Source organism: Gossypium arboreum, chromosome 5, assembly GCF_025698485.1.
Source record: "Gossypium arboreum isolate Shixiya-1 chromosome 5, ASM2569848v2, whole genome shotgun sequence".
NCBI classification, from domain to species: Eukaryota; Viridiplantae; Streptophyta; class Magnoliopsida; order Malvales; family Malvaceae; genus Gossypium; species Gossypium arboreum.
Genome location: NC_069074.1, coordinates 91,847,760 through 91,907,084, shown reverse-complemented (window position 1 = coordinate 91,907,084; position 59,325 = coordinate 91,847,760). Strand labels below are relative to the sequence as shown.

General features: G+C 31.9%; 4 protein-coding genes and 2 pseudogenes across 6 annotated transcripts; all 6 read right to left on the bottom strand.

Moving 5' to 3' along the window:
* Positions 1-210: 210 nt before the first annotated feature.
* Positions 211-4,149, bottom strand: LOC108450054 (protein HOMOLOG OF MAMMALIAN LYST-INTERACTING PROTEIN 5-like). Its single transcript, XM_017747488.2, has 6 exons — positions 3,951-4,149; positions 3,751-3,851; positions 1,834-1,943; positions 1,490-1,565; positions 1,237-1,377; positions 211-1,133 (listed from the first exon to the last, which is right to left on the bottom strand). The coding sequence occupies exons 1-6, from the start codon at positions 4,042-4,044 to the stop codon at positions 366-368; spliced, it is 1,290 nt and encodes a 429-aa protein (XP_017602977.1). The 5' UTR covers positions 4,045-4,149; the 3' UTR covers positions 211-365.
* A 1,538-nt stretch (positions 4,150-5,687) lies between these two features.
* Positions 5,688-11,051, bottom strand: LOC108453804 (65-kDa microtubule-associated protein 1-like). Its single transcript, XM_017752116.2, has 10 exons — positions 10,865-11,051; positions 9,819-9,889; positions 9,509-9,712; positions 9,104-9,355; positions 8,431-8,646; positions 8,198-8,353; positions 7,804-8,115; positions 7,391-7,478; positions 6,911-7,059; positions 5,688-6,167 (listed from the first exon to the last, which is right to left on the bottom strand). The coding sequence occupies exons 2-10, from the start codon at positions 9,882-9,884 to the stop codon at positions 5,865-5,867; spliced, it is 1,746 nt and encodes a 581-aa protein (XP_017607605.1). The 5' UTR covers positions 9,885-9,889; positions 10,865-11,051; the 3' UTR covers positions 5,688-5,864.
* Positions 11,052-13,533: 2,482 nt separating this feature from the next.
* LOC108450046 (grpE protein homolog 2, mitochondrial-like) lies at positions 13,534-16,501 on the bottom strand. Of its 2 annotated transcripts, XM_017747477.2 has the most exons (6): positions 16,211-16,500; positions 15,234-15,432; positions 14,953-15,146; positions 14,703-14,870; positions 14,080-14,208; positions 13,534-13,903 (listed from the first exon to the last, which is right to left on the bottom strand). In XM_017747477.2, exons 1-6 carry the CDS (start codon positions 16,346-16,348, stop codon positions 13,790-13,792), a joined length of 942 nt encoding a protein of 313 aa, XP_017602966.1. In that variant the 5' UTR covers positions 16,349-16,500; the 3' UTR covers positions 13,534-13,789. The 2 variants fall into 2 exon arrangements, with proteins under 2 accessions (XP_017602966.1, XP_017602965.1); XM_017747476.2 differs by having other exon boundaries at positions 14,953-15,432; positions 16,211-16,501.
* Positions 16,502-17,559: 1,058 nt separating this feature from the next.
* Positions 17,560-21,030, bottom strand: LOC108450654 (uncharacterized). Its single transcript, XM_017748373.2, has 4 exons — positions 20,423-21,030; positions 19,455-19,904; positions 19,060-19,375; positions 17,560-18,101 (listed from the first exon to the last, which is right to left on the bottom strand). Exons 1-4 carry the CDS (start codon positions 20,825-20,827, stop codon positions 17,965-17,967), a joined length of 1,308 nt encoding a protein of 435 aa, XP_017603862.1. The 5' UTR covers positions 20,828-21,030; the 3' UTR covers positions 17,560-17,964.
* An 11,509-nt stretch (positions 21,031-32,539) lies between these two features.
* On the bottom strand, positions 32,540-33,212 carry LOC108452776 (ethylene-responsive transcription factor 3-like; annotated as a pseudogene). The gene has a single exon (XR_001866441.2). The product of XR_001866441.2 is annotated as an ethylene-responsive transcription factor 3-like (transcript).
* Positions 33,213-40,610: 7,398 nt separating this feature from the next.
* On the bottom strand, positions 40,611-54,273 carry LOC108451075 (choline/ethanolaminephosphotransferase 1-like; annotated as a pseudogene).
* Positions 54,274-59,325: the final 5,052 nt, after the last annotated feature.

The window sequence follows — 59,325 nt, the reverse complement described above, 5'->3', positions numbered from 1 at the left end:
AGGTCAACTGGACAAATTTGAATTAAAAATCTTCTATGATCAAATAAAATGGAGTGAAAATTAAATTAAATTAAATTAACAAGTCTAAATGATTGTTACTTGTCAATATATCAGATTTTCTTTAGGTTTTTCCCTCTATATGCATAGTTTTGGATTTCTCTTGTCGTTTTCTCACTCTGAATAAAATTGGCTGAAAAAATAGAGACAAAATTGTAATAAAAAAACATGATGAAACATGATCTGATTCTCGAATAAAAATTACAAGACAAGTAACAGTTGTTCATAATCTCCAAACTCTATTTAAATAAATAAAAACCCTTCACAAATCAACCCATATAATTCAAAACACCAGAAATGGGTAACACTTAATGACTGGCCGATGGATTAGTCAGCAATTCAAGTGATTTCTTTAAGTGCTCGACTGCCGTCGACACTTCATCAAATGCTAAGGCCCCAACCGCAAACCGAGCAGCCTTGTGTGCCTCGGCGATTTTCTCCGGCGGCGGTTGGTAATTGCTGTCGTATTGGTATTTCTCAGAAGGAGGTGGTGAAGGTTCTGCGATTTTCCCGTTTCTGCTACTGGAAGAGTATTGAGCGGTTGTTGATGGATAGCTTGTTGTCGGAGGAGCTGACTGGGGAGGATTGTAAGGAGTCTCAGAACCTTGATAGGATGATGGATAGTGAGACGGGGCCGATTGTGGAGGATTGTAAGGAGTCTCGGAACCTTGATAGGATGATGGATAGTGAGACGGGGCTGTAGGTAAACTACTCTCCGTGAAACTCGGATATGACTGGAAATTAGCAAATGAATAAGAGGCAGAAGATTCGTGGGGTGGGTAATTAACTGGCATATGTGGTGGCAAATCTTGTCGATAGGGTTGATAGAATGGTTGATGAAAGTCTCGTTGGGGTTCGTGCTGGTGCGAGGAGGATAGATCATGAGTAGGGTAACCGTCAGAAGGAAATGAAGGAGGTGACGGTGAAATATTCGAAGAATGCTGACCATCAAACTTATCATGGAATTGAGATTGTGGTGGAATATAACGCTGGTTATTTACTTCATCATGAAACTGAGGTGATGTACTGGACATTTGTCTCGGACTGGTAACTGCAGGTTCGTGCTGTCCGAGATCCTACAAGGACAAGCATAGATCAAGATTATTGAGAATTTTGGGTATCTGTCAGTGACATTCAGTTCATACAATGACTAAAGCATTGTTCTGATTGGAGACATACATATGCAACACCAGGTGTAGCTGATGGAATTGACAAATCTTCATCACCATTTGGAGGACCCGGGATGGGCTTCCTTCCTTCTTTCAAAGCTTTCCTAATATCAGCAGCTTTCCAAACGGCATACTTCTGTTTCTGCTCAAGCTGCAGAAGAAAACCATAAAAGTCTCGAAACTGAGAAACACCACTAAGATTACAGTGCAAGCGACCACCAGCATTACAGAAGAAGAGAACATTATAACAAGTAGAAACTCACATCAGGCTGAAGTTCACCAAACTGGTTTAAAATCTCGAAGAAAATGCTGGCAGCGTAAAATGTCTTTGCCGTATTCCTGTACCAAGCTCCAAAGTTAATCTTATAACACTTATAGATACATCAAACTACTAAAGTAAAAGGGTCAAAGGTCGCAATTGAAGGAACTTTTCAAATTTAGAAGATAATGCGATATACATTTAACCAAAACTGCAACCATGCTATTTAGCTCAATAAATGAGCTGATTGCCACAGGTTCCTCGTACCTCCAAAAAAGGTAAGCCTCAAAGGCATGGAGACAAAATAAGATCTAATACAATGGCCATATATAATAAAGATTCACTTACAGGTCTGCTCGTCCAGCACGATCTTGTTTGTCTGCCTTTCCAAAGACATTCAATGCAAAGCCCTCTAGATGTAAATGATCTTCAGGTCCCAACTTCAGCGTTTTCTTATCCTGCAATGCATCAAATATCCTTGGATATCAAAATCCTCTAACAATAACGAGGAGAGATATATAGTTTACATAAATAAATAAATAAATTTCCTCCTCCTGAAAGATAACATTGATTACAAATGAACAAAGAACCTTTAAACAATGTAAGGGCATTACAGGCAGCATAAACATGGCATAAAAGTAGATGCTGCAAAGTGGATCCCACCAATTGATTTTGCACATTAAGTTAAGCCACCAAGCAAATTTTAACTAGTGACTTGGAGCCTCAGTACTAGTGCATAATTTGGATTTAACTTATTACTTAAAGTTCCCTAAACTATGACCCTGAGATTCCTAAACTATGAGCCCAAGTTTCCTAAACTACAAGCCTCGGTACTAGTGCATAGTTTGGATTTAACTTATTGCTTAGAATTTCCTAAACTATGAGCCCAAGTTCCAAACTTCAAAATGTTCCAATGTATCATTATCATTGCAATTAAGACCAATCTAGAACCAAGGCATTGTTCAGGGACACCTTGCACTATTAATCCAAATTCATATATATCATAAGACAACTGACTGTTAGGATAAACAACCCCATATCCATGATCAACAAAAAGCAATCAGTTCATAATAAAGAAATAAATATATTTTCCTCCTGAAAGATAACATTGATTACAAATGAAGAAAGAACCTTTAAACAATGTAAGGGCATTACAGGCAGCATAAACACAGCATAAAAGTTGATGCTGCAAAGCGGATCCAACAATTGATTTTGCACATTAAGATTAAGCCACCAGGCAAAATTTTAACTAGTGACCTGGAGCCTCAGTACTAGTGCAGTCTGGATTTAACTTGTAGTTTAAAGTTTCCTAAACCATGACCCTAAGATTCCTAAATTATGACCCAAAGTCCCAAGCTTCAAAACGTTCTAGCATATCGGTATGGTATCAATTAAGCCTTTTCATCAGTCTAGCCATCAGCTTAGGTGTTAAATGTCAACGCGGATCAGATATGGAGAATATTTAAAACATGTTAATCAAATTTTAAACACATGTATACATATTGTATGGATATATTAAGAGAGGGAAAGAGAGAGAGCTTTGATCAATTGTTTAACTAACTTTTGTCTTCTACTGCTTTTTAACATGCCATATTCAAATTATCCATATAACAAGTACAAACATATTTAAAATTTGATCACATGCTCCATATTATATTCAAATTCACATTTGACGGGAAAAGCCAGATCGATATAGTACTATACTGTAAGGCCTCAACTAAAACCTTTTGAAGTCTGGGGCCAATTTCGAATCAGGGCATAGTTTGGGACATCTTGTACAATTAACCCAAATTTATATATATCAAATGACAAAATGGTACAATAAACAATCACATAGTGATGATCAATACAAAGCAAACCGGTAACAGAAAGGAAATATATTTTCCTTCTTCTGAAAGATAACATAATTACAAATGAAGAAAGAACTTTTAGACAATGTGAGGGCATTACAGGCAGCATAAACAAGGTATAAAAGTCGACCCTGCTAAGCAGATCCCCAACAATCGATTTCGCACATTAAGATTAAGCCACCAGATAATTTTTAACTAACAACCTAAAGCCTCCAAGGTACTAGTGCAAAACAGCAACTCTCAAAAAAACCAAAAATTAGACCCAATTGATTAAACAGTTCTAAGATCAATCATAAAATCGCATCAATCAATCATAAACATCTGATTCAACATTATAGATCAAGTTTTGTCATAAAGTAAACTATACCTAAATAATTAAACAATTCAAATCAAAATACCCATAATTTAAAACAACCTTTTCAAGCTGCTTCATGAGAGAAACAAGAAGAGAATTGGTGGTTTTGGTTCTTTCACTCTGGGGTATCCTCAATCCTTTTTCCATTGCATATAAACGACCTTTAACCCCAAAAAAAAAAAATCAAAGCCTTAAAGAAACGATCTAATTAGCTTCCACAAATAAATAAAAAAAAAGATTAACAATAAAAAAGGATTTACAGTAATAAGCAACGAGAGGCTCATGTTTTTGAAGCTCATCGGCTCGTTGAAGGTACGGTAACAGTAGCTTCGCTGGCTCGTTATCGCTTGCCATTGCCTTCTTTTTTCTTTTTTTTTTTCTTAAACCTGTAATCAAATAAGGAAAAAAAGAAGTGTTTTGAGAGAAATCTCAAGAAGTGAAAGAAACAAAACCTACGTCGTTTTATACGAGCAAGAACCTTCGTAGTTGAAAGTTATGACAAAGGTGAAATTCTGGTTTTAATCCCTGCAATATGCTTAACCTAAAATTTAGTCCTTATACCTTAATTTGGTATTATTTGGTTCACCTATATTTATTAATGGGTAAAAGTACATCGAGGCTCTTGTACCAGGAGTTCGATTGTAATTTCTCCTTTTACTCAAAAAAGGATAAATTAGTCCATATATATTAGATCAAAAAGTAAATATGTACTTCTGTTAAAAAATAGTTCATGTACGTCAACATAATGTACACATAGCACGCCACATATAACAGTTTGGGTATTTCATCAATCACACCAATTTTTAGCAATAGAAATGGATGAAATTTTTAGTAGAAAGGATCACTTTGCTCATCTAATTTACATAGATTAATTTGCTTATTTTTTAATATTGTCTTAAAATGCAATCTAAATCCTAATATAAGAGTCTTTATGGTACTTTTATCGATAATATTTGGTACACCAATATTTATTAATGTTAGTCCTTAGTCCAAATCATTAATACCATTAAAAATCTTAATTATTCAACTAATATAAGTTATTTTTAGTAAAATGATACGAAAATGATAGCTTAAGTATTTTTTAAATAAAAACTTAAGTAAAAATAATATAGTATAGTTTAGAAGACAATTTTGTAGTTAAGAAAATTTTAAAAAAAAAGAAAAAATGCTTTCTTTTACTTCAATTTATTCGTCGTATTTTTAAAGGTAAAATGATAAATTTAGTTTTCAATATTTATATTTCTATCAATTTGGCCCTTATTCTTTTTTTAGCTAAATTTGACCATTAATCTTTAAAAAGAGTCAAACAGTTCTTCTTTAAAGAAATGTTGGCTAAAACATTAATTTTAATAATGTTGGTGTTGCAACCCGTGTGACAATCCATGTGCATTTCATACTAAATTCAATAATTATAGAAAAATAAAATATATATATCAAATTTCAAAAATATATAAAAATTCATAAAGATTAAAAAAAATAGCATGAAGTACATGAGTGCTGCCATGTTTTAAATTTTAACATTTTAGTCCATATTCCCATTAAAAAATCAATTAGACTTTTATCAAAGGTCAATGGTCAAATTTGACTATTTTAAAAGTTTAAGGGTCAAATTTAACTCGAATAAAGAATAAAGACCAAATTGACAAGAAATATAATCATTAAGGGCTAAATTTGACATTATACATTTTTTACCGGATCAATAAAATTGAAATAAAAATAATGTTGGTATTTCTTTAGTTATTAGTTTGTTAATTTGGTTCAAATCGAAAATACAAGACGATTGAATAAAACCAATGATCTCTTAGTTCTATTAGCAATAATGTTGAAGTTTATAAGTCATAGAAAATCCAAGTTCTGAGTCTCATGTGTAATTACCATTTATGAGCTCAACAAAAATCCTTCAAACCCTTAAAACGAAAGATAAGACAGTAATTACCATTTATGAGCTCAACGAAAATCTTTCAAACCCTTAAAACGCTTGAAACTGAGCAAAAAGATGAAAACCAACTCCCAAATGCTAAATATTTATATCACATTATTAAGCTAACATAACAGTATATAGTATACTATCCAGTCACTAACTATATCCCTTACAAACAACAGCTCTTGGATTCAAACCAATACACTAAATAAACAATCTGGTAATAACAAGACAAAAGGGGTTGTTAAATCTCTCATGGTGATGCCGGAACCGAATCCGTTCTCGAAACGTGGGAGGCAGCGTCTTCTTTTGAAACCGTAACGATGTTGGCTGGAGCTGCCAACTTCATACTGTCTCTCTTCCCGTCTTTTCCTGCAGATCTGTTGCCATGTTGATTAGCATTTAGAGACAACCGCCTGCTCGGGGTTCCGTTGGCTCCTCCATTTGCTCGAGGCCCCACCACCTTCTTTGGACCAGCTGGCCGAACAGGGCTTAGCCTTGAACCAAAGGCGGTTTCTTGCTCCATGTTTTGCTGCTCACTGACCTTTTTCTGACCCTAAATATGAAAAATGTCTGTGTTAGCTGAAAAATCTTTTTAGTTCACCTTCTTGGACTTCTAGAACCTGACCTAATCTCATTTGACCAACCTAAATCTGAAAAATGATTCAAACCTAGAATGACCTGCACCCAAAATAACTCGAACTTGACTGTCAAACCTGAATGATCTAACCCCGAAATGATAGATAAGTATGTTCAATGCAGAATCATACCTCATACTCATGACTAAATATGTGTCGTATAATGGTCTAAAGCATTGGTACTATAAGGAAAATGAAAAGTCAGAGCAACATAATTCTTCAAATTAAGATCTAGGTTCATGCTATAAGTTATATAGTATGAACTAATAACAAATCAAAACTGGTAAAAGTATCATGAAGGCGACTGTATTAGGAGTCGAATTACATTTTACCCCATCTACTCAAAAATATGGGTAAATTAATACATACACGATAGATCAAAGAACAAATTAATATTTCTTTTAAAAATTTCATCCATTTCTATCGGTAAAAATTGGTCCTCATACATCAGGATGAGGTACACGTGGCACTACTTAGCTATTCCGTCAAACACGCCAATTTTAACAATACAAATGGATGAAATTTTTAATAGAAAAGACTAATTTGCTCTTTAATTTAATGCATAGGGACTAATTTGCTCATTTTTTTTAGTAGAGGGGCAAAATGCAATTTGACTTCTAGTACAAGGGTCTTCATGGTACTTTTACCATCAAAACCATACCCTAAGCCTCCTCTTTTCTTCTTCTCGTTCTTGCCTCAACATTGCATATTCATCTAGCATGGCAAGAAGGGGAACACCATCATACATAAACGATATGCCACGATCTTCTTCCCAAGCTCGAGTTTTGGCAACCAAAGTGTCAACCATACCTACAGAAGCCCAATAATACCAATGAATAAAAAAACTATTGCCATGCATGCATGCTAAACATCATTTCATCTCTCAAAATTTGAATCCCATGCAATAGCAATATGATGACCATCTTAAGGTATATACACGAATTTTATTCACTATCAAACCTCCATCTTTGATATATGCATACATATGTACGTGTATATATATATTGAGCCTCATCAAAGGTAGATTACAAGGCAATATATTGAATCGCTAACAACAGTTCAGGGAAATACAAGAGTGCACATTAGCCACAGATGGAATATGAATCATACATCATTAAACTATTACTCTAGATAGTCCTACCTGGAATTTTGTTGACCAGAATCCGAGCTTTCTCAGCACGCTTGAGATTTAAGTGTGCACCCCTACTTGCATTGTACCGATTCTCGTCCTGTTTCAGCAGGAAAGTATCAGTGGAAGCAAAACACTTAATTTCAGATAGAAGAAATAAGCTTATGAGCATTCACAAGGAAGAACACCAGCATATCGGTGTCTTTAGTACTATTTTTATACTTAATGTACCATATTTGAAAAAACAAAAAATGTTTATAAGTGAACATGGCACTTCAGGCCAATATTCTTAATTGTATTGTGTTAGGATGAAATATAGGACAACTGTATAAAGACACAAATCGGCACACCCACCGACAGGGAAAAGAGCAGTGGCAGCAAGAAGTCAAAGAGAAACAAAGGCTGATGAGTGATATCGTAAATACCCGATTGTAGTCTTCAAGCCAACTTTCTTCTTCACAAGCTGACATCCACTTTTCAACCCGGTCCAATATTTCTTTTCGACTAAGGGCTTCTTCTTTTGCTTTCATTATCTGATTATCCATGTCAGCTAGTAATTCAGTAGGCTCAACATTACCAGAATCAATCAGAGCCATAATTTTCTCCCTAGCAGCTTCCGGATCTATCTCTATATGAACCGAGGCAAATATCTTCTCAAGCTCCAGTTGTCTTTTCAAAGCTATTTCCTTCATTCTGCTTGACTTTAGCTTATCGAGCCTATCAACTTCCACCTCCGCCTTAAGGACAAGAGAAAATGAATTTAAATAAGCAATTGTTCTCGCTTAAACTTACAAACAATCAAGCAAGAAACTCGATTACCTGCTCAATCAGATCTAGAGCAAGAGCACCAGGAACAGTCACTTTATCAACCAATGCAGAACTGTTGCAGGTAACATGATCGAATAATCTTCTTTCTTCTTCGGGAGTGTCCATCAGATTCCAAAGATCAATGAGCTGAGTAGCTAACTCTTGAAGCTGCCAAAAGAGGAAAACGTTGACTTCAAATTTTAAAAACGAAGAAGAATATATTCGCTATCAAAAACAAAAGAGACCTTATGAAGCCTCTGCTTCTTATCTTCATTTAGAGCTGAAACCGTCTCGGCCAACCTCGATAGTGTATCATTGCTAATGCTTTTTGACTGCACACCGGTAGAGTCACCTAAGCTTGAATGAACTTCAGTTATAGTACTAAAGAAATCCATTCCGAGGACAGCACAGAGATCATGTACAGTGCTGACAAATTCAAGGACTTTATTAAGTCTATCACTCTGCAATGCAATGAAAAAAGTTAATGGTATTGGTTTATATAAAGACTAGATACCAAGATATTGGAAAAAGTACCATTGAGGCCCCTATACTAGGAGCCACATTGCATTTTGCCCCTTCTACTAAAAAATAGACAACTTAGTTCCTATACGTTAGATCAAAAGAGCAAATTGATCATTTCTGTTAAAAATTTCATCAATTTATATTGTTAAAAACTAGTGTAGCTAACGGAATAATCAAGTAGTGACATATGACGTGCCACGTGTACCCTCATGCTACTGTACACAGATCACTTTTTAATAATAGAAATGGAAGGAATTTTTAACAAAAGGATCAGTTTACTCTTTGATCTAATATACATGGACTAATTTGTCCATTTTTTGAGGGGACAAAATGCAATCCGACTCAAGGGCTATCATGGTACTTTTACCACAGGATATTTAAGCCAATGAATTTTACCTTCTCTTTTTGAAGTTCTTTCAATTTTACTTGATACTCATCCAACTTCTTCAAGGACAAATCGGATTCATCGACCACAAGAGCACCTGTCTGTTCACTGGCATTTCCAGCAATTTCCCCACATATCTTCTGAATCTGAGACCGTACATCGGAAAACTCCTTAACTCTCTCCTCCTTTTGTTTCCATAGCCGTTCAAGTGCTGGTGCTATAGCAGCAAGTTGTTCCTTGATTGTTTCGGATGCCTTCTCTGGCTGTTATCAAACCCAAACGAATAACATGGGCTGTAGCTCGAACTATTTTACAGTAAACTTATAAATAAACATTGATTTTGCATACCAAGATTAATAGCTTCCCACTTATCCGTAGCAACTTTGAATATAAGGTGAAATTAAGTGATTACTCACAATGCCAACAGAACTTTTGTCTCCGAGAGCTGATACAAGTGTTGAAAGCTCGAGTTTGGCATCGGATAAGACCTGAAGAAGTTGTGCTCTCGAATTTGCAGCTTGCTCAACCTTCCTCTTGTACACATCCAAGCACTCTTGTTCTATCTGAAGAAGCATCTTGTCTCTCTCTTCATCACTTTCACCCACTTCATCCCAAATTTCCTACGATCAAATGGATAACATTTTACCAGCTATATTTCTTACAAAAACAAACAGGTGCTAGAAACAAAGATTTTATCGGAGAAAGCAAACTTAGAAGCCATATTACCTGCAGTTTCTGCATTAAAGAACCACAAGTGATTTCTCCTAGAAGTGGGTTTTCAGCATCTGCCATTTTGCCTGCACCATGGGGAGCATTTAATAAATATTACTACGTTTTTCTTTAAAATCTTGAAGCACACACGAAAAAAAGCAACAAGGAGAAAATAATATATATACATGCACACACAAACACACACCTTATTGACTAGCTAGAAACAGCACTTTACTAGACTGAATGACATAAAACACCTAAAGCAAAAGTCACAAACAATGGCAAATCATTAAATTAGAAGAAGTTTCGAGAATTATAGTAGTAACTAAAGCATATAGGCAAAAGTATCATGGAGACCATTGTACTAGGAGTCAATTTGCATTTTGCCCTAATTACTCAAAAAATGAGCAAATTAGTCCTTGTAAGTTAGACCAAAGAGCAAACTGATCATTCTGTACAAATTTCATCCATTTCTGCTGTTAAAAACTGGTCCACGTGTTAACATGATGTAAGTGGCAACAAAAGTATAAATTCAAAATGTACAAAGCCAGATAAAAGAACCTCAAAAGGTGTATAAACAATGTGAGATTCAACTATGCCACTTAGCAAAGAAATTATATTGTATAATGCCTCTAACAAGAATTGAAATAAGGTGAGTAACTTGAAGTATTATAAAAAGCACCAAAGTGCAATTGATGGAGCAATTAAACCAGCAGAAAATTTACAAAGAATTTTATGCAAGAACCTACAAAAAGTAATCTTGAATGTCTTGCTCCAAGAATCTTTACTTCAAGAACCAATAAAAACTAAACTATTGAGCTTCCCATATGTTCACCAAAAAAGCAACACAAAAACAAAACTTATTAGCAATATGAAACTCCATTATCACATTCTTCACTCAAAAAATCAACAAGCCCTTACTTCAATTTCATTATAAAACCAAACAATCAGCTTCAACAATAAAAACCCAACTTCACAAATTCACAACTTTCTCACCATTTGTACTAAGATAAAGACGACTGAAATGCAGCAAATATAAAGAAAGAAAGTATAATGCATACCCAGATCTTGCTTTAAGAAGAGATTTCTGGGTTTTTAACTTTTTCCAGATCCAAAGCTTTGATCTTTACGGAGACTGAACAAAGTTTGTGGGAGTGAGAGAAGCAGAGACAGAGAGACGAGAAGCCGAAAAATGCAGAGTAATGGGACCCTTTTTCCTTACAAATTCTTGTGGTGGATAAGTACCCGTATTTTTAGGAATATTTACGAATATGACACTGTCAACGTAAGAAAATAGCTGAATGTACTTGGTAAAGTTAGTCCTAATGACTATAAAATAATTCTATTTAAATAGAAAATGTTAATTATGTTAAAATTTGGTATTATTTAATTTTTTTTATAGTATAAAAATTAAATTGATATTTCGTAAATATATTCATTTAAAAAAATAAAAAGTGTTATTGAGTCTTAGTTCGATTGATATGGGCTTTGTTGTCAATTTAATATGACGTGAGTCTGAGTGCGTTAAAACGCATTATCCTCCTATTTATGGGTTAAGGGTGAGTTATAGGTAGTTTTAGATGTTAATCACCTAACTATTCAATTTTTTTTTTCATCACCAACTGGCTAAGGTAATAAAAATGAAAACACCAAAAAATCCAAGATAATTGGTTGACCAAAAAAGACAAATTTGAATAGTTGCGTGACCATTTTGTAACTTTTCATAGTTTGGTAACTAAAAAAAAAAAGAAAACCATAGCTGAGTGACTAATAAAGAAGTTTACCCAAATTTAAAATGACGGGTAAACTACATCTTAGGTCAATGAACTATTAATAAATTTACATTTTGATCACTCAACTTAAAAATGTTACAAAATCATCACTGAACTATTCGTAAATTTTTATTTAAGTTATTGAACTGTTAAGTTTTTTTTTTTTAAGTCTACCTAATGAGCTTCAAGTGACAATTCACGATCAATATGGTGGATCAATACCCATCAACGAATAGAAGAACATACTTCATGACCAAATCAATCTAACGATTGGTTTTAGAGAGTAGAGAAAAAAATTATTTGAATTTTGGTTCGTAAATTTGTAGCTTTCGATTGGTGCAATAGGTGCAAATGTAAGCCATGCAATAATTTTAACAGTCTAATGACCTAAATGAAAGCTTTCAAATGGTTTAATAATTATTTTATAATTTTTAAAATTAAGTGATCGAAAAATAATCTTACTAATATCCAACAAAATTAACTCAGACCATCTTAAGTCATGCTTGGACTTAAAATTTTATTTAAAAATTAAATTAGAAATCAATCCAAATCTATCGTAATATAAACCATAATGATTCTAAAAGTAATTAAACTTGTACATTGCAGGGGATAAGAAACTAGTTCAAAATTATATGATTATTATAATATAAAATTTTAGAGTTAAACCAGACTTTACATACACATCATTAGGTAAAAAATTTATATAATTTTCGTTCAAACCAATTTTGATTATTTTTAATAATTAAACTATTCTATTGTTTTAAAGTTAATGAAAATTAATGTTTTGAGGATTTGTGTCAAGGGAGAACCCGTAAAATATAAAATTTTATTTTTGGCCTTTTAAATTTTACAAGATTTTAATTTAATAAATAATAAAATTACATTTTAATCCCTAAAATATAAATTTTTATTTAGTCTTTTAAAATTATAAAATTTAAGCTATTAAAATTGTCAAATGGCACTTCAACTCTAATAAAATATACAACTTAATTTCAACTCCCCAATAATTTTTTTTTTTTTGGCTTCATCTTTGCTCTCAACAATACTGTCTCTAAAGCTTGAATTTACATTTCTTCCTTTAAAATATAATTTTTTTTACTACTATACCCAATATTTATTGGTAACTTCGATTATTGTTATCATAAGACAAATCCCACGTAACAACAACATATTTAAAGCCTAAATGATATTAGTATTCCCTTGCGACTAAACACTACATGTAACTAGCGTACATGTAATATCACTTTCGACGGATCTTAATTCAATTGTGAAATTATTAAAATATAATATTTTTATAAAGTCATAAATATATTTTTGAGAGTATTTTCTTTTTAAATACATTTTAAAAAATACATGTACATAATAAAATCTAAACTTAGGACCTTAAAACCGTCATACCTCAATATTACTATTTTAACCAAAGGCACGTATTTTTTTTTCATTATATCGTGAGTGTACCATAATTTATTATGATGTTACAAACTCGGCATATTAATTGAGATGGAAGATTTGGATATTTGCATTGTTTTTAGACTTGGTTCAATCTGAGTACTGAACCAATCAATCCGATTAGTTAAATTCATTTTTTTTCTATTTTAATAATTTATTTAATTCAATTAGGCAACTCGATTGAACCAATCAAATCATACACTAATAATTTAATATTATTTTGAATAGTTTTGAATGAAAGATAAATATGATGATTTGAATGTCTTTTTTTAAAAGATAATTTATTTTAGATTTTAATAAAATAAAATTAACCATCCGAAATCAACATTTTCTACATTAAGTGATAAGTTAAGAATGAGAAACTACATTGATTGCTACTTGAAACAGTTTTTTGATGCCATGGTACATTGATTCGTTTAATAATAGAGGTACTAATTTAATCCAGTCCCTTTAATATAGGGACCTACTGGATAGGTTCACTTAAAAAAAAAGTTAAAAACTCAGATCAATTTTATCAGTTACTCAAGCACTTTGTTATAGCTGACTTGATAGCTCGAATTGCTTAAGTTTAGCTCAAGTTTAGCTCAGCTCGATAATGATCGAATCAAGAAGTAGTTCATTCATAACCCAAACCCTAAACAAGAGATTGATGACCAAAAATATAGATGAATCTTAACATAGAAAACCTTCATACGTGTATAGTTCTTTTATCACATAGGCAAAGTTCTTGAAAATTTGCCATTAAAAACTCAACTTAACCTACAATCAAGCATCAGAGACTTTGTCACCTGTGTTATTCTCGGTTGCACCATCATCCATTGCTTGAGTAACACCAACCTCAGCCGGTCGAATAACTCGATCATAGAGCATGTAACCTGCCTGTAATAAACAACGGAAACATACATTTACCGGTAACTAAATGAACTATGAACATTTCGGTCATTCAAACTTCAAACGGCAAATTGTGGTTAACAGAGACAAGGGACCTTGAGTCACATAATGTAATCGGTTACTAATCATATTTCTCGACACAAAGTCGGATTAGAAGATAATACCTTCAAAACATGAGCTACTGTGCCAGGAGGCTTGGAATTATCCGGTACTTGGAATACCGCATTGTGCCTGTGTGGATCAAATGGTTCATTTGTAGGATCGAATTTTTCCACTCCAAACTTTCTAAATACCTGAAAGCAGTAAACATTCTAACTGGTCAGTAATAAAACTCTAACATGTTATAGAAACAGATATTGAGGCCAAACATTGTCCAAGTCATAGAAGAAACCTATGCTACTTGGACTAGGATATAATGATCGGACACGGGTATATATTTGACATGGGTATCTACAAATTTTTCTCTTCTTTTTCATGTAATTAGAGAGTCCTTAAGAGTCTCCCCAAACCCAAGTCTGAAAATGTGTCGAACAAGGAAGAATTCATAACTTGCAGGATTAACTAAGCACACATCACTGTGTAAACACATTTTCAGATGAAGTTCAATGATTTAAGAGGAATCCAATTCACCAAATTTGTCCCATTTACCAGTAAACAGATGCAATAACCGAACCCACAAAAGTTCGAGTATGAAAATTCTAACAACTCAGCTTCATGAGAACTACCAAAATTATAGACAGGTTCAAAACTAACAACCTGAGTTTTGGCGAAATAACAAAAAGCCTACCTCTCCAAGCTGCTTCTCAGTCATTTCAACTCCTTCTAAGAGTGTTTTAAGGAGCGGTACAGCCCCACCAGTGTCATTGGATTCATCGATCTTAGAGAAACTACCTTTAACATGTGTAGAAGCCCTTCCTAAATTGTCCGCAACATCAAGTAAGCCCTTTGCGAAATTCTGAAGCACAACAACAAACAATTAGAATCAATTTCAGATATCCCAAACAGAATTTGGGTGGTTTAATGATTCATCAACCTACCTGTATTGCAAATTTTTTCGAGTTCTCCGCTTCCCGTCTTGTCCTAGCCATAACATTCTCCATTTCTGCAAGAGTTCGAACAACTTTGTCCTTCATTTGTTCAATCTCCGTTTGCTTGGTCTTCAAGAGTTCTTCTTTTTCCTCCACGAGTTTCACCATATCAGCCATCGATAAATCACCATCGCTCTCGGAATCTGAATCAGAAAACGCAGTTCGTTTAGCGGCTTTTCTCCTCCTTTTATCAGATTGAGGCATCGTATTTTGGGATTCTGAGTTAAAACCTGATTCTTTTGTAGCTTCAGCTTCTCCAGGATTTGTATCCTCACTCGGCTTCACAGGATCTTGACCATTATTGTCTACGGCACTCCCATGTTCCTTTTCGGAAGGCTCGGGTGAGGCCGACGAAGAGATCCCAAATCTTCGGAAAGCGTTCCAATGGAGGTTCGAATGATGCAGCAAACACACACCGTTTGTAATCACCTGCATAGATAAACTAAGTGAATGCAACATACAATAATGCACCATAATTCAACCAAAATGCACTAAAATGAGAAATTTTAGGTAAAAGTACTATAAAGACCCTTATAGTAGGAGTCAAATTGCATTTTGCCCCCTTTACTAAAAAAATGAGCAAATTAGTCATTGCATATCAGATCAAAGAGCAAATAGGTCTTTTTTATTAAAAAATTCATCCATTTTCTACCATTAGAAACCGGTGTGGCTGACAGAATAACACGCCAAGTGTACATCATATCATTCTAACATATACCGGTTTTTGACAGTAGAAATGAATGAATTTTTAACAGAATAACCAGTTTGCTCTTTGATGTATAAGGACTAATTTAAGAGGGAAAAATGTAATTTAGCTCCTAGTACAAGTGCCTCAATGATACTTTTATCGAATTTTTATCAATATGTATGAAATTGGTTATTCCTTTCCTAAATGGTCATTCAATATCTGATTAAAAAAGAAAAAAAAAATGAGAACCTTAGAACCAAACAAGATACTGATAAAAATGAACATGAAAAAATATGAAATTCAAACTAATAAATCATTAATAATGCAATTAGTAACATTCATTTCAATAACAGAAACTGAAATTCTACTTCAAAGTGCTCAACTTTACAAATCAGAACACATAATTTAAATAAAAAAAGTAAAATCAATAGTAATAAAAAAAAGAACAAATCCCTTAAACCCTAGCAAAACCCTACCAGAACTAACCACAAATTCATTTATTGTAACTAATTTTTGTACCTTATTCGGAGATTCACTAACAAGAGAGTGAAACTGAGTGGAAAGGCTTGGAGATTGAAAGCTCTTCGGAGCAGAGAGAAGCAAGGAGCGTGCACCAACGCTCCTTGAGACGCGTAACAGAGCCCTGGACATCAACATCTCGGAACAAGAAGAAGGAGGTTTAGGGTTTTAGAGGGTCAAAAATGGGAAATTTTAAAAAATATTAATAGGGTTTTTAGAGAGAGAAAAAAGGGGAAAGAAGGGAAGAAATTTAGAGCGAGAGACCGTGAATATAGAGAAGAAAAAAACGAAGTTGGTTTTATTTATTGGTTGACTAAAGTATCCTCTTAGTAGGATTGAAAACGACAACGTTTAAATGGTTGGAATCGGTGAATTTGAACGTTCTTTGAGGGTGTTATTGTCTTTGTATTAATTGGTCGTTAGTTCTTTTGATGTATAAGAATTTAGAAGCATCGAGAAGGTTTTTATTTTTTTAATTATTATTAAATATATGTGGTCAGGACGTGTGGTCAAAACGGTAGCGTATGGCAAACTTTAATGCAAGTGAAAATTTTGTATGTTTTTATTGTATTTGGATACTTACTTAATTTTCATAAAGTTTTTATTAAATAATTTTTAACATAATCTGGCATTTGTGGAGGTTAATTTATTCTATTTATATGATACGGTTTTTGAATATGACGTCTTAGGTAGGCCTCATACATGTACACGTATTTTATTCTAAGGTTAACACGTGTTTCATAAGCGTGAGTTCGCTTACATAATTATGCGAACCAACCACGTGCGAACTCATGTAAGCGAACTATACAAATTATCACTACTGAAGTAAGGAGGATTGGGTCGGTCCTAGTCAGATAACGGCTTGGTAATGGTGAACACCATAACAAGATAAAATAATATTTAGTATTTTTTTTGTAATTTTACTTGTCTTTATAACATTAAAGGTTAATTTAAAAAAATGTAAAAATATTAAAATTATTATCTTAGATTTTTAGTATTTTCATTTTGGTATATTTTCGATTAAATTTAGTTGATAAATTTATTTTTTAACTTTATAAATGAAAAACCATAAATAAATAAATAAAAAGCAAAACTACAAAAGATTAAATTACACAAAATATAAATTTTAAGGATTAATTTTTTAAAATTAAGAATAAAGTGACACAATGTATAAATATTAAGAGTTAAAGTGTTATCATGCAAAATTTAAAAGCTACTATATTATCTTTTTGTTATCCATTTAGCAACTAGTGGCCAAAAAGACTGCCAAAGGTGATTATTTTATAAATTTTTCATAATTAAGTGACTAGAAAGAAAACTTAACAATAGCTGAGTGACTACTAATGAAATTTACCCTTAATATTAAATGACTAATAAAAATTCAATAACTTGAACAGACACTTAGTAAAACTCTAACAGCAACGCAGCTAGTGCAACTCAAACCCAGATTACAACTGGGATAATAAATATATTGACCATTTGACTAACACACGGGATTCTCTTTTTAACATTATATTTAAGTTCCATTATACTTCTCGTAAAAAAATGAACAACGATATGGACAGCTAAATGATTTTACAAAAAGAAAAAAAAAATAAAAGATGAGATAATTGGAAATAAACTATATAACCCAAATTTAAAAAGGTAAAAAAAAAAAATCAAAGAAAAGAAAAACTCTAGAATACCCTCCAAACACTATGAACCTCTCACTCCCTCGAAAAGGGCAGTCTTGGAATTTCCTAATGTGTGAGAAATCAAGAAATACCAATGGTCTTGGAAAGCAACCATAGAACAAGAGATAATTCAATGCCAAAAATGGTGTGAAGTGTGCTCCTATCTAACATGAACCCATAGATTGTAATCCCAGCTCTGTTGTTCTCAAAATATGTCACTGCAAAATCATCCCCACAAAAACACCATCAATGGCACATCAAATAAGATTAACAAACTTTACACTTAGACAATGTGTCGATTGAGTAGGTCGAGTTGATTTTGGTTTAAGTTAACATATGTCAGATCAATTGAGAGTTTAAATTCTTTGAGTCATTACAAGTTTGAATCATTCCAAGTTTAAAGTATTTCAGGTTCAAGTCATTCATGTTTATCATGTACGTGCACAAGACAGGTCATTTCGAGTTTGAGTCATTTTAAATAGATCATTTTGAGTTTGAATCATTTATAAATAAGTTGGGGAGTTTAGGTTAACTTTTTATGGCCAAAATGGGTTGTTTATCTAGGTTGTTGACTTTCTATGGTCAAACAAGGATGAGTGGAGATCATATTTAGATTAATTGGATCAGAATTAACAAGTTTCTATAGTCAAGTCATTTGAGGTTGTCATTTAGGTTTGACATTTAGGTTTAGAACATTTCGAGTTCGGTTCATTTCAGGTTGTAATTTCAAGTTCGAATCATTTTGGATTTGAGTTAATTCGGGATTGGATCTTTTCACACTAGGGTCATTTTGGGCTCAGACATTTTTGGTTCTAATCATTTTTAGGTTTGGTTCGAATCATTTTTGAAATATTTTGAGTTTGGGTCATTTCAAGTTAAATCCTTTTGAATTTGAGTCATTCCGAAATTGGGACTTTTCAGTTTGGGTCATTTTGAATTCTGTCATTTCTAGTTGGAATCATTTTAACGTTTGGGAAGGGAGAGCTCGGGTTAACTTTTTATGGTCAAACTGGGTCGTTTTTACGTTCGGGTTGGGCAAGTTCAAGTTGTTGACTTTCTATAGTCAAACAAGGATGAGTTGAGCTCATATTCGGATTAACCGGATCAAGTTTCTAGACTCAAATCAGAACTAACAAGTCTAACTACACTAAAAGAGAGACCAGGCACTTCTCTTACCTAGAGCGTGTCTTTTCTGGTATGAAATGGTACTATAAGCATAAGCTGGGATCAACTTATTGTTATCCAAGTCATCTTCTTCTTCCCCGACATCTTCACTCTCCGATTCACCATCGGTTCCCACATTAGGAAACGATTGGCAGACATGAATAGCCGGTGTCCTCGGCGTCTCACCATCGTTCACGTCGAAAGAATCTAAGGTTGCACAAACATGCCATTTTGAAGCAAGGCACGTAACCGATTGCGCTTTGTGTGTTATTTTCGTCGCGCTCCGTAATAATATACAAAGTCCGGTGACAAGAGTTAAAGAACACATCTACGAACAATAAACCAATAAGAAGGTTAGATCGAACCCAAACTTTATAATAGATTTTTGATGAAAATGAAACACTTACAAGAAGTTCTCCAGCTTTGTAAATGTTCAATTCCGAAGTAGCCTTCAAAGTTACAAGCAATGAAGTGAATTGGCTACCTGTGACCAAAATCAAACACCATAATATGAATGAACGATACCGATGACTAATGATCCGTAAATGCCTCCGGATTCGTAGGTGTTCCGACAAAACCGAACCCACATCAGAATCAACTTGGAAAACCTGCGCGAAGTCTTGGAGCCGGAGAACTTGGAGGTTACAAACGAGGTGGAAGAGGACGCATACGAGGAAGAAAACCGTGGTCCGATAAAGCCATGAGCATAGCTCCATGAAACAAGCTACACTATCGCTCAACCAGACGATACCGAGGAAAGGAATTTGCGAAGCGCCCGAGGCATACCACCATACTTTGTATGCCGTCTCGGCTAAGAAACACGGAATAACAAAAGACGATACGATCTTCAACGATCTCTGCAAATGAAAAAACACAAAGATAAATCACATTAACACAAAGAAATTTGAACTTTTTCAAATGTTGATAATCCCGAATCTTCAAACCCCATAAGCCAAAACAAAAAGAGTTAAAAAGTGAGTTGGAAGAGACAATTTTACAGACACTTGGGGGGCACCATAGTCTACCTCCTAATTTAAAACTACATGCCAAAAGAACTACTTCGAAACTAAGACTCAATCAAGTTGATTTCAATGTAAATATTTAGACTAAAAGTGATTCGAAGCAAAAATAATTCAAACTCGAAATAATCTAAACTCAAACTCAAAATGATTAACTTGAATTCATCCAACTCAGAAATATGGGATATTAGTCAAAAACCATGATCATGGCTGTAATTTCAGTCAATTATGGATCTTTGACTTCAAATAATTTCATAAAAGCAGAAATTTTTTCAAAATTTTAAAACCAAACCCAGAAATTAAATCAAAAACCCATATAAAATCCCCCCCCCCAAAAAAAAAGGAACAGAACTTACATTGAGCTTAGCAGTATACCCTTTTCTAACAATCTCACTTTCATTACAAAGCTTGTCGAAAAACAAGAACCTTTTCAACCCATATTTCTTCACAAAACTAGTTAAACAAACAAACGACATGGTCGAAACACTGCTCAAAGACAATTGAACCACCCAATCATAAGGTCTAGCATGTTTAGCATCACAAGAAGAACAAGCTAAGAAAAAATGAGACAAACAAGGAACCACTAGTCCTAAAACGATGAACAAAAACCAAGACAAAGTAGTTGTCCAAATGTTGGATTGATCTACACACATCCAACGTAAGTATGTTCTAAAGCTGTGTAGTTCATCTTGGGCATGGGATATGGTTCTTTGGAACCTGGTTGATCGGTCCATTAATGGTTCCATAGTAGTATCTCCCATGAAAGGACTTGTTTAGCTGTAAAAAGAACAAAAAAAAGTGAGGACCTTAAAGGGAAGAGGGGGGGGGGGGGGGATTAATGGAGTTTCAAAGATGTTTTAAATCCTATAAGAGGAAAACAGGTGTTGGGATTATGAGACAGGAAATATGTGTTTTAAAGGAAGCGTCTGAAACTTGTTCTGGTTTGGCTTTTTTATTGAACAATCATTTATAAATTGACAATTTTTTTTGGGTTTTATTTGGAAAATCCTAGCATGTTGTGACTATTGTTTTTCCCATTGGTAGAATTATTAAAATTTATTTATTTTATTTAAAAATTTATTTCAAATCAATTGTATTTTTCATCAAAAGTTCTTTTTTAATTAAAAATTATGCTTATCGAGTACATAATTATTTGAGTAAAAGTATTATAAAGGTTTTTGTATTAATGGCGAATTTGGATGGTGATGCGTTTAATTACGATTAGTGTAAAACAATCAGTAGATGAGATTAAATTTTATAATAATACTGTAACATAAAACAAAAAGTAAATTAAATACACCACATCACACCACAACTCACAGCCCATTCAAAGACTTTGATTGCATTTTATCCTATTTATTTAAAAAAAATGATAAATTAATCCTTTTAAATAAAATAACAAATCGGTTATTCTCTTAAAATTTTCATTAATTTCTATTTAGATTTTTTCATATATTTTAATTTTTCTAAATAAAAAATTAATTCTATTTTGAATATTATCTTCCACATCAATAGTGAAATTGTAATACCTATAGTCTCTCTCAACTCATATATAGGAGGATAACGGGCTTCAGCGCGTTCAAACCTACATACTCCTATATTGACAATAATACTCAATGTCAATCGAATTAAGACTTAATTAACAATATACGGTAATTTTTTTAAAAATAAAAATACATTATATTTTGAATAATTTTATTAATTAATTTTGGGTTTTTCAGCATCAAATCAAGTGGTTATAATCTTGTGAAATCATAAACTTGGATTTTGGGACAAAAAAGCATAATGATACTTTTGATTAAAGGATTAGAATTTAAGGTTAAAAAACATCATAATCACCATGTTTTGAGGAGGCATGTTAAATTTTATGTTCCAATTAAGACAAATTGCATCATTTCTTTGACAATGAAAGCTATACATTTTAAATGATATATAAATTGATTTGATTATTAAAGATAAGATTGAATTATATTGAAATTTATAATCTAAATTTTAAAATATTTTAATTAAGTTATCAGCATATAATTCTTATTAATCAAATCTTGTTAGTCAATTAATACTAACATATTATTTGTTTTATTATTCATAAACTTTATTAAAACTATTTGTCGAGATTAAATTTGATGAATCAAAACTTAACATAGTTGTCAAGGATTTAACCCTTTATTTTTAAGGTGAAATTGCTCGTCAATTGGTACACACGATTTTAGTACCATTGCCTTTCGATACTCCGTAAAAATCGATAACGAAAAAAAAAATATAACAAAAACTTTAGAGAACCAGAGAGGAAAGAAAGCTCTGTAATCAAATTTTCTTTTCTTATAAGAATAATAATGGTAAAAATTTTATGAGAGAGAAAATAAATTTCTTTCAAGTTTTATTCGAGAAGAAGAATGAACTACTACTTATACTAATAAATTAGGGAGAAATGACATAATGATTATTAATTAAACTTAAGTAACTGTTAGCGTAAATTAAGGTTGATTAAACTTAAACCGAAGGTTTATTTAGATGAAAAGGAAAATTGGAGTTAACCCTACAACACTTTAGTGGTGGATGGTAGTTTGTTTTGAAAGCATTTTAGAGAGAGCTTTGGGGGTTAGAATGTAAAAAGTCTCCTAATGAGTTGTGAGAACTCATATTTATAGGTGTGAGGAATAAAATTTACAAAATCAAGCATTTAGTAGGAGTAACGAGATTAACTTTTTCAGTTATTAAAGCATTAATGATTTTTTTTTATTAGTACAAAATTGAAGTTGTTGGCGGTGAATAGTTAACAAGAGTTTGTTATATTTATGAAAGAAGAAGGGAGAAGCATTTAATGTTACGGAAAAATGTTAAAGAGAAAACTTTTTAACTACCTCCATATTTGATCTACCAAACATCTGAAGAGTAAAGTTACCTTAAGAACCCTACCATCTTCTAGGGTTGTTTCATAAACTAATCTTAATCTTTAAAATGAGGATGTTCCGAAAGGTGTTCTTGAATAAATGTTATTCTGATATATTTTAAACATAAGTTGTTCTAAATATAAATGTTTTTAGTAAAGGTTATTCCGAACCAGAATAGAACTTAAAGTTTATTAATTTGATTTACTATCAGTACAATATCGACTATCATAATTTAACGTATAAAAAAAAGAGTAGACTATTTTTTTTATCTCATTATAAGTTTAAAATTATCCATAATTCATTCCTAATTCATAAATAGAAGGATAATGTGCTTCAACGCAATCGAACTCATATATTTCTGTATTTACAATAATACTCATATCAATCGAGTTAAAAATAAATATTTTTTTAATTTAATCCAAATCTCTAGAAAATAGTATTTTCCCCAACCAATTCTTTCTACTTTATTGTTGGATTCTTTATTGAACAAAGAAAGGTACTTCCCATGTGAAGCAAGCTAATTGGCATTGAGACATAAGAAAAGACAGCTGGTGTAGGGACAAGACAAGCATCATCAAGTTGCGACGTGTAATGTGAAGCCGTCATTCACGCAAATCCCCCACATTTGACATCGCCAAATGTCTTAATGTTTTTATTTAATCTTGTATTAAATACTCAACATTTGACTCTTACTTGTCCATTTTGCATTCAAAAGAATTTCATCTTAGTTAATTAGGGAATAAAGTTGGCAAATTAAATCCCCTTTGTTGTATTCATTTGCGTGATGGGGTTGGTTTGGAATTTTGGATTTAGTCTCTATAGTTTTTATACTTTTCGAATCGGTTATTTTCAGTATTTATACCTTTTAAATTTTTAAATTTTAGTCCTGACCCAAACATTCAATTATTAGTATTGTATTATGCGTAAAGTTGTAGATTTAGATCATATTCCGTGATTAAATCATTTTAAGTCCTTATACTTCTTGAATTTTAAAATTCTAATCTTGACACAAACAACCGTCGGTAATCTATGAATATAATTTTTGGTGAGTAATATATGGAAAAAAAACAAGTTGGCATGACATTACACATATGAAAAAATCTTTGCCGCTTAGATTTTGAAAATAGTACAACTCAACATAATAAATTTAAAAGTTATCGTTTGACGAGGACTAAAATTTTAAAATTTGAAAACTACATAGACTAAAAATGACAAAATTAAAGTATAAGGATTAAATCCATAACTTTTGTAAAATATAGTGACTGATAGTAAAATTTAGCCTTTTTCTTATGTGGTACATGTGTTATTTTTTTGTTCAATGTAGTACCTTTATTAGACAAAAATTATACATTTGGGTACTTAATGACGGTGTTAACTTTTTAGTGCTTAATTTGGGTTTTATATTTTGACTCGATGAAAATTCATAATCAACAATAATTCAAATTGACTTTAAGACCCGAATTATATCATATCTATCAAACTGTAATTAATGATTAAACAAATTCATAATTAACACCAAATTTATTCTACTAATTAAAATAATAAAATTTTAAATCTAATAATATTAACAATTAATTTTAATCGGATTAATCCTAAAACTCAATTTTACACTAAGATATATAAAAATAATATTAACAATTATCCTTTTGTTTAAAGTAGAAGTGAAAAGTTACTTCATATTAAAGTAGATTTAATTATAAATTATAAGATAAGTTCGAGAATTTATCTATATGTACAAAATATTATATAAAAATAAAATTTATTGGTTTATTTTTGTTTGAGTCCCTTTTCATTGTGGAATTTGGTATTTAGACTAAAATAAAATAAAATTTGAATTGTTTAATTGAGGAATAAAGTAAATCGGATAAATATAAAAATTATACTTGAATTTTGATTTAATATGAAATTCGATCATAAATTTCGATTTTGTGTAATTATATGTATAAAACTTTAAAAATGGTTTAAATATATACATAAAATGTTGATTTTGATTCAATTGTGCATATTTAATTTGATGTTGCGTAAGTATAATAATTTATGCATGTAATAAATAAACGTAAAAGGGTATTTATCGATAATGGTGCTAATAATTTGTAAAATTTAAATTTAATCAAAATTTTATGTATAAAATCACGTATAATTAAAGTTTGTGTATCACATTGCAAATTAAATTTCTATTTTTTTTATGTCCAAATTTTCAAAAGTAGGTTTGAGGTGGTGCATTATGCGATGGTGATTGGTTTGGGAATTTAGAGATTTGCTTGGCTTTTATATTATTTAGATTTTTTTTATTAGATATGGTAGGCCATAAAATATAAGATATGATTTTCAAAGAATTTAATATTAAAATAATTAATCAATATTTATTTTAAATGTAATAAATTTACATAAAATATAATTTTAATATTTGATAAAAATTAAATTGTACCTTTCGGAAACACGTTAAGTTGCCCCTACTCTGGTGGACAATTCTTTAACATCAATTCCATATATTCTTGAACATTTTGAGAACGACATGATGGACACTCCTATGGACAATACTTGGGATCTTTAAACTTCCCTTACTTTTAAGGATGATCCTACACCTGCTGCTGAGAGGATGGTAAATTCTGCTCGTGCTCAAATATATGCAGGGAACGCACGATAACGCTACTCAAACTCTCATCCGTGAACCTCTTCATAGGCCTCCTTATTCTATGCGGAGCTAACTCCAGAAACCACAACAATATATAAAGGAGATGAGTAGGAAAAAGAAGAAGATGCCATGAATCTTGGGCTCGTACTGTATTTTTGAAATTGCATGAATCTCTGTTGGATTTAACTTGGATGAACTTTTAACTTTTTGTTTGTATTATTGTCATGTTTCTTCAACAGCTGTGTCCACCTCTCAGCAAAGGGCACTACTGTTGGGAGATGCAAGTCTTCAAAGTATGCTTTTCCTCTTGCCTTTGTTTCAACAGTCCAAGTTAAACATGATTAGGGCAAAAATAGTTTAGCCCCAACCATACTTGTTTATTTCCTTTGTATCACCCTGGACATACCACGTAGCCAATAATAAAAAGGGAATATCCCCTAATATATGGAATTTTAAAAATTTGCAATTTAGTCCCTACTATTAAAATCATGTAAATTTTTCACAAATTAGTCCTTGATTTTCAAACTATTAAACTTTCATATTATGATTTTAGAATTTTAAATTCTAAAATAATATAAATCAGTCCTAAAAATCATGTTTTGAAATATTTACAATTTGGTCCTTTTAATTTAAAACATGCTAATTTAAGTATAACTTTTCCAATACTTTAGATATCATATTCTTATAGTCTTATCATAAAAATTCAAACTTTGAGTTCTCTGGTTAATTCTTTGATTTTGAAATTTTACATGATTTTCAATTTAGTTCTTATTTAAATTTTATTAAATTAATCACTAAAATCATCCACCAAATTATTCATAAAATCATTCACGATTCACGTCATACATGAGCATAATACTTTCATCACTTAGAACATAGAAAGTAATTATACACACTTAATTCCAACAAATTCACATCAAATTATACATTCAAATAAACATTACATAATAATTGGAACAACGTACTTTGACTTCAAGCCTCCATGGTTGGTTTCATATGAAAGGACACTCTTGAACTAGAATTGGATGTAATATCTCACTTTAATTTCAAAGAATTTTAGGCTAGAGATATGCTTAAATACGAAATGGACCAAATCGAAATAAATGGAAAAACATATTTTTCCTCTCTCTTCCCTCCATGCACCCCACGTTGGGTCTTAATATAAGAGAATAATTTATCTTCATATCTCTAGACTTTTCTTCTTCTTCTTCTTCTTTTTTGGTGAAAAGATAGAAATACAAAGAAAACAACTTAGATCCTCAAAGGAGGATCTTCAAACAATCTTAAACCTAGGCTCCTAGTATGAACTGACTTAGCCAGACTATTAGCAAATTAAGTTATCCTCTTTGGGAATATACTGAATTTTCCACTGATCCATCTTTCTCAAAATGAAATAATTTTTCCTAACCAAAGCAGAGCGAGAGAGTTCTGGAGAGTCCTCCAAGATGGCATTAACAACTTCAATACTATCAGTTTGGATTAGAAATTTTCTGAAACTCCTATCCAGAATAAGATTTAGCCCATCTAGAATTCCCCAAAGTTCTGCCTCCAGAATAGTGCAATTGCCCAAGTATTTGGCGAACCCAATGATCCATTCACCATTATGATCTCTCACACAACCACCATCTGCAACGAAGCCTTCATCGAACCTCACCGAACCATCTGAGCTCAAACTCACCCAGCTGTTAGGTAAGGGCCAATGTTGAAGATGATTTCACGTTTTATGAGATGAATTCCTCGAAAAGGAGGAAAATTGTCTCGCCCAACTGTAAGAGATTTTAATAATGTCGTTAGCACTCCATGTAATGCCTTGAAAAATGGGAAGGTTCCGGTTTTTCCAAATACGCCACACGATAATCCCAAAGAGACATGGCCAATTGATTCCACCCCAAGAAGAAGAGTGGCTCTGAAGATTGCTCCTCATCCAGTCGAGAAAATATCCGGAATAGAAAGCAGAAAGATATTGCTGTGGAATAAGCTTGTCCCAAATGCCTCTGACAGCATTGCAATCTCTGAGTATATACAACACATCTTCATAATTGTATCCACAAAGGCTACATGCACTATTACTCCCAAAGCCTCGTCTTACCCTCTCAGCATTTGTGAAGAGACGTTGTTTAAGAGCCAACCAGATGAAAATCTAATCCGATAAAGGCCTTGATACTTCCATAGTATTTCCCAGAGCCGCTCTTTTAAATTAAAAGTCCCTCCATGAACTTTCTCATAAGCGCTTTTGAGAGAAAAAGAGCCAGTCGATGTAGCTCCCCAAATAATCTAATCTGGACCTGACGAAGGATGGGGTGGTGGAACGCTTACTATTTTGTTGATAATCTCCTCATGAACCCAAAGTCGAAAAAAATCAAGCTTCCAAGAGCTATCATCTGTAACCATACTATTAAGAGAACAATCTAGAAAACGGTTAGCAGAATGAGGGATAAATTTAAATAAGGGACCACAATTGGGAATCCAGGGGTCATGCTAGCACATGATGCTATTTTCGTCTCCAACTGACCATATTAAGTTCTTATGGATAAGAGGCCACACCTTAGAAATGGATCTCCATAAAAAGGAACACTGATTCCTTGACAAATCATCCAGTAAACTACTAGGGATTTTATATTTTGACCGAAGAACCTGAATCCAGAGGGCATTAGCATTAGAAACAATGTTAAAACCAACCTTATCATGAAAAAGGTGTTGTGATCCTTTAGCTGTCTAAGACCAAGACCTCCGTGAGACTTAGGTTGACACACGGAATCCCAACTAACCAAGGCCATCTTTGAACTACCATTGTGAGCTCCCCATACAAATTTTTGAACAATGCCCTAGATCCCATCACAGACACCTTTGGGAACCATCATTCTTTGCATGAAGTAACTTGGAATCGTCTCTAGACTTTTCTTTATTTAACATTTAATTACATGATTTTAATCTAATGGTTTTAATTTCTCCCATGAAAATATCTTTCTCTTTTATAATTTAAAATTCAAAAATAGTATTTAATAACAAAATAACTAAATTACCCTTTAAAATATCTTTTTCATATTTAAGACATAAGGATACAATAGTCTTTTTTGAAACATGGCATATTTATTTGTCCTAAGCATGTAAATATTATTTATTTATGGTATAATTACAATTAAGCCATTCTCTCATAAAATGGTAAAATTACACTTTAGTTCTTATACTTTTCACCACTTTCTAATCTAGTCCATATCTTAATTTTTGGACTTCACTTATCAATTCATATCCATGTCATATTCATAAAAAAGATATTTCTTAAATTTTCCCCTCTTCCTAAACTAGTAAATTTGCACTTCTAATCCATCTTTCATAAATTTCCAATTTAATCTTTACTAAAATTTCACTATTCATATATTTTTTTCTCAATGTCAAATTTTGGCTTTACGATCATTATTTAATTGATAAACACTTGCTTTTTGGGAAATTTTGATATTTATGTTTCGAAATACTACTATTGGCGACACTAGAATTTATAGGGTGTTACAATCAATTTTTGATCACTCCACTAATAATTCAAATGACACATTTGAGTAGCATTATTGATTATGAATGTACATTAAAAAGATTTTTAGATAGGATTCAAGTCTTCGGATAAAGAAGATAACTTCAAGAGAGTTTTGTTTCCTATCTAAGCATTCAATCAATTCAACTCAAAATTTAATTAGAATTTATAATAAAACACATATTATGATAGTTAAGTATCACAATAGACATTTTCAAAGTACATGTATCACATTAAAAATTTATGAAAATACAAACACCATAATAAAACACATTTTGATAGTTCATGTATCACATTAGACGTTCATTTCAAAGTATAAGTATCACATTGGATATTTTATGAAAGTACATGTATCAAATGTGACATTATCCTTCAAAATTTAATCGAATCCAATATAACTATCAATTACACAATGTTCTATAATAAAAATTAAATAAATATATAAATACTTATCCATTTTGAATCAAACTCGGATAGTAAAATAAGATTGTGAGATGGATCTGTATTATATACCATAATGATACAATTACCAAATTTATACTCAAAATTCCCAAAATGTGATGCAATAAATATGAATATATATTCATTTATTTATGGATAATTATTAAATTTATACATCAAAATTTGTCTAATTTAACACATAAATTTGTTTTATTATATTAAATCAATTGAGTCTTAATTGGTTAGCATTGTTATTATTGTCAGTGTAGGAGGACGTGGGTTCGAGAGGTGCTGAAGAGCATTTATTCTCTTATTTAAGGGTTGGGATGAGTTATGGGTAGTTCTAAGTATCGTATCAACTTATAAGTTATAACCTTTTCAGTTAATTCACGTATAAATTAAATCATTTATTAGTAAATATATAAATCTATACAGATTAGTTTTTTGCTAATTTATTAAGTATAAATAATTGGACTTTTAATTTTACTACTTCTTTAATGGTACAGTAGAGTTAATTGAGTTTTAGCTTGACTAACATCAGCATTGTTGTTAGTCCAGGAGGACGTGAATTCGACTGCATTGAAACGCATCATCTTCCTATTTAAGGGCATTGTATAAAAAAACAACAGATATGATATTTAAATCTTCCCATTATTAATTCAATTAAAGCCTTATTTTATTTTTATATAAATTTTAATAAATATAACTTTAATTTTGAGCTCAAGTTTTATGAATGATTTCTGAGTAAAAAGGATCAACATTCACTTAATGTATAATTAAGTACTTGAATTTTATTTCTTTTTAATGTGATATTTGTATTATGTTATTTTTTAAGGGTAACTTATACAAACAGTCACTCTGGTTTCAATTCAGTCACTCAACTTTTGAAAAATTATAGATCAATCACTAGCGTTATCGAAAAATGACAAATTAGTCATCGACTAACATTTTCCGTTATAGACTTAACGAGACAAGTGAAGTGGCTAGTTAACTAGCCATATTAGATATATCTACTGCAGAAACCCACCTAATTTAAGAAGAAATTGAAAAAAAAAACCTAATAACAAAAGAAGAAGAAGAAGAAGAAGAAGAAGAAGAAGAAAAAACAATGAAGAGACTATGAAATCCCTTTCAAAGTCTCCAATGGCCCCAATACTACCGACCCCACAAACAAATCAACAACACCAATGACAAGTGCTCCAACCTCTACCACTTGCACCACCATTAAACTGGGTTAGGGTTTTTTTTCCCACATTATTCTTCTTCTTCCTTTAGCTGTTGTTGTCGTGGATAAATTTCAATCTCCCCCAACACTTCATCCCCTCAACACACAATAGAGTATGGGGAAAGGCCCTCTCATAAATCCCCCAAAAAATTACCTTTGACAGCCTCCTTTTACAGTACAAATTGGAATGTGAGAAATGAACGACATCATTGACCAAGAACCCGGGAGCCATTACCACTTAGGGCTGGGGGGCCATTTGTAAATTGATAAACAGAGGTTGGGAGAACGATACTTGAGGGGATCCAAGGTTTCTGGTTGAAGAAGATTCTTATTAGCCCTCCATCCACACAAACCATCACGTAAGATTGCTTTATTGATTTCTGATTTCGTATTTCAAATTCCCCCTCTCCCCAAATAAAAAATTACAAATAAATAGCTTTATTATGATTTGCTTTTTTCGGTGACCTAGACACACAAAATGATTAGCAGAAGGAAAAGAATGGCAGGGGTAGAAGGGGAGGGTTGTATTCTTGTAAGGTAAGAGATTGGGGATGGAGTGTAGACTACTATTGATGAATCAAAGGTGGCTTGAGTAGGGAGTTTTTTTTCTTTATTCTTCTTCTTATTCTACTGCAAGTTAATAAGGGATGGCACAGAGGTCGTCGTTTCCACATAGGATGCCAACATAGCAAATTAACGAGTCACCTTAGCTTTCTGTTCTATTATGATAGTAATCAATTTGTCATTTTTCAAAAGTTGAGTGACCGAATTGAAGCCAAAGTGAATATTTTATCAACTGCATCAAAATTGAGTGACTATTAGTGTAATTTACCTATTTTTTAATTCAATGTAATACCTATATTTAACAAAATTATGCATTTTACTATCTAAAGATAACCGTGTTAACTTTTTAATATTTAATTTAAGTTTTGAGGTTGATTCAATGAAAATTCATACTTAATTAATAATATTAACAATTAACTTTTACAAAATCAATCCTAAAACCTGAATTCAATCATCCATCAAATTGTATTTAACAAAATAAATATAAAACTACACAAATTTACAATTAATAAAGTAATGAAAATACAAACCTAATTTTATTAATTAACTTTTTCCAATCAACCCTAAAACTCGAATTGAAAACATTTGGTACCAAAATATGTACAAAAAATGAAAGCTAGGAAAAAAAATTGGCAAGAATTGAGGATTTGGATCCATTGTTTTAAAGTTCTAAATTAACATTTATATACAAAACAAAACCCTAAATCATCATTACTATATATTTCTAATTACAAATATTTACAATCATCAAAATGGTAAAACACAAAATCCCTTTTTTAATCTTAGCTTCCTTCAAACAAAAATAAGCCCCAAAAAAGAAAAAAAAAACAGAAAAATGGGGTTTTTACTTTTTAATCCAGTTTGTGAAGGGTTAAAATTGAAAAAAAAAGAGAAAAATTTTATACAAATATTAAAAGTTACAAAAAAAGAAGAACAAAAAATCAGATCTGAGATATAATAATAACATCACCAAACCCTAAATCATATATATTCTCTAAGAACAATGATCATAATCACCGTTTGATCGAAATCAAAGGGCTTAGATTTCATGATACTCATAAAAAAGACTAGGATCATTTTTTTTTCCATCTTAATCATATATCTCTTTTTTTTTTTTTCGCTTAAAAATAGCAAAAATTAGAAAAATAGGTTTGAATAATTCTTCATCATCAATCATGATCATCATGTTGATCAAAGACATAAAGCAGTGCAGTAGAGATCATCAACTTCATCCAACGGTGGAAAATTGAGATCCAAAGGCATCAATGTTTGATTTTGCTTACATGAAGAAGAAGCCATATCCCCATCGTCGATGACAACTGGCGATGATGAATCACAGTCACTGTGAAATCCTCTGGCAACACCGGCGGTTTCCGATGATGATGATGTTTCTGGTCCGACACAACTGATTCCGGCGGCGGTTGGGTTGGTCTTGGCCCACTAAAAGACTCCACCGTACTACTCATACTGCTCCTCGTCGGTCTTTGTGGGTTCATTTCCGAGTCTTAAAAATTACCCATCGGGTATAACCGACGGTGCTGGTGATTGATCGGAAAAGCAGTAGTAGTTGAGGGATTGATTGAGAAATTCGTTTTGGCTTTCGGTCCACGCAGTGTCATCGCCGCCGTATCGTAAGCTCGAGCCGCTTTTTCGGCGGAATCGAAAGTACCTAACCAAACCCTGGTTTTTTTCCACGGGTCTCGGATCTCAGCTGCGAATCTACCCCATGGTCTTTTTCGAACACCTCTATATTTGGGTTCTTCTCCATCGGGGACGACGGCGGCGGCGGGACCCCTCCCTCTCCTCATTGGAAAATAAGTAAAAAAATGGGTTTTTTTTTTCGAATCTCACAAAAGGGTAATCCAAAATCAAGTGTATAAGCTTAAAATATTAAATAAATAGTAATAAATGTTATAGAAATACAAAGGAGATTGATGATGAAAAAAAAATTATAGATAAAAAAGCGAAGAACCGACTAAATCAACCCAACCCAAAACTAATATATTCATAAATTTTATATAAATTTAAAAAAGAAAAGAAAAGAAAAAGATTGAAGATGAAAGAGAGAGAGAGAGAGAGAGATCAGAGAAAACCAAACAAAGTAACTGGGAAAAACAATTTGAAGAAGAAGGAGATAGGTGTGGGATGGGAACTGGATGGCACCAAGGTAGGAGGGGGAGGCCAACCCTTCTCATCTACACATAAATTATTTTATTTCTTTTATGAAAGGATTTTTATTTATTATTTTATTTTGGTATGTTTTTTATATCATATTAAAAATATTTTAATTTATATTGATTCAAAAGTTAGAATTTGATTAAGGAAAATTAGATAAAAAGACGTTTTTAAAAATAATTAAGGATTTAGGCTTTTTTATATTTAAGAAATATGTAGGAAGATTTTTGTTTTCTCTTCAAAATGACTTAATTTTTTAAATATGAAAAAAAACTTAAATCTCTAATTATTTTTAAAAACGGCCTTTTATTTAATTTACGCTTTGGTTCATATATTATTGGTAAGGATGAAATCGATTTGATTAAGTCGGATTTTTGAATCATTTATTTTAATTCGTTCAGTTATTGATATTTTTTATATTAATTGTCAATAAATTTAAAATTATTTTAACTAATTTAAATATAAATATTATTTTATATAATAAAATTAAAATAAATTATATATTAAATAAAAATAAATTTTCGTTCGATTTAGTAAACTCGATTTTTAAACTTACATTCTATAAACCATCCAAACAACTTAATTTGGGTTGATTTTTGGTTTTTCATTTTTTCTTATTCAACCCTACATTGGTGCAATATTTTAACTTTACAAACAAATTTATATATCGTTATATCATTTATTTATTTTTTGCTAAAGTACACATGTAATCATTCAATTATTAGTAATTTTATTGGATAAATTAAAGAAATATATTATTTTTTTAATTTAAGTATTTAGGCGGTTTTTTTATATTTATCGGGATATGTTGTTTCTGGAGAGAGAAATGAAAACGCGTCCTACAGGACGTGCTTTCACTTTGTTAAAAATTGTTTTTTTTTTCTTATGGTTGGAAATTAGAAGTTTAAAGATTTATTCTTATCTGTGTTTTAGATAGACATTGTTATAGTTTTAAGGTATGCTTGAATTTATATTAATGCTTTGGAGCATGGTGACCTACAAATTTCATCTGCCATTTGAGGATGGATCCATCATCTGAGAAGTCGGGATTGCATTGCAACTTAAGGTCCCAGTTGACGTTGATTAAACGGTCAGGGGTTGAAGTGTACCTAGGGCTTCAAGTTTACAAAGGTTATGCTGTCAAGGGATGAAGTATAACTAGGGGCCCAATTGACAGTGGTTATGCAAACACATCAATGAGTTTCACCTCATCAGATGAGGATGCTTTATAAAACCCATATAGAAGTCTAAGATCATAATCATAGTGAAAAACACAGGGCCCTTTCAGTATAATCAAGTTATTTATTTTATTTGTCTCTACCAAAGGCGGTAAGCTCATTACGGTAACCTATGATAGAGTTGGCAGCAACAAGGTTTCCAGCGGGAAAGAGTTATTGTGCGGTGCATAAAAGATGAAACGTGAATCGGGCCGGCATCAATTATTTGTTGACATACATGTGTTGTTGCAGGTACGTGTCATGGTTAACAATATCGATTCCCATTCTGACCTTTATTCGAGATTCTATTACATATGGTGAGGTACTTATGCTTTTTAGGCATGTTGAATGATCATCTGAAATTGGATTCAAACGTGATATCTAACTTTATATTACTTACGGTGAAAGCGAGTTTTAGGATCCCGATCCCAATTTTGATCGCACATATCCGTAGCGAATACGATTACAGTATGTTGTACCACAAGGCATGGTTGGTAAAATAGAAGATGTTGGATAAGATGCATAAAGGGTGGGAGAAATCATATAATGATTTTTGGCAATGATGGCAGGTACTGGAGCGGTACGTACTAGGTTCCGTAATCGATCTACATACGAAGCCTTCGTATTACCGTGATCACTTGGTCTCTGGAAAAAAAGTTTTCCATAATTATTTTTGAACTTTCAAGCAATGCATAACTGCATTCTAGTATTGTAAGCCACTTGTACAAATTGACGTCACATTCATGTACGAGAGATACCAACAGTAGTTGTTGTTGGCTATTACATAAGATGGTAATTGAAAAATCCTGCTAATAATTTTTACAATAATGCCCGAAGAATCCAGAGATGATTGAGATTTCTTCCTGACTAACCTGAGAAGGCATGCTGTGCCGTAACCTAATATATGCATAATTTATGACAGGGGAACCAGAATACAAGTTGCAATCAATTGATGTTCAAGCCTCTGGAACCGTGCACACTATAGGTATTGTGTATAACATAAAGGGTCTAACTACATGGGCCGATACCATAAGGATGTAGAGCGGTGACATATCATTAACATGTGTATGTTGTGCATGGTATTTTCCATATCACTGCTTAACATATACATTGGGTTACAATGCATGGATATAATATTTATTGTCTTCGGCAGGGTAAGAGCTTGTCTAACATTGTTTCTATGAAATGCTGCAGAAATTGTAAGTTGTAAATGAACATAGTGCGATGTACCTTGATAGGATACCTAAGGAGTAGTAGACACAACAGTATGATGGAGGACTACGATATAGGCACATGACAACGAACCTAGTGAAATACATTAATTTCGTACGAAAGGGGATGTGTCATTTGTCGGTAACCTCGATGGTCAAATAAATGTATTTCTTATTAGTATTCTTATTTCTAAAGTGGGCTGAGAAATACGAGGGACAGATACAGGGTGCTCATGTTTGGTGCGAGTCGGTGTTAAAAGATATTGGAGAAAATGCAGAAAGAGTGAACTCATTGTCTTCAGTGTGTCACTCGTGTCTAAATCAAATATTTCAGGCTATAGAGTTCCGCAAACTCGACGAAGGAGTTATTGAGGGAGTGTATCGTGTAGACCTGAGACAAAAAACCTGGGATTGTGGGAGATTTCAAGCACTTTGTTATCCATGCGGACATGCAATTGCGACATGTACCTCGGCACGTGTAGATTGCATGACCTACCTTGATGAAGTTTACAAACTACAACGTACATATAATGTTTGGAAATCTGAATTCCCACCTGTCCTAGATGAAAGCATGTAGCCGCCTACCTCGCACAATCCTTTCAAGTTGGTACCAGATATTAACTTGCGCCGCAAGCCAAAAGGTCAGCCGAACTCAGCTCGGATAAAAGACAATATGAATATTCGGGAGTGGACAGAACAACCAAGATTATGCAGTTACTGTAGGAACCTAGGGCACACTAAGCGAACATGTCCACACCTAGATGGAACATCAAAGAGAAGAGTTAATTAAAACACTAACTCATTTATTAATAAACATAGAAAAAATACAAAAACCCATATAAATTCCATATGTTTATTTTATTCATTTATTTTTTTAGAAATTGTAAGTTAATACTAATTATTAAAGTAAGATAATTACAATACGAAATCAAATATTTTAAAACAAATCATTTCTTTTTAAAAATATTGTAATTGATAAATGGAAAAGAGAAGCTTAAATGAAAAAGTAGAAAAAATGAAAAAAAATGATTGGAACTAACCATACGATATGGTTCAAAACAAACCAATTTAATAAATTTGTTGTGTAGATTGTATATAAGTGTCCATTTGGAATGTAAATAAAGTATACAATTTGGTGTCAATAAAAGTAGAACAAGTACATTTTGGGTGGAAACATTTATTATAATATAGATTAAAATTTAACAAACTAAAGAATGAAATATTTGAGAAAAAATTACAAATAATATAATCATTATCATCTAGAATGTGTGCCATAGCCGGGTGGGCATCGGGTATGCCTAAGGTTTTATTGAACAAGTTGGGATGGCGACTTCTCATTGTCTACATCTTCGTCTTCATCTTCACATGGACCTTGATGTTGATCTCCATATTCACCTCATTTCTTTATGGTTGACTACGTTTGGGTCCTAGTTTCCCATCGTACATCCCCCTATATGAATAGGCTGTTATGAGGGTAATCTTCATCGGTAGAACACGATGCTAAGGTTGTTTGTGATGCTATCAATGGATAACTATATGGCCTTGCATAATCCGATTAAGGATAAAAGGTGAGAATTGTTGACGATATTGGATACGTCGGTGTTGCTGGTGATATCAGTGAGTAATATGGTGCGGTGGGTGGCGGTGGTACGAAATATACACTCGGATAATGTGTTGATGCAGTGAATGATGATGTGTGCAGTGGTGCTTGTGTAAAATAAATTGGATTAGCACCAAAAAAATATGAACCATATTAACTAGGACGTTGCATAGCAATCGGGTCCCTGTGTGGAGTTAGAGTAAAAGTTGATCCCCACGCTGCATGTTTTCCTGACCTAGTATTGTTTGGCCGTCGTCTTGGTCTCCTATGACGATGTTGCCTACTCCTTTCCGCATCTGATAGTAGATACGACTTGTTGTTATAGCTGAACCAATCAATGTAATCTAGACATGTCGTCAACTTCGGTGTGAGAAATGTTTCACGCGTTGGCAAGTAATCATACCTACGCTGCCACATCTCGATATATTTTTTTGTGGAATGTTGACAAATCTTCCTCGAGTCTCCCCCACAAGTCAATCTTCTGTAGGTCATCGAGCTCCTAGGGTGGCGGCGAAATATGTTGCATACACCCAAACTCCAGTATCACTTAGTCGAATTCTTGCATCTCGACCATTGCAAAAACGATCAATGGCACTTTGATGTACCAGATGTTGCGATTGACCAAAAATTCAGTCGGTACACATTCTTTGTAGCACCCCCTACCCGTATTCCGAGCCTAGAATAGGGTACGAGGCATTACCAAACTTAATATGATCAATCATGTAAAAAAAACTTTCATACATATGTTTAATGTCCCTTATATGGGCCTAAGGGGCCCAAAACATACATTCAGGGTGGTTCGGGACCAAACCGTAAACATATACTTTTGCAACACTTAGAAAATTTTCACACTTTGGAGAGTCACACGCTCGTGTTTTCAACCCGTGTAACTCTCTGTTTATAACTTTATCACCCTTGTCAGTCGTACACTTCATATAAATAACAAGAAACGTGTATGGGCTTAATTCTCATTGAATTTCTCATATATATACACAATTTCACGTTATGTAATCATACAACATATATCAGCCATATCTCTGTAATCTAAATATATTTTCATAACAACTTACCTTGATTTCAGACTATTTCCTATTTAAGCTTAAATAAACAAAGTATTTGAGATATCATCTTTATGCAAATAGTACACATGAGGTATATAATTCTATAATTATGAATAAACACATTTATCAAACATTTTCCATATTCATATATCAATGTCTCATGTCTCCATATATCAATAACCGTCATTTTAATGAATTTCGAGTTCAATTTCATAATTATTTGTCTAGTGTTCAATTTATTCCATATCGGAATTTTATTCATTAAGACATTTGAATTATCAATACATATGGACAGTACATTCAAGATGAACAATTATATAATTACAAATGAATTCATTTATCAACCAAGTTTTATACTCGTATCTTATCAACTCGTACTTCCTTGTATCACATAATTCCATGTAACACTTACCAAACTTTGTCAAATTAGTGAACGTCTTACGAAATTGAGTACTTCGTTTTCTCGATGCCATAGTTCAACTATGGTCTTACACATCTTCACATAATGATGCCATAGCCCAACTATGGTCTTACACATATTCATATATCAATGCAATAGCCCAGCTATGGTCTTAAACGAATCACATATCTCACTGATGCCATATCCTAGATATGGTCTTATACAGTAGCATATATCACACTGATGCCATATCCCTGATATGGTCTTATATGGAAATCACTTGTCACTTGTCACTTGTAGCAAGGCTACCACTATTCATCGATCGGTGCCGAGCTACCATTTTCATCGATCGGTAGCCGAGCTACCACTTTTCATTGATCGGTGGCCTTAACTACCACTTTTAATCGATCGTGCAGCGAAGCTACCACTTTTCATCGATCGGTAGTTGAGCTACCACTTTTCACTTGTCATTTGTCATTGATCGATAAGTGTAGCCAAGCTATCACTTATCACTTTCACTTTTCCTTGATCAAATAAGTGTAGTGAAGCTATCACTTATCACTTGTTGCCATGGTCCAACCATGGTCTTTTCCTTCAATTCATCTTGTCATCGAATGAAATGCTCAATTTGATCATTTATTCAATTTTCATGCTTTTACATTATTTACGATTTTATCATCAATACATATGAAATAACACATCATGAAATTCATAAAATTAACAAATAATCACTAAAATTTAGCCATATAAACTCACAAGTTCAATTTTTGTATTATAACGATAATCATAATTTCATAATAAATATACCAAACACTGCAACAAAATTGACTTTTAACGGCGTTTTTTAAGGTCTTTAGCGGCACTGTTAAGCGCCGCTAAAATTATTTGCGGCGTTTTTACAAGCGTCGCAAGAAACGCAGCTATAGATAGAGTCATAAAAATTTTTGCGGCGTTTATTTTAAAAATGCCGCTAAAGGTCATGACCTTTAGCGCTTTTTCCACAAACGCCGCTAAAGGTTATAAAATTTAAAAATATTATAAAATATTATAAAGGTCATAAAAATATATAAAAGCTTAAAATTCATTATCAAAATATTGAGAAGAATAATATCCATAATATAAATATAAAAATTTCTATTAAAATTCATTATCAAATTAAATTTTCTATTAAAATTTTAACTTTAAAACTACATACAAAAATTAAAGAATTTAAATTTAAAATTTAAAATAATAAATTAATAACACAATTAAAATCCAAAAGTTAAAAATCAAGTTATCTTAAATATTAAAATAAAAATAAAAATTTTGAATCAAAACTAAAATAAATAATAAAATGAGATTAAATATAAAGATATCAATAAAATAAGGTATTATAATGAAATTACTTAAATGAAATAAGGACTTAAATCATAACCATGTAAAATATAAGATTTGAATATCCATTCCCATGTGAAATATCAACATTGATTATTTAAATTGATTAAGTCGCTAATGAATATTCTCTTTTCTAAGTCAAAATTACAATTCATTTTTTCTTCTCATCAACTCAAATAAAAATAAAAGGTTGAAAACAAAACAATTAAATAAAAATAGAATAATTAGTTGACACGAGATTATTATTAAATATATGCAAATATGCAAGTAGACTATTACAAAACTAGGTGTAGTTTTTGATCAACTAATTAGGTAATCCTACAGCAGATTCTATCTATAATCTGCTTAACTAACATACAAACATAAGGCACTCTAATACTTTTTTGCACATAAAATATCTGAAACTCACACCTGAATTCGAATTCAGAGCACATATGGTGTCAACTGCATGTTGATCAATATCATTCTTATTCGCTGCTGCAATGCCTCCCACATGCATTTGTAGAGGTAGGAGCCAGCCATTATGTCCTTCTGCAAATTGTTCTTGGACCGCAATCTAGTGTAGTTGGTTTTTCCTGTTCCATTTGCCACCAGTCAAAACATAAAAGAGCTATATTATGGTAACTCCATCAGCTTACACAGTAAATTATAGCTCGCATGTTTCAAAGGTATGGTTCAATCAGTGGGGATTCTGGTAAAATAACAGTCATTGAGAAGGCAAATTGATAATAAATTAGATAGGAGCAGAGAATATATACTATATTTTATCTGAACAAATGTTCCTTTCTTCAAATATATTGGAATGAATAATGATTAATTTGCATCATCAACGCTAGTGAAAATCCATAAAGAACAAAAAAATGATAGTTAGAATGTAGCATAAAATTAGCTTAATTCTGCTGGGCAAAATTAGACAACTGCATCCCAAACACCATCACTAGAGATAATCATCCCACCACTAGTAGTAGACAACTACAGAAAATAGGCTAGTTGGTAAAAGAAAACAATTAATAACAATCAAGAAAATGTCTTCTAATTTTAGATAAAACACTAACTCGTTCAAGCAGACCCTTTAAAAGAAAACTGATTAAGAAAGAAAATTCCAAATGCAAAAGCACTTCAACGTGCAAGTATAGGACACATGAGGATACGAATATGAAATTAATGGCTCTACTATGGAGTTAATGATCACAAATTCAGAAATGTTACTGGTTTGGAAGTTCGAGGAACTCCATTACAGGCAAGTACATATCCAATCTCTTAAAATAGTGGCAAAAAATTAACATATAAAACTTATGCCAAGATGAACAAGGGTTGTTGAGTATTTCAATTTAAAATCTGTGGAAGACCAAAAAGCAACAGCTGATAAAAGCAAATCACATTTTAACGAGGCAAAGATGAAGCATAAGCAGTACCTCTCTTTCCTTGATTTCTTCCTTGAGAATAAGCTACACTTGTATTTTGAAACAGGTAGCAATGAAATAAGTTCTTGGGTGAGACCCCGACTTTGTGTTCCAACACTCTCCCCTAACTCAAGTAATTCCTAAAGAGATAAATGTAATCATGAATGATTAATAAAAAAAAATAAAGAAACAATTCACAAATGCTAAATTATTATGTTTTAACCTAATAAAATTAAGCAACGATTTCAGCTATGTCTAAGGATGAGTATGGACTGGTTTGGATTGGTTTTAACGAATAATCACATCAAACCAAAATATTTTGGTTTCCGAAATTTTGAATTCAAATCAATCTAAATTATAACAAAAATCAAATAAGCAAATCAAAATATTTAAATGAGATTGTAAGGAACCTATAATGAATAAAGAGGATGACCATGGAACAGGACCAGTATATAAAATAAAGCAGATATAAATAATGTTTATATACAATGAAAATTAGACTTGAACCAAAAAGTTGTAAGTTAAAGAAAGTTTATATACTCAATTACTCATGAACAAGCATGAATCAATGGTGAAGCTTGGAGAGTACTGGTTTGAAAAAATGTCAAAAGAGTTTTGAGTGTCAGCATATAGGAAAAAATGTCAATTGTTGTTAATCTATTCACGAATCCACTGATCTTTATTTACAAATAAAAGATTAGTAAGCTTGCAACATATATTAAACTCATAACCATACAACGATAAGAAAAGAAAAATTTGACTTCCTAGTTTCTCACAATAACTTCTCTTATATATTTCAATCTTTTAAATATCTTTGTGATTATTTTATGAATCAATTCGCATGTTTAATATAACATGAAGAATGAAAGCGGGTAGATATAACAAGACCTACCATTTTTGGATGTGTCCTGCCAATCCTTCACCCAAAATTTTCCTAGTCTAAATTTCTGGAATTTAGTAACATTAGGGGAATAAATGATAAACCCTCATAAGGAAGGTTGGTTTTAAGGGCTAAAATGGAAACGCGTAAGTTAAATATAAACACTTACTTGTAAATGACTCTTAACATGGTAAAGATTGAGTCCATCTAAATCCATCAGGTCTAGAATAGTCTTCAGTGTTGCTTCTAAAAATAAGATTTATGGTCAGTTCTATGGATAATTAACAGTTAATTCACTTACCAGCAGCAACGGCAGAGCCCCACAGTAACTCTAAGAATTCAGTACTATTGAGAAAAATATATACACGGTTGAGTTTCAGAGACCAGAAAGCACAAGCCAAAGTTCAGTTCATGCATGAGGACTACCCGGTAACACATGTCATCCAAAACAGAAGAAACAAGCATGAAATTCTCTAGTAGCAACTTACGAAAGAGCCTGAACAGGATCCAAATTTAAATCACAAAAGAATATGGAAATTACATATAGGCAATTACACAAACAACGACCATAAAAGCAATAAACTAGTAGTTAAGAAGAGGTGAAAGGGTAAAAGAGAAGCTTAACATACCTGAAATAGAAGAAGAAAACTGTGAAAAATCAGTTTTAGTGCTTATCGACTACCTGTTGAGTTTGAGACAGGAAAGATTTTTAGAAGACCAAACTTTATAAAAAAAGAACTTAATCAAAGTATATAAAAGAGTACCAAAAAAAGCCACAATTAAATTATATAGCTTGTTATGACCTGATTTTGTTTCTTTTCTGTCAAATAAATATTTAATAAAATGAAAATCTAATTTCTATATTCAATCCATTATTTCGATTTTTAGGATTCATGAACTCAAATACTACTTTCTGCACTTCAAATTTTATTATATTTACTACTAATATATAATAAAAGGCTGCATTCTGTAATAACCCTGTAAGTTAGAGAACCATCAGAACAAGAACAAAAATATATACTGCATAAAAGGTTGAATCACTTCAGTAGATAAAGCATGCCTTTGAATATTTAGGATCCACTTCAATTGCCTTAGTAGCATCCTGTATGGCACTACCATACTCTTCCAATTTGGTGTGAGCAGTGAGCGATTAGCCCAGTACACTACATTCTAACTATTTAGCTCTATCGCCTGCGTGTACAAGTCAATAGCCTGACCATATTTGTATGCTGAATAAAAGAAAGAAGGTTAACGTTGTTATAAGGAAAGATGACAAATTCAAATTACCAAATGAGCACTCCTCCCATGAGTACAACAAAAGGATAAAGCTGACAAGAAAGAACAGAAAACACCGATTAATCATTTAAGCATACATGGAAGGAAGAAAGAAACACAATGAATTTACAGAATTACCATTGCTAATGCCAGTAACATGCTTCCTTTTCTTGCCTTAACGATCTTATGGACATTGCTTATACTGCAATAGCAACCATACAAGTACATAAGAGAAGCTTATGCGGACACTAAAAGACAGCAGTACTATGAACAAAAAATAAATGTAGGATGGACTAAAATAAGGTGGTCTCATGCATGGAAACCTTGGCCTCTGCATTACACATAAAGCTATGAGTTGAAAACAAAAGGGGAATTGATAATGACAATGCAATTAGATCATTTAACTCAGCCTAATAATCCATAGCTCTAGTATAAGGCTACAAGCCAACAAGAAGCCAAAAATGAAAGCATGAGAAGCTTCAGCTCTCACATTGAACTACAAAAGTGGACAGTTTTCCACTAAAGGTCAAAGAATAAGTAATTCAAAGCACTAGCGTGAAACTACAAGAGTGCCAAATAGAAATTATAAGAAGCTTCAGCCATGAAAGCTGAAGTAAATTTTGACCATTTAGGATGCAGATAACCACTTACTTGCAAGCCACTGTAGGTAAAATAGCAATTGGTGTCAACAAATACACGGCAGCTTTATATGTTGGAAGTTCTGGAAAAAAAAAAAGGTGAATAAGTAATAAAATTGTCAAAGAAAAATGGCAAAGCAACAAGAAATCCAATATAAGGTGCTAACCCATTCTTAAACAAAGAACTTACCATTAACATAATGTATCCAACTCAAGGAGGGTATCGATTGCTGAAATGGCTGAGCTCACCACTGGGCACCTTGAGGGGAAAAAGGTAAGCAATCATAAAACGTTAAAAACAATAATAATAAAAGAAAAGAATTCAAAAGAAGTTTCAAATTTTTTATACGTGGAACATAAGTAATATAAAGGTTTAGTACAGACTGTCAAAGGCACCCCCATAACATCGAGTGAGGAAACATACCAACAATTGCTGTCATAAAGTGCAATCCATATATCAGTGCAAGACCCTCAGTCGGCCCATTGACAATAGGAAGGATAAGTGCATTGGTGAAATAGCTGCAGAAAATGACACAACAGAAGTATCAGCATTGGTAAAAGAATGTTCCACTGCATGCTACAAAAAACCACATTACAAACTCCCTTCTAAAATTTTATGTAGAAAGGATGGAGACATTCAAGAGGAATACATATCAAACAGAATATTTAGAATACTTCAAATATACATCACGAAGTTATCACAAAATCCTTTCAAAAAATTACCTAACATTGAATAAAGTTTGATAAAAAGAGATTGAAAACAAAATTTATAAACCTTCTATAGAATAAACCAAGTAATTTAATAACTGCAAAGTGTATGGCAGGATTTCTTAGAAGGAATACAAAATACAAAACTAAATTACTTTTTGATAACTTACTGTTCCCATGTAGCTCCATAAAATGGTATAGATAAAATTACCCAGAACCAGAAACTGTCCCCTCCGCACATGGCAGTGCTCCCAAAATCCATGGTTTCGAACTGAAAAAGAATCAATATTGTATAATGGCGGAATTTTATTAGACATTGTTATGTAATGAAACAAGTTAAATACATACCGTACTTGCAAGTGCATCACACCCTGCAATATTTCAAGACCACCAAAAATAATTACTCCATCAGAAAATTTTCTAATAAAAATAGCAAAGGATGGAAAGAAGAGATTATAAAGTGAACTTACCATGGTCAAAAAGTTCTCCAAGTGGACTCGAGGAGTTTGTTCGTCTAGCTTGTTTCCCATCTACAGCATCAAAAGTCTAGCAAGTAATTACTAATATGTGAAAAAGATCCCATACTTTGAATACATTTCCAGAGAGAAAACATTCACGCTCATCCCCCTTCCCCAAAACACCAAGGAAATAAAGAAAGAATAAGGTGGAGGTTAAAACCTGATACAAAAATAGAAGCAACCCGTGTGCAAGATGAACCCATCTTGGTGGAGGTGAATCCAAGCGAGGGGAATAAACCTGAAACAGTAATACAAATAAAAGAATTGAATGGAATCCTAACCATGCATTTTGTTTTTATTCAACGATTCTTCAACAGTCGAAAATTTGCAGGTGGATTTGTCAATCTTTCATCGAAATGAGTGTGTAGAAGTGGAAATGCGAATGGGAACGAAGTAGCAAACTGTTAGTTGGGACTTGAGACAGCTAGGGTTCCTTCGATAAGAGCTTGGAGACGCTGCTGGAGAGTTTCTTGATTGAAAAGAGCAACGGAGGGGTAAGATTGGGGGTGTTTTGGCGATACCGATTTTAGAGGGAAAAATTAGGGGTTTGGGCTAAATTTTGGGATAAAATAGTGCCTATTGTTAACTTTTTGTGGCGTTTTTATTAAAAATGCCACTAAAAATTATTTCATTTTAAATAAAATGACACCATTTTGCTATACTAATTTTTTTATCTGTTAAAATTATTAGTTAAATGATTTTATAAAATATTTATTATTATTATTTTTATAAATTAGTTTTATAAATAAAAAATTAAGTACTCTAAAAATAAATATCGCATATTTTAATAAGAAAATAAATAATTAAATGGTCGTAATTAATTATTAAGTTAGAATTATCCAATATAAGCAATCAATCTCTTACATATCAAATTTCTATTAAAAATTAAGACGTTAATCATGATTTTATATTATTCTTTTCCGATCTAATCTCCATTTCATTAGAGATATTTCTTCCTAACTAAAATATGACTATTTTGCTAGATGTTCGATGTGGAATGATTTTAGTTTTGTATTTCATTTTATTTGTTATAATTTGGTCCTATCCATATCAATCATTACTTTTATTTATTTATTTATCAATTTTTTAATTCTAATATTTAAATATATCAAATGGTTTAGATTAAATATTTTTAAATATAAAAGTATTAATTGATTGTATAAAATTCCATCATTTAACAAATCTTAAGTAAACTTTAAATCCTAAACCATTTAATATATATAAAGTCTAATCCTTAAGTAAACCTAACACTTAACCCTTAACCCCTAAGCCTTAAACCCCAACCCTTAAACCATAAACCATAATCCCTAAACCCATAATCCATAAACCTTAAAATAATAACTCATACACTTTAAACTCTAAACCATATACCTTAATTCATAAACCCTAAACTATAATGATAATTAATTCAATATTTTAAAATTAACACTATCTCTTTTATAATTATATAAGAAAATATTTATCATATAAATTAAAAACACTAATTAATCTAAATCCTAAACTCTTAATCCCTAAACCCTAAATTGTAAATCCTAAAACATGAACCTGAACCCCTAACCCTCAACCCCCTAACACTTAAACCTTAAACCACAACCCTAATTAAACCACCCTTAAACCATAATCCCTAAACCCATAATCCATAAACCTTAAAATAATAACTCATAAACATTAAACCCTTAACCATATACTATAAACCCTAAACTATAATGATAATTAATTCAATATTTTAAAATTAACACTATCCCTTTTACAATTATATAAGAAAATATTTAACATATAAATTAAGAAATAATTAGTCATATACCAAAAATCTTTAAAATTATTTTAAATAATAGTTTTTAATTTTTTATTTTTTGTGGCGTTTTTCAAAAAATGCCGCTAAAGATCGAACATTAGCGGCACTTTCTGAAAAGCGCCGCTAAAGGTATACATATAGCGTTGCTTTTAAAAAAACGCCGCTAATACTTGATCTTTAGCGGCGTTTTTAAAAAGCGTCGCTAGAGCCACTAAAGGCTCAATACAAAACGATGACGTTGTGTTAAATTTTTTGCGGCATTTTTTATAAAGCGCCGCTAAAGATCGAGCATTAGCGGTGTTTTTTGGAAAGCGCCGCTAAAGATGAACCTATAGTGGCGTTTTTTAATAAGCGCCGCTAATGCTCGATCTTTAGCAGCGTTTTTCATTCAAACGCCGCTAAAAACCTGTTTTGGTGTAGTAAATAAAACATTATATCATTTCTATTCCAATACTTATCGATTATAATCGGGCATGTGATCAATTTATACACGAGTCATTCATATATTTTTGTATATTTTCCTCCTCCTCCTCTCCGTCCACATCCTTAGTATAAACAACACACTTGTAGGTAACATTATCCATAATTTTCACTATCTACTTATGTGAATATTCAAGTCATCCATCCGTGTCATAGTCACTAAATTATTTTTATCTTGAGCCACGAACTCAAATTAAGATCCATAAATTTTCCCGAAACTAGACTCATATGTCTTCTTACCATAAAATTTCATAATTTTTGGTTGGGCCAATTAATCTGATTTATTCATTGAAATCTCCCTGATACTGCTTGTTTGATTCGACCATTCTTCACTAAAAATTAATTATCTTCTTGTATAAGATTCGAATGATGTCCTCGTTTGTTTCTATTAAAAATAGACTCATCCAGGATTCTAAATATATAAATTTAAGCCCCTAATTATTTTTATCCAATTTTTGATGATTTTCTAAATTCAGAACAGGGGAACCCGAAATCATTCTGACCTTGTCTCACAAAAGTTATTGTATCTCATGATTTACAATTCCATTTCTTACATAATTTCTTTTATAAGAAACTAGACTCAATAAGATTTAATTTCATATTTTATTCATCCTCTAATTGGATTTCTAAAATTTTTTGTGATTTTTCAAAGTTAAACTACTGCTGCTGCCCAAAACAGTTTTAGTGCAAAATGTTGATTTCCATTTTACCCCAAATTTCACAATTCATACAATTCAGTCCTTGCTCAATTAACCCCTCAATTAAGATAATTTTCTCAATTAATACTTTTTCTAGACATTATAAGTTATTTCATAACTATTGAGATTAAGAATTTCCACATAAAACTCTAACTTCAAACTCTTTTACAATTAGGTCCCAAACATTCACTTTCTATTCAATTCTTTCAATAAAATCAGAATATTAACAATTTAAAGCTCTAATTCCATGCCAAATAATCATATACTTCCAGCACGCACCCATAAAAACTTCAAAAATTAGACATGGAATCACAAACTAATGAAATAGTAAGTTGGACCCAATTGTAAAAGTCCAAAAACATAAAAATGTCAAGGAGAAAGCAAGAATTAAACTTACATGAAGCTAGAGTATGAAAACCAGATTGAACCCTCCTCCATGGCTGTTTTTCAGCTGATGAATATGAAGAGAAATGAAGAGAATTCTAGATATTCCAATTTAGTCCGTTTTTTATTTAGCCAATTTTGTCAATTTGTCAATTTTGCCCTTATTTCACCCATTTCCTGATTTTTCTCAGCTATTGCCGCCCAAAATATCTCCTTTGGGCTTATTTTCACTTTAGGTTCTTCCTCATTTGACAATTGAGCTATTTAATCTTTTTAGCAACTTTTACACCCTTTTCAATTTAGTCCTTTTTATTTAATTAACCACCAAACGTCAAAATTTTCTGACTAAATTTTATTACTACCTCACCAACACTCCATAAATATTTCTCAAAATATTTATGGCTCGATTTATGAAGTCGAGGTCTCGATACCTCATTCTCGACCCAATTTACCTAATTAATTCTTTTAAATCACCAAATTCACTAGTTCAAAAATGTTTTTATATTCACATTTGACTCATAGGTATTAATTTATTAAATTTTCAACTCACCCGTCGGATTTAGTGATCTCAAATCTCTATTCCCGATACCACTGAAAATTAGGCTGTTACATTCTTTAATTTTCATATCCGCATATGGCATCTATACAAACTATAGTAATAATTTACAAATTGTAGCACGTGCTTATTATTTAATTTCAAATGCTGGAATAAATATTATATAAATTTAAATTTCATAAACTAATCTCCTCTTAAGATTGTTGATTAAAGCTAGCTGAGTATCCTTAAGCTCGGACAGTATACCTGTGTGCCTTGCGCGATTGTTCCACCTATTCAAATCATATATTACAACAATGAAAAAAATAATAGGATAAATGATATTATGAAATGAATTTTACCATATTACGAGTGAGAATTCATAAGGAGGTCCACTCGAGGTCGTAAAAATGGTAGTCAATACTATGCCCCCGATTGAAGAAGGAGTATGCAACCACCAATTTTAACTTTTTTTAATTTTGTTGCTCGACACGTTTCTCGGTACAATGTCCCCAACACCGCTAATCCCCAACTAAGTTGTCCCGCTTCTTTTAAGTCAACTAGTAGTATTAGCCACTTTTAATTTACCAGATTTTGAGATTTATCTGGCATAAGCATTACCCCAATCAACCTTAAGATGAATGGGTGCACGAATTGTTCTTTTTCACCCTAAATTCTAACACATTCCCTAGTAGTTGCTTGAATGTTGCGCTCCAATCGACACTTGCCACTAGCCCCGTAATGACTTCCCCATCGACCAGTAGACCGAGTTGTAAATCAACATCCTTGAGTGTAATTGTACATTCACTGCAGGGAAGATGAAACGTATGTGTCTCGGGTTCTCTATCTTTCCACCAAAGCACTGATAAGTTAGGGGTCCAATTTAGTCCCCCCGAGCATGCGAGCCACGTATAAGAATCTTGTATCTCGCAAGTGTCCATGAATGGCAATTGATGCACTCCTACTTAAATTGTATATGTAAGTCTCCAAAATCCGATCTTCTGTCTGAGTATATAAACATAAGAAATAATGATGTTAATAACATAGTAATTAACTAATTAAAATTAAATAATTTTATAATATTTTCTTACTATTTGTAATTGAACGCTAGAGATGTGCTTGTCATCTAAACGAATAAGCTGATTTGCCATTTTACAAATTATAAGGAATAAAATAAAATCGAAGAGAATAGGACTCAGAGAAAGATTTAAAACAAAATTATCGAGAGAATTAAGAATTGAGTTTGAATTGAAAATAATGAAGTTTGAAGGGGTTTATATAGGAAAAAAATATGGTTGTTGGGGTGTAGTCGTTGGAATTGTGAACATTGGAAAAGTTATCGTTGCCTTGAAAACACGTCCTACAGGTGTGTTTTCATTGCCTTGTCATTGAAAACGTGCCTGGTAGGACGCATTTTCATTTCTCTCTCCAAAAATAGCATACCCGGTAAATATATTAAAAAAGTCTAAATACTTAAATTTAAAAAAAATCAACATATTTCTTTAATTTACCCTTTCTTTTTTGGTCATTGGCCATTAAATGGTAAACGAAAAGATTACGTGGTCGTTAAATGGTTACTCGGTATTTATACATTATGTCAATTTAGTCTTGATTCTAAAAAATATTAACCCTCAACATTTATGCATTGTGTAATTTGGTCTTTTTTGCAATTTTATTTTTCTTTGTGAAAATTTCACCTAAAAAGGTAAAAAAAAAAAGACACACATTTATCAACTAAATTTGATCAAAATTTTACCAAAAAAATGGAAACACTCAAAAATCCAAGTTTTTCTCATTGTTTTAAAATTAGCCCTCAACATCGCAAAGAAAAACAAAAACTACAATAACAAATCAAATTACACAATATGTAAATGTTTAGAATTAAATTTAGAATCAATACTAAATTAACATAATGTATAAATATTGAGGGTTAAAGTTGTTATTATGTCAATTTTAAAAACTGTCAAATCATCTTTCCGTTATCTTTATATTTTAGTAAATTTATTTTTTTTTTGTGAAATTTTTCATAGGATGTATATCAAACTATTTGTGCCTAGCATAATATTCATTTGGTGAGTCGAATAAACACATCTAAGGCTGTTTGGAGAGGGATGGCTTATTAAGGGTAGCTAAAATTCCCCACTTAGAAATAATTCTGAAGTTGATTGCCGCTTTATTTAAAAAATGGAGGTAGAAAATGCATACTTTCCATTTTCCATGCGAGAAAGCTACTATTATGTTGAGAGATGTATCTTTAATAACCAACCTTCTAGTTGATAAACAACCAATAACCAAAGAGAGCTATAAGTTGCAATTATGCTAATTTTTAAAACTATCAATTTATCTTTCCGTTAACGTTCGTTGACAAAAAAAAAATTTGCATAATTGGTTGACGATTTTGTAACTTTTCATAGTTAGATAACCAAAAAAGAATCTTACCAATAGTTGCGTAACTACCACTATAATTTACCCTTTATTTTTTTAATATTTAATATTTAATTACTTACTAGTCTCGAATCAAATATGTGCTACTCTTTTAATTTTATTTGTGGAGTTTAATCAAATAATTTTCTTTTAATTGACTCCTATCTTTGATTTATTCCAATAAATATTTTTCCATTTAAAATTTTAAACATAAATTAAAATTTTAGATTCATTTTAATTTTTAGTAAAATTAAAAATAAAGATGTCATTGAATGTTTCTTTTTACCAAAATGTTTTGCATTTATAAAAAAATAAAAAAACTTTTGACATTATTTCTCAAAATAGGTTTTTTTAGATACTTCGACATTTATGAGTGTTGTGGTTCCTAAGATTAAATTCCACATAAAATTCAAGTGGCTTGATTTGAAAACACTAAGAATATGTGCACCGGTTAAATTTTTTACTTTTCTCTCTCCCATTTTAACTCAAATTATTATTTTTAACTCATTATTCTCTAATGCTCTATTGAGGTTTCAATATGAACACAGCTCCTCGGGCAAGGCTCGGGCCGGACCTAAGTACAATATTAATATACTTTATACTTATTCAAGCCCAGCCTAGCCCAAAATATGTGCCTAAATTTTTGTTCGAACCCGTCAATATTTGTAAAAAGACTAACTCAAGCCCATTTTAGGCCTGCCCATATTATATTTTAAAATTTTTATATTTATTTTAATATTTACATTAGAGTAATATTATATATTTAGTATAGGTTTAATTTTTTTAATGTATTCAAATTACATCATATATAAAAATAACGTAATATAAAGTATTATAAACTTAAAAATGAATCGGGTTGGGTTGGTCTCATACCTTGAATGTTCAAGTCCGAGCCCAACCCATATTTTAAATGGGCTTAATTTTTTCCCAAACCTATTTTTTGAGCATAATATGTTTGCCCAAGTCCTTCCAAATTTCATGCGGGTCTTTGGGTCTAGATAAATAACTTGACTTATAAACAGGTCTAGATGGATATCGAACTATTTGTGCCTAACATAATCTTCATTTTGGTGAGCCAAATAAACATATCTAAGGCTCTTTGGAAAGAGATGGTTTATTAAAGGCAGCTAAAATGCCCCACTTTGAAATGATTCTAGAGTTTATCATCACATTATATTACAGATGGAGGCCGAAAATGCATACTTTTTATTTTCCATGAGAATTTTTTTTTTTATTATGTTAGGAAAGTATCTCTAATAACCGACCTTCCAGTCGACAGAAAACCAGTAATCGAAGAAAGTTTAATTAACTTCTTATCATTATGTTATCAATCATTGGATGTTGTCCTAAACAAGGAGAACAAGGAATGCGATGGGAATATGATGAAATACACGATACAACTTATCAATTTGGCCCCCGATGATAATACAATTGTCAAGAAAATGGATCAATGTGCCACAGATTGGATGTTATACATGATAGGAGGTATGATGTTAGCAAACAAGTTTGACAACTTAGTTCATTGCATGCATTTGAATTTATTGTCTAATTTTGATTTGGCCAGCGCATTCAACTAAGGGCAAAACTCTAACATTCACTTTGCAAAGTGGCTCGACATCATATTGATGAAATAAATTATTTTTATATGCTTTTATAAATATAAGCATGGATGTAGATGTCGTAATTAGCTCTCATCGCTTTCTAACCACATCTAGGATCTCATGCTGAATCTACTAAATTTATCCAGCTTGAAGAGCCACAGCCATCTATCTAGCATTACAGACCTAAGTCACTTGTTAAAGTTGCTTACTTAATTGGATTTGCCATGTTTGTCTCTGCAAACTATCCAAGTGCATCATCATCCTCATAATATTTTGGGGAGAGATTTAGTCAACCAAATCGCATAACTAATGATGGATATGGCAAGTATCAGGGCGGATTTTAAGTCGTTCACACCACAAACTCCCCATACATTGTAGCATTATTTGGCAAGGGATCACCTGGGTTTGATTTTTCTCATTAGCTACTCGAAGGAATGAAGCTGGATGCGAAGATAAAGCTCCGATTCACTCTCCACCGTGATGGAATCCAGTTTGTATCTGTCAGGCATCAAGTTGTAGAATGCATTTGCTTCAACGCCACCGATCATTGTATTATATTTTATAATTTTTTTATTTAATATAGAAAAACATTACGTAGTTATTTTTAAGTTATGTAACTTTTTTATTTAGCTAACAAATTCACTTACAAATTCTCTAAACCCTAAACTTGACATGGGAAGATTTTTGAAGGGAGTGGGGTGGATCCCCTTCAAGTTTGGTTCAAAGCAAAAGAAGGAATTGTGAACTTTTGCAGCTGCCATTCTTTTTCACAGAACCTTCATAGAGCCTTCTCTTCAATGGAATCTTCCTCCTCCTATAAGTGGCGGGGCTAGAAATTTTTTTGGAAGGATGGAATTAAATTGTATATTTTTATGATAGTAAAAATGCAAATTCACAATTTTGATAGTCTATATCTTTATAATTTTTAAAGGATTAAATCAATTTTTTTATATTTTTTAGGGTCAAAGTGCAAATTTAACATTACCAATTTAAAATTTTATAAATTATAAAGGGTCTAAATAAAAATTTTTTCATTTTAAGGGAGACCGAAGCCCCTACCAACCCTCTTGGCTCCACCACTGCCTTTGATGATACTAAATAGCGACGTAATTTCAATAGTTACAACAATGAAGCTAGTTAGGAATAGTGGTCTAAGACAGGGAGAGCTAGATGGCAGAGGGTGACAATGGAAGGATTCCTGCCTCCGGTTCCTTAGTTCCTAAGGCTCAAGCAATTTGACCTGTCACCAATTCTGGTGGTAGTTTAGGTACATTTCGGCACTTAACGAGCTTGTTTTATAGCTCTTTGATATTTAATTATTACATTTTCAGCTTTAGTAGCTTAGGTTTAGATTATTAGAAAAATAAGTGTTTTTACGCAATAATTGATGTTAGTTGACCTATTAAGCCAATGTAAGCCGTATGTAGTGCTAATCAGTCTATTTGAGTGTGCTAATCAGTCTATTTAAGTGTGTAGGATGTGTATTTCTAAGCCCAAATGTAACAACCAGAAAGTCAGTGGTGTTAGAACATGTAGTTTCTGAATCTCATTTCCATAAATTGGAGTCGTAAATATTTTTGAAGTTATATTAGAAGTGAACTGAATTTCAGTTAAGTAATTTTATTGAATTAGGAATTAATTAAGGTACAGAAACTAAATCGCATAAGTGATAAAAGTGTGAATTGTTAAGGATTTATAATTAGAAATCAGTGTAAGTAAGAGGCTTAAATGGGAAATATACCTTGGTTACATGATTATTTGGCCGGTTGGTAAACTATGGGGTATTTATATTATATTATAAATTATTAATTAAAGTAAATTAAAACAAAACAAAACATTAGATTAATAAAAAGAAAGTGGGAAGGAAGAGAAAAACATGAAAGTTTAATGTTTCAACCAATTTTGGGAGAAGAACATAGCTCGACGCACGACCTTAGGGTCTAAAAGTTTCAAGCTTAGTTAAATTTAGTTTATTTATTTATTGATAATTTTTATGTTTTCAAAATTCCGGGAATTTAAGCTAGTCGACTCATATAGCACTTTTTAGTACTATTAAAGATTGTGGATATTGTCATTGATGGATAGCTGAAGTTCTAGAGATTGATTTGATGGATTTTAAGTTTAGAATTGAAAAAGGACTAAATTGTAAAGTAAAATGATGATTTTGTGCAACAAAGACTAAATTGTAAAAATATCAAAATTTTGAGGTAGAAATGAGAAATAGGGATTTAAATTAGGCCTAGAGTGAAATTAGTTTTAAAATTTGAGGTTAAATGTGAAAGCTATTTTAGTATCAGTTTTAACGACTAAATTAAATAAAATACAAAAGTTGCATAAATTAGAAATTGAATGTAAAATTTGATTGTGTATCGATGAAATGTCTTGTTGTTTTAATTCGTAGTTAACATCAACCTGGATCCCTCGAAAAATAAAGGAAAATATAAAGTTGTCGACGAATAGCTCAAAGTTCATGGTTTGTATTTCTATATTATGAAATATTCCAATTGTTGCATATAAACATTGCATCGTATGGTAAGTTTATAAAGTGACTTAGTTCTTTGGAATTATGTGTGAAATGCTAATTGAATTGAATGGATTGTGATTGAATGATTAGTTGTGAAAATAGACTTAATTTGATAGTTATGAAAATAACATATATTGAATTATGTGTTGATTTGAATTGATACAAGAAATGAACATTGTTGACAGATGCATGATAATGGATTATGAATTGATGGAGACTTGGTTTGATGTTGAGGATCTGGTATGTTGATTTGTATCAAGAAACATGCTACCCTATTAATTGTTCGGGTAGGGTCAAGTATAATTGGCATGCCATAGGATAGGAAGAGTTCAAGGTTATACGACTATGTGTCGGGGAGTGCTGGGCACCACATTTGTCAGTTATAACGACCAATGCTGGGCACATTTATTTGTCGGTCTTTACTGGCGAACGCATGACAAAATTCATTATTACGAATTTATCCATTAGACACTGGGTGCCAAATTGGTTTGTTGGTTGGATCTGCGTATCTGCCTAAGCTCGAGTCATGCTAATAGGGAATTAAAAATGAAAATATGATAGCGGAACATTTGAGTTAAGAATGAATGTGAACTTTGAATGTATTCAATGGAAAATTATGAGATGGAATGTGCTAAGATATGATTTGATTTACCAAATGGTATATGTAATGAATTTGCCATGTTCTATTGGTAATAATGTGATGGTTTTGAGCAATTAAAAAGTGAATTGGTATATATTAATTGCTATGTTGCATCTCATTATTTTTGTTAACTTATGTATCATTTTGTGTTAGATTAGATATTAATATTTGGATTATTGAAATATTATTGAGTATACTCAACGTACGGTTTTGTTTCCCGTGCACAGGTTAGGTAGTTTTTAATTCAATCATCAACTTCAACATCCAACAGCAATCCCAAACTTAAGTGTTGGTGATGTATTCGTTTTGGTCTTGGCATGTACCTAGGACGTCTAATGGTTATAATGAACATTGTGTATTTTGGTTGTCATTTGGGAGTTATGTATATAAGTGTATATGCATGTGATGGAAATAGTCATGTTGTTGTTATCTTGTTAGGTAGTTTGGATCATATGTTTAATGTTTAATAGGGGAGAAAATGATATGTTATATTATATGCTTTGATTGATGCTTTTGGAATGATGATTGGTAAGTTTAGGTATGCTTGAAATGAATTGGTAAGCTTGGTACTGAACATGAGATTGTTTGAATGGTCATTTGATGTTTGATTTAAATAATAGTGAAAGTGTCATTAAAGGTTTATTGAATTGGTATATATATGTGCTCTTTCGATTGTTCTTAAAAGGGTTGAACTTGTTGATGTGCCAATTGTGGCATATTAGTTAGGTACTTAGGTTGATTGTTAACATGATATTTTTTATATGTTGGAAATAAATAGGAAAGTCCTTAGTTGATGATTTTTGTGTTATAATTGTATTTATAAGGTACCATTTAAGTTTAGGTGATTTTGGCATGAAATGGACATTTTAAAGATATCGATATTTTGGCATTTGGTATCGAAACTTAACTATATGAACAGTTTTAAAACAAACAGAATGCCAAAATGGCATTGATATTTATATGAGTATCGATACTTTTTATTAAATATCGATAATAGAAAATAAATATCAATACCCTTGTTTTGCAAAATAAACAGAATTGTGATTTGGTATCGATATTCAATTCAGTATAGATACCTGAGAATTAAATTTCGATGTCAACTCTAAAATTTTGAAATTTTACAATTCAATCTCATTACATGCCTATTTTTTCACATTTAGGTCCGTATAGATCTCAATTTACTATATTTGTATGGTATGTGAACTATAATTATATAAGTTGTATATAAGTTTGAATTATTTGACATAGGTTGCTCCAACAACGAATGTGACATCCCGTTATACGGATCCTACGATTGGATCTAGTAAGGGGTGTTACACCAAAAGCCTAAGGAGCAATACCCAAGCTTCTTGAGATGCAACATGTGAAACTAGAACTTAAAACTCAAGAAACCGGTGTCCTGTCGCGATACACATTTTTGTATGTCGCGACATAGCACCTGTGTTGCAATGTAGCTTCCCCTATGTTGCAATGTAGCCCTTGTGTTGAGACGTAGCCAGAATATAGGGCGTAAGCAATGATGACATCATCAGTCGTATCTTGGCATATTTCTCAAATTTTATTTATTACTTGCACATAAAGTATCAAGGGTATTTTAGGCATAAAGCACACCAAAATTAGTCTATGTAAAGAGGTTCCTGTAACCCTAGTGGACATCAATTTTAGATCTAGCCACATAGTTTTCTTTGTATTTTTCCTTAGTTTTTACTTTTAGTTTATTTTTCTATAGTCGAAATTTTTTTATATTTTAAGGTGAAGACAATTACAAGCGGAGATTGTTTCGGAACTGCGCTTCAATATATTTATTCATGAGCATTCTCTTTACTCTTGTATTTTATTCTTTTATTTATATTTCATTTATTAGACCAATTAACGTTTATATGAATTTTAGGATAAATTCTTATATTTTATTTTTATCTTGAATGATTCGGTTATGGGTTTGATTAATTAAACTCTAGGATTGATAATCTTAGGAAGTAATCTAGGTTAAACGAGGTCGAGAGACAAGTTTTCCAAGTAAATCATAATTTATCTCGGTGGAAAAAGTAAGGTCGAGAGATAAGCATGGACCTATCGATTAGTTAATTGGTAGAGGTTGGGAGGTAATTCTAATTAGTTAATAACTAATTCCCTAAAAATAACTCGAGTTCTGAAGTTAAATTTATGTCTGTTAATTAAGATTTCTTAATCAATTATAGGTTAAAGGCTCACATTGTTGACACTAGGAATAGGAAATCTCATTAGGTTAATTTAGGTTAATTAATTTAATTAGTTACATTATAATTATTAATATTTATATTTGATTATTTTATATTTAAAAATTATATATATGTTTATTTATTTATTGTTTGTTTGTATTTTAATATTCATGAATATTGTTTGCAAACATGTTCATTATATATTCATGAACATGTTCGTTTAGCATTCATGAACATG

What these genes read in the sequence shown, in the direction of transcription:
- LOC108450054 (XM_017747488.2), bottom strand. Translation starts at nt 4,044, where the DNA reads ATGGCAAGCGATAACGAGCCAGCGAAGCTACTGTTACCGTACCTTCAA. An exon ending in TTGGTGAACTTCAGCCTGAT is followed by an intron (nt 1,378 to 1,489) that starts GTGAGTTTCTAC and finishes TTTCTTCTGCAG; the next exon opens with CTTGAGCAGAAACAGAAGTA. An exon ending in CTACACCTGGTGTTGCATAT is followed by an intron (nt 1,134 to 1,236) that starts GTATGTCTCCAA and finishes TTGTCCTTGTAG; the next exon opens with GATCTCGGACAGCACGAACC.
- LOC108453804 (XM_017752116.2), bottom strand. Translation starts at nt 9,884, where the DNA reads ATGGCAGATGCTGAAAACCCACTTCTAGGAGAAATCACTTGTGGTTCT. An exon ending in CTCTAGATCTGATTGAGCAG is followed by an intron (nt 8,116 to 8,197) that starts GTAATCGAGTTT and finishes CTTGTCCTTAAG; the next exon opens with GCGGAGGTGGAAGTTGATAG. An exon ending in AAGAAAAGAGGAGGCTTAGG is followed by an intron (nt 6,168 to 6,910) that starts GTATGGTTTTGA and finishes TTTCATATTTAG; the next exon opens with GGTCAGAAAAAGGTCAGTGA.
- LOC108450046 (XM_017747476.2), bottom strand. Translation starts at nt 16,348, where the DNA reads ATGTTGATGTCCAGGGCTCTGTTACGCGTCTCAAGGAGCGTTGGTGCA. An exon ending in CGAAAAAATTTGCAATACAG is followed by an intron (nt 14,871 to 14,952) that starts GTAGGTTGATGA and finishes GTTGTGCTTCAG; the next exon opens with AATTTCGCAAAGGGCTTACT. An exon ending in CTGAGAAGCAGCTTGGAGAG is followed by an intron (nt 14,209 to 14,702) that starts GTAGGCTTTTTG and finishes TACTGCTTTCAG; the next exon opens with GTATTTAGAAAGTTTGGAGT.
- LOC108450654 (XM_017748373.2), bottom strand. Translation starts at nt 20,827, where the DNA reads ATGGGAGATACTACTATGGAACCATTAATGGACCGATCAACCAGGTTC. An exon ending in ACAAAGCTGGAGAACTTCTT is followed by an intron (nt 19,376 to 19,454) that starts GTAAGTGTTTCA and finishes TATTGTTCGTAG; the next exon opens with ATGTGTTCTTTAACTCTTGT. An exon ending in CCAGAAAAGACACGCTCTAG is followed by an intron (nt 18,102 to 19,059) that starts GTAAGAGAAGTG and finishes ATGATTTTGCAG; the next exon opens with TGACATATTTTGAGAACAAC.